Source organism: Pantherophis guttatus, chromosome 2 (genome assembly GCF_059756535.1).
Source record: "Pantherophis guttatus breed Tessera chromosome 2, ASM5975653v1, whole genome shotgun sequence".
Taxonomy (NCBI): domain Eukaryota; kingdom Metazoa; phylum Chordata; class Lepidosauria; order Squamata; family Colubridae; genus Pantherophis; species Pantherophis guttatus.
The window spans coordinates 270482162-270541105 of NC_142064.1; the positions used below are offsets into that span (position 1 = coordinate 270482162).

At 44.2% G+C, this 58944-nt stretch overlaps 6 protein-coding genes across 8 annotated transcripts; 2 read left to right on the forward strand and 4 right to left on the reverse strand.

The window, feature by feature from the left end:
* Nucleotides 1-2073: 2073 nt before the first annotated feature.
* LOC148115877 (uncharacterized) lies at nt 2074-5601 on the forward strand. The gene has a single exon (XM_087884455.1). It carries the CDS (start codon nt 2074-2076, stop codon nt 2875-2877), a length of 804 nt encoding a protein of 267 aa, XP_087740581.1. The 3' UTR covers nt 2878-5601.
* LOC117674786 (uncharacterized) lies at nt 3260-5439 on the reverse strand. The gene has a single exon (XM_060691235.2). The coding sequence runs from the start codon at nt 5437-5439 to the stop codon at nt 3736-3738; it is 1704 nt and encodes a 567-aa protein (XP_060547218.1). The 3' UTR covers nt 3260-3735.
* Nucleotides 5602-11694: 6093 nt separating the features above from the next.
* LOC117674785 (uncharacterized) lies at nt 11695-18458 on the reverse strand. Its single transcript, XM_034432986.2, has 2 exons — nt 18181-18458; nt 11695-14718 (listed from the first exon to the last, which is right to left on the reverse strand). Exon 2 carries the CDS (start codon nt 14547-14549, stop codon nt 13023-13025), a length of 1527 nt encoding a protein of 508 aa, XP_034288877.1. The 5' UTR covers nt 14550-14718; nt 18181-18458; the 3' UTR covers nt 11695-13022.
* A 1156-nt stretch (nt 18459-19614) lies between these two features.
* Nucleotides 19615-28159, reverse strand: LOC132711685 (uncharacterized). Its single transcript, XM_087884437.1, has one exon. It carries the CDS (start codon nt 27898-27900, stop codon nt 26932-26934), a length of 969 nt encoding a protein of 322 aa, XP_087740563.1. The 5' UTR covers nt 27901-28159; the 3' UTR covers nt 19615-26931.
* Nucleotides 28160-33101: 4942 nt separating this feature from the next.
* LOC117674784 (uncharacterized) lies at nt 33102-45764 on the reverse strand. 2 transcript variants are annotated; one of them, XM_034432985.3, is made up of 2 exons: nt 45657-45764; nt 33102-39979 (listed from the first exon to the last, which is right to left on the reverse strand). In XM_034432985.3, exon 2 carries the CDS (start codon nt 39808-39810, stop codon nt 37648-37650), a length of 2163 nt encoding a protein of 720 aa, XP_034288876.3. In that variant the 5' UTR covers nt 39811-39979; nt 45657-45764; the 3' UTR covers nt 33102-37647. The 2 variants fall into 2 exon arrangements, with proteins under 2 accessions (XP_034288876.3, XP_087740369.1); XM_087884243.1 differs by having other exon boundaries at nt 45239-45754.
* Nucleotides 45765-47782: 2018 nt separating this feature from the next.
* Nucleotides 47783-58596, forward strand: LOC117674783 (uncharacterized). 2 transcript variants are annotated; one of them, XM_034432983.3, is made up of 4 exons: nt 47783-48045; nt 51086-51923; nt 53883-53994; nt 55546-58596. In XM_034432983.3, the coding sequence occupies exons 2-4, from the start codon at nt 51249-51251 to the stop codon at nt 56412-56414; spliced, it is 1656 nt and encodes a 551-aa protein (XP_034288874.1). In that variant the 5' UTR covers nt 47783-48045; nt 51086-51248; the 3' UTR covers nt 56415-58596. The 2 variants fall into 2 exon arrangements, with proteins under 2 accessions (XP_034288874.1, XP_034288875.1); XM_034432984.3 differs by having other exon boundaries at nt 47786-48045; nt 55549-58596.
* The last annotated feature ends 348 nt before the right edge of the window (nt 58597-58944 follow it).

The window sequence follows — 58944 nt, forward strand, 5'->3', positions numbered from 1 at the left end:
ATTATATTTACCAAGAGCAGAGGGTGGTCGAGGACTCCTACAAGTAAAGCAGACTGTGGAAGAAGAAAATCGCAGCTTGAATGAATACATCCAGAAAAGTGAAGAACCAATGATTAAGGAAGTAAATAAAGGAGGCCTTTTAAAGACAACTAAAACAAAAACAGAATATAAGAAAGAAGTAATTGAGCAGCGAGCTGAAAATTGGAAACACAAAGCTCTGCATGGCCAATACTTGAAAAGTATTGAAGGCAAAGCTGACCAGAAACTAACTTGGAACTGGTTAAGATCAGGAGTACTGAAAAAAGAAACAGAAAGCTTTATTTTGGCAGCTCAAGAACAAGCCCTAGCCACAAACTGCATGAAGGCAAAAATTCAACATGTTACCACCAACAGCAAATGCCGCCTCTGTAATGAGAAAGATGAGACAGTCGACCACCTGATCAGTGGGTGCAGCAAAATTTCACAAACTGACTACCTATAACGCTACGACCGCGTTGCTAAGATCATTCACTGGAAATTGTGCCAGAAGTTTGGATTTGAGTACAGCAAAAACCACTGGAAACATCAGGTTGAGAAAGTTTTAGAGAATGGGAAACTCAAGATCTTGTGGGACTTTAGACTTCAGGCACTTGGTCCATAACACACCTGACATAACAATAGTTGAAAAGAAAAAAGTATGGTTCATTGACATTGCAATACCTGGTGATGCACGGATTGAAGATAAGCAGCAAGAAAAAATCACAAAGTACCGGGACTTGCAAATTGAAGTTGAGCGACTGGGGAAAAAGAAATCGTGTGTTGTCCCGATTGTAATTGGAGCCCTTGGAGCAATACCCAAAGGGCTACCCCGCTATTTAGAAATTCTAAATTTGCCGGACTTGAACATTTTGACTCTCAAAAAAACCACCTTACTCGGAACAGCTTACATCCTCCGACGATACCTTAACAGTTCCTAGGTCCTTGGTTAGGACTCGAGCTGCTGAGCTATTAACCAGCCTCAAAGGCTGTGAATCTCACTAAAGATTAACCAATAATAATAATAATAATAATAATAATAATAATAATAATAATAATAATAATAATAATAATAATACAGAAGGGTCCAGCAAAAGGGGCAAAACCTGCAAATTACAGGCTAATAACGTATCTGCCAACCATGTTCAAGCTGCTGACTGGCATTATAGCTGACAGGATTCAGGACTACCTAGAAGCAAATAACATCTTGTCAGTAGAGCAGAAAGGAAACAAGCGAGGAAGCAGAGAAAGATCAGCTTCTGATCAACAAAACGATTTTAGAGAACTGCAAAAGCCGAAAAACAAATCTGCATACAACTTGGATTGACTACAAGAAAGCATTTGATTCACTACTGCACAGCTGGATCATCAAGTGCCTGGATGTCTTCGAAATATGCAAGTGCATTGGTACTTTCATTGCAAATGCGATGAAGCACTGGAAAACAGAACTGTTTATTGGAAGTGAAAGTTATGGACTGATCAACATCAAAAGAGGGATTTTCCAAGGTGATTCTTTGTCACCTCTGCTGGTCATCATCGCCTCTGTCAACAATTCTACAGAAAACTAATCTGGGTTATCAAACTGCTAAAAATTCACAGAAAATCTCTCACTTGCTGTACATGGATGACCTGAAGCTATATGGAAAATCAGAAATTGAAATCCAGTCACTGACCAATACAGTTTGAATTTTCAGCACTGACATCAGCATGGAGTTCGGCCTGAACAAATGCGCCACAGTGGCATTGAAGAAAGGGAAGATCGTAGAAAGTAATGGAATTGAAATGCCCAATGGACAAACCATCAAGTGCCACCAACCCGAAGCCTACAAATACCTGGGCATACTGCAGCTGGACAACATCAAGCACGGGCAAGTGAAAAATGTGGTCAGCAAAGAATACATACAAAGGATCAGGAAACTTCTAAAAAGCAAACCAAATGGCGGTAACACCATCAAGGCTATAAATACCTGGGCCATATCTGTCATCAGATATACTGCTGGGATCGTAAACTGGACACAGGCAGAGCTGGACAGCCTGGATAGGAAAACAAGAAAACTGATGACCATACACTATGCGCTGCACCCACGTAGTGATGTCGACAGGCTATATTTGCCCAGGAAAGCAGGCGGCAGAGGACTTCTGCAAGTGAAGCAGACAGTCGAAGAAGAGAAGCATGCTCTGGCAGATTATGTGAAAGACAATGTTGAACCAGCTCTGATGGAGGCCAACAAGAGGAAGCTGCTCAAAGTGCAGCAAACCAAGACTCAATATAGGAAAACAGCGATGCAAACTCGGGCTGACAGGTGGTGTAACAAAGCACTGCATGGACAGTTCCTTGAGAAGATCCAAGGAAAAGTAGATAAGGAAAAGACCTGGTTATGGCTGACCAACGGAACACTGAAAAAAGAAACAGAAGGCCTGATTCTTGCAGCCCAGGAACAAGCCATCAGAACGAATGTAATCAAAGCCAGAATAGAAAAATCTGCTGATGACCCCAAATGCAGACTCTGCAAAGAAGCGGATGAAACCACTGATTGCATACTGAGCAGTTGCAAGACAATAGCTCAGACTGACTACAAACAACGTCACAACACAGTCGCTCAGATGGTCCACTTGAACTTGTGTCACAACTACCATCTGCCTGTAGCAAAGAACTGGTGGGATCATAAGCCTGAAAAAGTGGTTGAAAATGAGCATGCAAAACTACTGTGGGACTTCCGAATACAGCCTGACAAAGTTTTGGAACACAATACCCCTGATATCATGATTGTGGAGAAGAAAAAAGTGTGGATCGTCGACATTGCCATACCTGGTGACAGCAGAATCGACGAGAAACAACTTGAAAAAGTCACCAGGACTTGAGAATCGAACTGCAGAGATTCTGGCATAAACCAGTGAAGGTGGTTCCAGTGGTACTTGGCACACTGGGTGCTGTGCCTAAGGATCTAGGCAAGCACTTAAAAACAATTGGCGCTGACAAGATCACTATTGGTCAGCTGCAGAAGGCCACCTTACTGGGATCTGCTTGCATAATCCGCAGATACATCATGCAGTCCTAAATGCTTGGGAAGTGTTCGACTAGTGATTTGGGATACGAAATCCAGCATGGTCACTTCGTTTGCTGTGTATACTATCATAATAATAATAATAATATTGATGGTATATTGTTTGCTTATATATAATCATAATCTTACATTATTTACTTGTACCTAGTGGTAATCTTTAATCTTCTCTTTTCTAATTCTGTTATCTAGCCAGTGATAGAACGCATCCCATGTTGAGAAATATTCTGATTCTTCCTTATCCTTTATTTTTAGCCTAAATCTATCCATCTCTACACAATCTAATATATTTTTAATTATCTTCTCCTCTGTAGGAGTACCCTCATCCTTCCATTATTGTGCAAATGCAATTCTCACTGCTGAAAGAGTATTTTTCCAGGCAAACCATACATCACACTTCAAAGATTTAAACTGCATCTTTCCAATATGGATTAGAGTGTGATTTTTGAGGGACGATTGATAAGAAAATGCTCTCCCATGATCTGAGAGTTTCTAATCCCCCCTCCCCCCTTTGATGAACTCTTATATAACTTCTAACAGTTGAACAACTATGAAAAACTGTTCTCCCATCAGGGCCTATTAGGGCATTTTCCATGTGAGTTTTCTGATGTCTCCTTTTTGAACAAAATATTCCCATACTCTATGCATCTCTATGGCTTCATTCTTGAATGGACCTTTTGATGCTTTCCAAGGTGTTATTTTCAGGAAAAACATTTCCCACACTCCCCACATTTATAGGCCTCTCTCCTGTGTGCCTCTTCTGATGTTTCCGAAGTCCAGCAGACTCCACAAATCGTTTCTCACATTGTGGGCATTGATAGGGTGAGTCTCCAGTGTGAAGTGTCTGATGTCGACTTAGGTGTGACTTGTAGCCAAAACATCTTCCACATTCTGGGCATTGATGGGGTCTTTCTCCAGTGTGAAATCCCTGATGTTGAATTAGTTGTGACTTTTTGGCAAAACACCTCCCACATTCTGGGCACATTTCATTTTTCTGCACAGGCTTGTAAAGCTTCCCTCTGTGAATCCTCTTAGAATGTTTACTAAGATAATATTTGCAAGGAAAAGTTTTCTCACACTCTGGACATTTATATAACTTCTCTAAGTGGCTTCTCTGATGCATCAAAAGTGTATCTTTCCGGGAGAAAGATTTCTCACACACTGAGCATTTATGGCATTTCTCACCTGTATGGGTTTGGCAGTGAATTCTAAGGGATGATGAACGAGCAAATGCTTTCCCACATTCTAAACATTTGAACTTTTTTTCCCCTCTGTGAACATTCTCATGATTTCTGAGGATTTGTATTGTACGGAAAAATCTTCCACATTCAATACACATATATGGCTTCACCCCTGTATGGACAGTCTGATGTTGAAAAAGATTTGCCTTTTGAGAAAAACATTTATCACAATCCTTACATTTATATAGTTTTTCTCCCCTGTGCGTCCTTTGGTGGATCCAAAGTTCAGAAGAATTCACAAATCGTTTCTCACATTCTGGGCATTGATAGGGTCTGTCCCCAATGTGAAGTCTCTGATGTCGAATTAGGTTTGACTTTTCACCAAAACATCTCCCACATTCTGGGCATTCATGGGGTCTTTCCCCAGTGTGAATTCTCTGATGTTTCAGCAGGCATGATTTCCTGGAAAAAGATTTCCCACATTCTAGGCACGTTTTGCTTTCTTCCTTTGTGTGTGTTTTATTATGTTGGCAAAGATATGAACTCCGAGTGAAACACTTTCCACACACGAAGCATTTATAAGGACTCTGCCCTGTGTGAATTTTCTCATGTTTTCTAAAACATTGTTTATAATGGAAAGATTTCCCACACTCCAGACATTGATAAGGTTTCGCTCTGGTGTGGATTTGCTGATGTTTAAGCAGCTGCGAGGTTTGAGAAAAGCACAGCCCACATTGCACACACTTGCAGGGCTTCTCTTCAGCCTGGCTGTTCTGAGGCCTAGAAAGACGCCATCTCTCAGGAAATCTTCCCCAGCTCTTCCTGGATTCCTGAGATCTCTTTCCCTGGTGGATTCGCTGATGGGCTCCAAGGTCCGAGCCTTTAGCAAAACGCTCCCCACACTCTCCGCATTTGTAAGGCCTCAGTCCAGGGTGGCTCCGGAGATGTTTGGCAAAGCTCCACATTCCAGGAAAGGAGTTCCCACATAGAAAACACAGGTGGGATCCATTCCCCTTATGCAGCATCCGGTGGATCAAAAGGAGGGACTGGTAAGTAAAGTATTTCCTGCACTCGGAGCATCTGGAGAGTTTCCCCTGATTCCTCTGAGGGGACCTTTGGTCAAAGTGTTCCCCCCTCTGCATAGTTTCCAGGGGCAGCTCACTTCCAGGGCTTTCCATCATGGGAAACTCGAACAAGCAGAACTTTGGCCAAAAGGTTGGAAGATGGGCAGGAGGATGGGCTCCAGCACGAGTACGAAAGCTCAGAAGATGAAACCTCTGGTCCAGTGACTGACCCAGATTGGATCCTGCAAGCAGAACTTTGTCCAAAGGGTTTCTTGGTGGCACCTGCAGGATGAAGATAAAAGAAGAGAAGGAGAGAGGAAGATTTATTTTCTTCAGCTCTCCAAACAGCCCAAAGAATAGCTGGAAGACCCCCTATATGAACCCTGGAGGGGCTCCCAAAGCCTCTTTTCCCTCCCTTCAGGATCAAAGCCATGCTGGGATCCTCCCTGTTGAGCTAACCTTCCCTTCCCTTTTCTTAGCATGATGAGAGGGATGGCTGACAGAGTCCCCGTTGCTGCCCATTTGCCTGCCTGAAGTGGGGACGATCCCTGCCTTTTCCTTTTGCTCGGGTGGGGGGGGGCGGTGATAGTACATGATATGAGACAAACTGCAAAGAGCACACCATAGGATTTACATGTGCCAGGTATAGCTAATTGTGTACAGAGTACAACCGATGTAGCTGTTTATGGACGCTGTTCTTTGGGCCAGCACAGATTGAATATGTCTTCCTCCTGGAATGGCCTCCTAGTGTTGCTTTATAGATTAGGGAAGATGCAAATCCATTGATTGGGACCAGCAATACAGTTTGAACACAATAGGGAAGAAATAGGTTCCATTAAAAACCTGTCCCTATATATGAACCTAAAGAGAAAGACCGATGGAAGTGTAAAAAGAGAGCACCCACCCTTCTCCTAGAAGAATGAAATATTCTAGGATCGTGATGGCGAACCTATGGCACGGGTGCTACACGTGGCACATGAAGCCATATCTGTGGGCACGTGAGTGTTGCCATAGCTCAGCTCCAGTACACATGCATGCGCTGGCCAGGTGATTTTGGGGCCTTCTGGTCCCACCGGAAGTTGGGAAATGGGCTGTTTCCAGCCTCCAGAGGGCCTCCTGGGGGTGGGGAAGGCTGTTTTTGCCCTCCCCAGGCTCCTAGAAAGCATCTGGAGCCTGGGGAGGGTGAAAAACGGGCCTACTATGCCCATCATGTCATTGCGTGCTAAAAGCAGGGGGACTTGGGGGGGGGGTCACACGGGCATGCATGGGGTGCATTGAATTATGGGTGTGGGCACATACATGGGCGACCTCCACGCACTCCCCCCGCTTTTGGCACGCAACGGCAAAAAGGTTAGCCATCACTGTTCTAGGAAATATTAAAAAGGTAGAATATTATACCTCCCTGGATGAGAAAAGGAGAAACATGCTCTTGGAAAGCAGCTCCCACCTTTGTTAATAGCCCCAGAAAGACTGGTGCCAACCTATGTACAAGACAAAAGACTGGGCCAGTCTATCTACAAAACAAAAGACCTTCACCCTCAGGACATAATAGGATTAACCCTCACTCAATGTCCAGGACAAAGCCATTAAGCCATAATAGGAATTGCCCAAAAACCCTTTCAGAACACAACCCTCTTCATTACATCATCACCCAGCAAGATTCAACCAAGTTTAGGACTCGACAACTTAGAAAGTTACCCCTGCATGGCCCCATGGGGAGTCTGACAACCAATCAGAATACCTGCCCTTACACAGAAACAGGAAGGTCCAAGGCAGGGCCCAAGAGAGGGTATAAATCTCTCTCTCTCTCTCTCTCTCTCTTCCATGTGCTCAATTGCCCAGGGCCTCAAACCAGGTGGTCCTGTCCACTATTAAACCATCTTTCCAAACAGCCTCCATGTTTCCAGTGTCTTTCTTCCCACTTGGAACTGAACCCAGACGGGCATTTCTTCCAACAATTTGGCACCCAAAGATGGGACTCCAATCTAACCTGACCAATGGACCTGGCCCAGGTAAGCTCCCTTGTCGGTAGCAGACCCACTGAGTCTGTGGGTGAGTTTTCCTGGACCTTGGCCATTTAGAACAAAGGTTTTAAAGGGGTTTTGAGCTCAAAGGCTGCTTGGAAAGAAGGTGAGTACCTCTAAATTTTAACTTTAAAGCCCAGAAAAGCATGGGAAATGCATGTGTGTGAGGGAGAGGACCCATCTCCCAATCACAGCTGGATCTCGCTCCCTCTGTGCCTTTCCTAACCGCAGAAAGACTAACAGAGTCTGGAGAGCATGGAGGATTTGCCAGAGAACAGCACCTGTAGGGAAAAGGGCAGGGGTGAAATGCTTCCGATTCGGACCAGATCACTCGATCCGGTAGCGATGGCAGCGGGTGATTCGGAGAACTGGTAGCAAAAATCCTTGCCCCCCTCCCATGCCCAGCTGAGCCGCGCAATCATCAGAGGCTTTTTTTTTTTTTTACTTTTAAAAGGATTTTTTTCTAAAATCGTGCGGCTCAGCTGGGATCGTCAGAGCCTTTTAAAAGCATTTGTTTACAACCTCTTCAGCCGAAGAGGTTGTAGAAAAATTGCTTTTAAAAGTTAAAAAAAAAAAAAAGTTGGTCACGCTCACCCAGTCACATTAACCCCCCCCCCCCACCAAGCCACACCCACAGAACCAGTAGTAACAAATCTTACATTTCACCACTGGAAAAGGGAGAGACGGTGTGAAATGGAATGGAAAAGTGAATGAGAGTGTTGAACCAGCTGGGAAGTCACTGAGCAAAGAAAGCCCCGTGTTAGGAGGTGCAGGTACTCGTCTGCTTAGGAAAAGCAGATCCTCCCAGACCCCCAAGGGTCTGAAAACTGATAGGCTGTGTGTGAAGTTTCCGAAAGATGCCCTAATTAATTCATGAGCCATGAGCTGAACTTCAAAAGAAATACAATCATTTATTAGGAGCACCATTTCGGCAATCTTCGGATGCAGTTAGAACTAATCCCACGTAGATTTACGTTCCCCTATGACCCTGTCTCTCCCCTCCTCTCTGGCCATGTCATAAATCACATTCTCCAATTAACCACTTTGGCTGGCTGTGAAATCCAACACCCTCCTTCTGATTGCGGTCAGGAAGAATGTATGGAATGTAGCTTCAGTTAGGGAAATCAATCAGCTCTATCAGTTCTCCCTCCCTCCTGCTCATGGCAACTTGAAAGCTTTGCAAGTTGACATTGTGTTTTAGGAGGTGCCCGTACTTGTCTGCGTAGGGGGCAGCAGGTCCTCCCGGATCGCTTTTTCTTTTTGGTCCGAAAACTGATAGTCTGTGTTCCTTGGAAAGGAGGTGCCCGTACTCTGTGAGGGAACCAATTCAATTCAAATCTTTATTGTCAGTGCACAACATATGTGCAATGAGATTGGTTGAGCTCCCGCAGTGCACCCCCCACAACACAATACAACTCACAGTGAAGACAGAAAATCCCTAACCCAATAAATCATGCTAACAAAACACCCAGTCCTATTGCACCAGTGTGAACATGTTACACATTGCGCCGGCCCTGCAGTCCATCATACTACGTAGTTATTTCTCATTCAGGAGTCTGACAGCCCACAGATTAAAACTGTTCTTCAGCCTGTTTGTGCGGCTGGCACTATATCTCCTTCCCGATGGTCGAGTTCTCCCAGACTTTTTTTTTTTGTCTGAAAATTGACGGCTGTGGCCCAGCTAAGCCAAAGTGAACCCCACATCTGAGAGGGAACATGGGAAGCTGTAACTCGAGAGTAGTGACAGGAACCCTCCTAGGAGATTTAGGAAAAAGATGTGAGCAAATTGTGTAAAGAGTGGGCTTTGCTCAGGGACAAGACGAAGCTGGAAAACCAATTTGGCTAAATAAAGGTACCGTATTTTTCGGAGTATAAGACGCACTGGAGTATAAGACACAGCTTAGTTTTTGGGGAGGAATATAGAGGGTGGGGGAAATCTGTCTACCAGGTATTCATTTGGCTAGCGTCCTTAGTCTGGTCAAATTCAGCACATTAGTTTGCTGGTTTTGAGCCCGTGCACGCGCTTTTTATCCCCTACTTGGGGATAAAAAACAGTTTCTAAAGCACAGCTGAGAGGGAGCAGCAATGAGATAAGCAGGAAAAGCATGGAGACCACTTCACTCACTAGCGCCTAGTTAGGACTGAATCTGAAAAGAGCGGATCGTGGTTCCCATTTTCAAGAAAGGGGGAAAAAAAAAGAGAAATCCAGAAAATTATAAGCCAATGAGCCCAACATCAATACCTGGAAAGATCCTGGAAAAGATAATAAAAACACAGATCTGCAAACATCTAGAAACAAAGTTGTAATTAAAAGCCATTATGGGTTGGTAAAAAACAGATCATGCCAAACCAATCTTATTTCGTTCTTTGACGAGAATGGCTGGTCTAGAGAAAAGAAGGATTGGGGGTGACATGATAGCTATTCCAGTATTTGAAGGGCTGCCACAACATTCCTATTTATATATTCCTCTTTTCTTTTAAGTACCGTATTTTTCAGAGTATAAGATGCACTCCCCCACCCCAAAAGGAGGCTGAAAATATGGTTGTGTCTGATACTTTGAATGTAGCTTTTTCAAGCTTTTTTTTCCAGCCCTAACAAGGCATTAGTTTTCTGTGCACTTTACTTGCTTCCCCCGACTCTCAGCTGTGCTTCAGAAAAGGAGGTCAAGCTATTCTCCAAAGCACCAGAAGGCAGGACAAGAAATGGATGGAAACAAAGGCGAGAAGCAACCTGGAATTCAGGAGAAACTTCCTCACAGAGAGGAGAGTTAATGAGTGCAGCAACTGGTCTGCAGAAGTTGTGGCTGCTCCTACACTGGAGGCTTTTAGGCAAAGAAAGGAAATGGCAGAGGGTCTCCTGCTTGAGCAGAGGGCTGGACTAGAAGACCTCCAAGGTCCCTTCCTGCCCTATTCTGATAAATAAAATCCACCAAAGAGGGGCTCCCACATCACAGCCTCCTTCAGAGCAAAACTAGGCAAATAATGGATTTTTTTTCCTACTCACCTTTGTAGAAAGAAAAGTAAGTAATTGAAATACTAACATAAAAGCAAAGAACATCAATTCTTCTCCATTTAGGTGACAGGGAAAGAAAGTGGATCTTTTCTCCCTTGGGAGGAAATGAGCTCAATTCAAGCCATTTAACCTTTTTCCCCCCCAATAAAGAAAACCCTCCACCCCCGATTGAAGGGAGGAGGCGGCTATTTCCTGCATGGATCCCATAATCCCCCCTGAGACCCTGGAAAGAGAAGCCCCGCCCTTTGCCCTCCGTGGGGCGGGGCTTCCTCTCCCCCCGCCCCCTTTGCCCAGAGGCTCCCCGTCCAGCCCCGCCTCCACCCGGGACCCTCCTGGCACCCCTGGCTCAGCGGGCACTCAGCGGGGCGACCTTCCTCCGGGCAGCCCCAGGGAGAGCGGGAGCCCCACCTGCCCGGAGCGGGGCCGAGGAGCAGCCTTGCCGGACAGCCAAGAATTCGCCCAGCCGCAAGTGGGGAAACCACAGAGAGGGAGGAAGAACGACAGGAGATTCCTAGAGAGGCCCCACGGAGGCTTCTCCCCGCCTTTTCCGGACCGGCTTCCGCCTTGGGAGAGTGAGGGAGACGCTCTATCCCCTCCTTTATCTTCTCTCCCGGGACCGATTACAGTTTCGGGGCCCTTGGTTGGGCAAGTTTACAGAATAAGAGAGTTGGAAGGGAGCTTGAAGGTCTTCTAGCCCAACCAAGCGATCCTATCATTCCAGAGAAGTGACTGCCTGGTCTCTTCTTAAAACTCTCCAGTGATGGAGCACTCACACCTTTTAGAGGGAAGCCGTTGCAGCGATCAATAGTTCTGTTAGGAAATTCTCCTTAGTTCTAGGCTGCATCTCCCCTTGATTAGTTTCCAGCCATTGCTTCTTGTTCAGCCTTCAGGTGCTTTGGAAAGTAGGTTGTCCCCCTGATCTTTGCAACAGGTTCCCAAATATTGGAAATCTGCCATCCTTTCACTCCTGCTCCTTCTCTTCCTACGAGACATAACCAGTTGTTGCGACCTTTCCTCTTATGCTGTAGCCTCCAGTCCCCTACTTATCTTTCCTGTTCTTCCCTGCACCCTTTCTAGGCTCAACATCTTTTTTCCATCTTGATACAAAATACACAAAACCCCAAAGATGAACTTCAGCCCAATCTAGAATGTTTAAAGAAGTTCATGAATTAAATGGTTTGAAACGTTTGGACGATTGCAAAGAAACCCCCAGGGGTAGGACCTAAATTTTATGTGACTTTGCCTTGCCTGTTTTGGAAAGAAAAATGATATTGGAGTCAAGATGGATATCAGCCCTTCAAGAGGGGCTGAATCAGGAAAGAAAACCCAGAAGAGTTCTAGAATTCTTACTTTATTGATATAGGCTAGATTGACAGAATCTGAAGATCAGAATGATGGTAGCCATGATATTCACTGTGACATTCTACGGAAGAGAAAGTTGGACAAAACAAGGAGGATAGGAAGAGCGTGACAGTTTTTGAACATTAATTTTGAAGAACACCACCAAGATTATGATAGATAGGAAGTAAATGACATGTCCATCATCGGCACATAGTTTAGTTTCAGTTTCTCTGACAGTCTGTGGTTCAATTCCAAATGTCATTTTGCCCATTTTAAATCTCTCAGCTCTGCATATGAAAATTATGAAATAATCGCTCTGCAGTTGATCTCTCAACTTCACCTTTATTCTCTGTGTTCTGTGCAGACTCATAAAGACGTTTTGTATCCCTTCCATAAGGCACTGCAAATATGTTTTTTTAAAAGTCTACTGTCTAGTTTTCCTTCTACTGGGAAACCACTCTTGGATTTGCTTGTAATTGAAAGAAATGAAGTTTAAACCTTGGGTTTTTATGTTTGTACATATTTATAACGTTAAACGTACTGGTTATGGTTTATTCTAATTCAAAGAGTTATTGATACTTAGGATTTTACCTGTAGTGAAGAAAGCTGGAAATTATTTTTCTGTTTAGCTTTCCCCCCCTTTTGTCTGCACACTCCAATTTTGCTTTTCCCTCCCTCCCCCTTGCTTTTTTTTTTCAGTTCTCCTTGGTTTTCTTGTACTTTGTTTTCCTAAAATTTAACAAAGTTTGTAAACTTTTTATGATTTTCAGGGGTTGATCCACTATGGAAAACTGTTCCACCATGAGAGCATAGTGGGCGTTTTCCCATGTGATTTCTCTAATGTGTCGCTTTTGAGCAAAACTTTATCGCACTCTGCATCTCTATGGCTTCATTCCTCTATGGATCTTTTGATGAATTATAAGGTTTCGTTTTCAGGTAAAACCTTTCCCACACTCCCCACATTTATAGAGCCTCTTCCCTGTGTGCCCCTTCTGGGGTCTCCGAAGTTGAGCAGACTCTCCAAATCTTTTCTCATGTTGTGAGCATTCATAGGTTCTGTCTACAGTGTGAAGTTTCTGATGTCGAATTAGGTGTGACTTGTAGCCAAAACATGTCCCACATTCTGGGCGCTGACAGGGTCTTTCTCCGGTGTGAAGTCTCTGATGTTGAATTAGGTGTGACTTTCTGGCAAAACACCTCCCACATTCTAGGCAGATTTCATTTTTCTGCACACGCACTTGCTTTTAAGGCTTCTCTCCTTTGTGAAGCCTCTCATATTTTCTAAGATAAGATTTGCAAGGAAAAGTTTTCTCACATTCCGGTCATTTATATTGCTTCTCTAAGTGTCTTCTCTGATGCAACACAAGTGTATCTTTCCGGGTAAAAGATTTCTCACACACTGAGCATTTGTGGAGTTTCTCACCCGTATGGGTTTGGCAGTGAACTCTAAGGGATGATGAAGAAGCAAATGTTTTCCCACAGTCTAAACATTTTAACTTTTCCCCCCCTCTGTGAACATTCTCATGACTTCTGAGGCTTTGTATTGTACGGAAAAATCTTCCACACTCGATGCACATATAGGGCTTCACCCCTGTATGGATACTTTGATGTTGAAAAAGAGTTTCCTTAACAGAAAAATATTTATCACAATCCTTACATTTATATAGTTTTTCTCCCCTGTGTATCCTTTGGTGTCTCTGAAGTTCAGAAGAATCGACAAATCTTTTCTCACATTCTGGACATTCATGGGGTTTTTCTCCAGTGTGTCGTCTCTGATGTCGAAATAGGTTTGACTTCTGGCCAAAACATCTCCCGCATTCTGGGCACTGATAGGGTCTTTCCCCCGTGTGGATTCTCTGATGAGCCTGAACCAGTGTTGCCGTGAGAAATCTTTTTTCACATTCCCCACATTTATAGGGCAACTCTCCTGTGTGCTTCTTCTGATGTCTCCGAAGTTCAGAAGAAACCACAAATCGTTTCTCACATACTGGACATTGATAAGGTCTATCCCCAGTGTGAAGTCTCTGATGTGGAATTAGGTGTGCCTTTTGGGAAAAATATTTTCCACATTCTGGGCACTGAAAGGGTCTTTCTCCGGTGTGAACTCTCTGATGTTGCAGTAGGTATGATTTCCTAGAAAAACATTTCCCACATTCTAGGCACGTTTTGCTTTCTTCCTTTATGTGTGTTTTATTATGTTGGCAAAGAGTTGAACTCCGAGTGAAACATTTTCCACACTCAAAGCATTTATAAGGGCTCTGTCCTTTGTGAATTTTCCCATGTTTTCTAAAACATTGTTTATAACGGAAAGATTTCCCACACTCTAGACATTGATAAGGTTTCCCTCTGGTGTGGATTTGCTGATGTTTAAGCAGCTGTGAGGTTTGAGAAAAGCACAGCCCACATTGCACACACTTGCAGGGCTTCTCTTCAGTCGGGCTGTTCTGAGGCCTAAAAAGACGCCGTCTCTCAGGAAATCTTCCCCAGCGCTTCCAGGATTCCTGAGATCTCTTTCCCTGGTGGATTCGCTGATGGGCTCCAAGGTCCGAACCTTTAGCAAAACGCTCCCCACACTCTCCGCATTTGTAAGGCTTCAGTCCAGGGTGGCTCCGGAGATGTTTGGCAAAGCTCCACATTCCAGAAAAGGATTTCCCACATAGAAAACACAGGTGGGATCCATTCCCTGTATGCAGCTTCCGGTGGATCAAAAGGAGGGACTGGTGAGCAAAGGATTTCCCACACTCAGAGCATTTGGAGAGTTTCCCTTGATTCCTCTGAGGGGACCTTTGGCCAAAGTGTTTCCCCCTCTTCATAGTTTCCAGGGGCTGCTCACTTCCACGGCTTTCCATCCAAGGAAACTCTAACAAGCAAAACTTTGGCCAAAAGGTTGGAAGATGGGCAGGAGGATGGGCTCCAGCACGAGTCCAAAAGCTCAGAAGACGAAACCTCTGGTCCCCGTGACTGACCCAGATTCGATCCTGCAAGCAGAACTTCCTCCAAAGGTTTTCCTGGTGGCACCTGCAGGATGAAGATAAAAGAAGTGAAGGAGAGAGGAAGATTTATTTTCTTCAGCTCTCCAAATAGCCTAAAGAATAGCTGGAAGACCCTCTCTATGAACCCTAGAGGGGCCCCCAAAGCCTCTATTCCATCTCCGTAGAATCAAAGCAATGCTGGAATCCTGTTCCTCCCCATTTGCCTGCCTGATCTGGGGATGATCCCTGCCTTTTCCTTTTGCTCAGAAGGGGGCACAATGATGCTACAGTATGCACGACAAACTGCAACGATCCCCCATAGGATTTGTATGTGCCAGGTAGATCTAATTATGTACAGAGTTCAACCTATGTAGCTGTTCATGGACACTGTTCTTTGGGCCAGCACAGATTGAATATGTCTCCCTCCTAGACTGGCTTCCTATTGTTTGCTTTATAGTTTAGGGAAGATGCAAATACATTGATTGGGGCCAGCAATGCAGTTTGAACAAAATAGGGAAGAAACAGCTTCCATTTAAAAATATTGACCCTATACGTATATGAACCTAAAGAGGAAAACGGATGGAAGCCTGTCTGTTTTAGAAGAAAACAACAACAGAGAGCAAAACCCATTCTATGTATCCTACTCCACTCCAATGAAGCCCCTCTGGAACCGAACAATCATTTTCATGTTCTCCCCCTGGAAGGGAATACGCAGTCACCCACAAAAGAGCAGTCTTCAATAGTTTCTAAAAAAGAGGCAAAACCCAGCATCTCTGCAACAAGATGAAAATATCCCACAATTTCCTAGGCAAAAAAGGCAAGTTTCCGTGACAGGCGATTCAATTCTTAGAGGAACAGAAACTATAGTCTGCAGAGCAGCTAGTCAATCTAGGCAGGAATGTTATCTCCCTGAAGCAAAAATCAAAGTTTCAAAAGAAATCATCAAACCCATGGAGTACTACTACCCCTTTCTTCTCCTCCACGTGGAGACCAATGACACAACAATGAATCTGAAAAAAGCAGATCGTGGTTCCCATTTTCAAGAAAGGGGGAAAAAAAAGAGACCAGGGAAACTACAAACCAATCAGCCCAACATCAATACGCATTGTAAGCCGCCCTGAGTCTCCGGAGAAGGGCGGCATATAAATCAAATTAAAAAATAAAAAATAAATACCTGGGAAGACCCCGGAAAAGATAATAAAAAGATCTGCATACATCTAGAGACAACGTTATAATTAAAAGCCATTATGGGTTTGTTAAAAACAGATCATGTGATTAAGGGATCCTTGATATCCTAGCTGTTAGGTGCTCCTTTTGGACCTGAGTTGTCTTGTAGGGACAACGAGCAAGGGGAGCACACTCTGTGGATTTCAGGGAACCTGCAAATTCCCTGATAAGAGCCAGAGAAGCTCCTTAAACAGACGGTTGGTTATTACCTTTAAAGCCCTACATGACTCAGGGCCAGGGTATCTTCGAGACCGCCTTCTACCACATAGCTCCCAGCGACCGGTAAGATCCCACAGAGTTGGTTTCTTCCAGGTCCCGTCAGCTAAACAATGCCGGCTGGCGGACCCGCGGGGGAGGGCCTTCTCTGTGGCTGCCCCAGGTCTCTGGAACCAGTTACCTCCTGAGGTCCGGACCACCCCCCACCCTATTGGCCTTCCGAAAAGCGGTGAAGACCTGGCTTTTCCGGCAGGACTGGGGCCATTGATCTCGCTCTTGTGAGATCTGGCCATGAATGGTTTGAATGGGTTTTAATGTTTTAATTTTTAAATGTTTTTATAATGTTTTTTTTTTTTTAAATACATTGTAAGCCGCCCTGAGTCCGGAGAAAGGCGGCATATAAATTGAACTAATAATAATAATAATAATAATAATAATAATAATAATAATAATAATAATAATAATAATATAAATTGAACTAACAACAACAACAACAACAACATAACAGTAGTTGAAAAGAAAAAAGTATGGTTCATTGACATTGCAATACCTGGTGATGCACAGATTGAAGATAAGCAGCAAGAAAAAAATCACAAAGTACTGGGACTTGCAAACTGAAGTTGAGCGAATGTGGAAAAAGAAATTGTGTGTTGTCCTGATTGTAATTGGAGCCCTTGGAGCAATACCCAAAGGGCTACCCTGCTATTTAGAAATTCTAAATTTACCAGACTTGAACATTTGGACTCTACAAAAAACCACCTTACTCGGAACAGCTTACATCCTCCGACGATACCTTAACAGTTCCTAGGTCCTTGGTTAGGACTCGAGCTGCTGAGCTATTAACCAGCCTCAAAGGCTGTGAATCTCACTAAAGATTAACTAATAATAATAATAATAACAACAACCACCATTGTTGAGTCGCTACAAAGCTGGGGCAGCCACTGCAGAGCGTGGAAGCGAAAGGAAAGTGTGATCTGTCTGGATGAGATATTTTGAATATTTGTTTACTACCTATTAAACTGGATTAAAGAAGAACCTCCTTGGAACAGCAGAGGAGACCTCAAAGGAGGAGGTGGAATTGGCTGTTTTACCTATTCTACCCCCAGAAGAATGGTGGCATGGAAGGCGAGTGGGGCCAAGAAAATAAAGGAATAAGAGAAAAATTGACTTATGAAGATTGGTCTGAAGAATAAAAGTCTGAATCCGGGCTGGATACTTCCCATTTTTAAATTGGGGATTATTGATCAGGGCCAACATCAATAACGCGCTCCGGGCAACTCCAGTCATGCCAGCCATACTGGACGCTGCCCAGAGTAGAGGTGGGCAGCCCATAGGAGCCTGAGTGGCGTAGGAGGCTAATGCCTCCTATTAAGGCAGCATTTAACATCCAGCTGCCTGCAATTACTGCGAGTTCAAATCTCACCAGGCTTCAAGGTCGACTCAGCCTTCCATCGTTTCTAAGGTGGGTAAGGAGATAAGGAGAATCCAAGACCTCAGTGCCTTCCGCCGTGCCCTTAAAACCTTCCTTTTCCAGCAAGCCGGGCTGGCCTAATTTTTTTAAGTGTTTTTAAGTGTTTTGTTTATTGTTTTTAATTAATGGGGCCAAATTTATATATATATATATATTAACTGTATTTTAATATTTGTACTTGATGTTTTTACTTGGCTGTTCACCGCCCTGAGTCCTCAGGGAGAAGGGCGGTATACAAATTCAAAATAAAATAAAATAAATAAAAATAAAATAAATTGAGGACCTGGTTTGTGGGGGAAATAAGCTGACTTTGTATAAAATATACAAAAGTATGAAGGCTATTGCTTAACACTTTGTATGCTGCCCTGAGACTACGGAGAAGGGCGGCATATAAATATGTATGTATGTATGTATGTATGTATGTGTATATAGATAGATAGATAGATAGATAGATAGATAGATAGATAGATAGATAGATAGATAGATAGATAGATAGATAGATAGAGATAGATAGATAGATAGATAGATAGATAGATATAAAAATTCGTGTCGGGGAAGGTGGACGTAACTTCTTCCAAGGGAGGAGGACCTTACCGTTGACCGCAGCTGCTCTATGGGTGAGGAGCTGCGCTCTCCTCCGGTCCTCCTGGGGGGGCTCAGCTCAGCTCCCCCCAACGGTGACTTCTTCTCCTGGCTGCTCCAGGGGAAGCCTCTGCCTCTTAGCCGGCGCGAACGGCTTGCCGCTGCCTCCTGCTGCTGCCCTGCTGGCTGCTCCGCCCAAAACGCCGCAAGTGGGGGAAAAAGGGCAACAAAACTCCCCGAAATTCAGCTCCTGCAGACGTGGGGGGAGGGACAACGAGAAGAGCTTCCCAGAGCGGCCTCTCGGAGGCTTCTCCTTTTCCGGCCCTGTTTCCTCTCTGAGAGGGGGGGAGACGTTCTATCCCCTCTTTCCTCTCCTCTGCAGTTTCAGAGCCTGGGAAGCGCCGCTTCTGCGCAGTAGAAAGAGGGGGGGAGGAGGGATGAGATAGGGAGCGTCTGCCGAGGCCAAAGATGATGGATGTGGGACGTGGCTTCCCCACAGGGACACAGACCGACATTAAACTAGGATTGCCTTTCAGCCAAGCCCTCCATTCATTGCTGGCCGGCCGGTCTCCCTGCAGCAGAGGCAGCCCTGGAAACCCCCCTCCTCCTCCCACTTAGGTGCAAAGGGCGAGAGTTTAATTCCCTGCCTTCCTTGCCTTTGAGCCCTTCCCGAGCAGCTCCGTCCCCACTCGGGGGCTCCTCTTCCCACGTGCGTTTGAGCTGAACTGGAGAACTGGCAGGTGGAAAGAGCAAGTGGATGGAGCCACGTGACGCCAGAGATTGCACGGAATGGCTCTTCGCCACTTGTAGCAAATAAGCTACAATTTTCTAAATAAGCTAAATGGCTATTCGCCACTTGTAGCAAATAATTTGCAATTTTCCTTTATTGTGCCCCTCAGAGCATCAGGAAAGAACATCCCAAGAAATCTCTTTTAGTTTAGTTCTAGGCTGCATCTCCCCTTGATTAGTTTCCAGCCATTGCTTCTTGTTCAGCCTTCAGGTGCTTTGGAAAGTAGGTTGTCCCCCTGATCTTTGCAACAGGTTCCCAAATATTGGAAATCTGCCATCCTTTCACTCCTGCTCCTTCTCTTCCTACAACGAGACATAACCAGTTGTTGCGACCTTTCCTCTTATGCTGTAGCCTCCAGTCCCCTACTTATCTTTCCTGTTCTTCCCTGCACCCTTTTTAGGCTCAACATCTTTTTTTGTATCGTGATACAAAATGTACAAAACCCCAAAGATGAACTTCAGCCCAATCTAGAATGTTTAAAGAAGTTCATGAATTAAATGGTTTGAAACGCTTGGACGGTTGCAAAGAAACCCCCAGGGGTAGGACCTAAATTTAATGTGACTTTGCCTTGCCTGTTTTGGAAAGAAAAATATCAGGATCAAGACGGATATCAGCTGTTCAAGAGAGGCTGAATCAGGAAAGAAAACCCAGAAGAGTTCTAGAATTCTTACTTTATTGATATAGGCTAGATTGACAGAATCTGAAGATCAGAATGATGGTAGCCATGATATTCACTGTGACATTCTACGGAAAACAAAGTTGGACAAAACAAGGAGGATAGGAAGAGCGTGACAGTTTTTGAACATTAATTTTGAAGAACACCACCGAGATTATGATAGATAGGAAGTAAATGACATGCCCATCATCTGCACATAGTTTAGTTTCAGTTTCTCTGACAGTCTGTGGTTCTATTCCAAATGTCATTTTGCCTGTTTTAAATCTTTCTCTTAGCTCTGCATATGAAAATTATGAAACACTCAATCTCTCTGCAGTTGATCTCTGAACTTCAATTTTATTGTCCATGTTCTGTGCCAAGACTCACAAAGGCATTTTTGCATCCCTTCCATAATGCACTTCGAACACTGTTTTTTAAGTCTTCATTAACTTTTATTGTATCATAAAAAAACATGCTATCCAAGCCTCAAGTCAGCTCTTCTTTTCTGAATGGGAGACCAGAACTTTGGGGAGGGGGGAGAGATGGTGGGAGAGAAAGATGGGCCTCTCCTATCATTTAGGTGCACCGAAAAGAGAAGACAATTTCCATGAGATCCTTTACCGTAGGAGCCTGAGCAGACCTCCTTGAATTTCCAGTTGAACCAGAAGCTTTTCTTCAAGATTTGATAGAGTGAAGAAACTGTGGAACTTTATTTTATATATGACAACAGCTGCAAAGCTCTCTTCACACAGAGATGAAAGGACTCACATATACCCAGAATGGAAGAATGGATGGGGAAGTTGAGTGCTTGGTTAAAGAAAACTTTGTCTAGATTTCCTTCTACTTGGAAACCACTCTTGGATTTGCTTGTAATTAAAAGAAATGAAATTTAAACCTTGAGTTTTTATGTGTCTACATGTTTATAATGATAAATGTAGTTTGTTATGGTTTATTCTAATCCAAAGAGTTATTGATACTTAGGATTTTACCTGTAGTGAAGAAAGTTGGAAGTTACTTTTTCTCTTTAGCTTTTTCCCCTTTTTGTCTACATTCTCCAATTTTGCTTTTCCCTCCCTCCCCCTTCTTCACTTTTTCCTCCTTGGTTTTCTTGTACTTTGTTTTTCTAAAATTTAACAACATTTACAACATTTTATATGATTTTCAAGGGTTGATCCACTATGCAAAACTGTTCCACCATGAGGGCATAGTGGGCGTTTTCCCATGTGATTTCTCTGATGTGTCATTTTTGAGCAAAACTTTATCGCACTCTATGCATCTCTATGGCTTCATTCCTGTTTGGACCTTTTGATGATTTCTAAGGTTTTGTTTTCGAGTAAATCTTTTCCCACACTTACATTTATTGAGCTTCGTCCCCGTGTGCATTCCCTGATGAACGCGTAGCTGTGTTGCCATGATAAAACATTTCCTACACTCCTCACATTTATAGGACCTCTCTCCTGTGTGTCCCTTCATGGGTCTCCGACGTTGAGCAGACTCCACAAATCTTTTCTCACATTCTGGGCATTGATAGGGTCTGTCTCCAGTGTAAAGTCTCTGATGTCGAATTAGGTGTGACTTTTCAACAAAACATCTCCACATTCTTTTAACTTCACCTTGTATTCTCCATGTTTCTGTTTTAAGAACTGTCAATTTATCATCTATATGTAGTCATCTACTTACAACCACCATTGAGCCCAAAATGTCTGTTAAGTGAAACACTTAAGTGAATTTTCCCCATTTTACGACCTTTCTTCCCATAGTTGTTAAGTGAATCACTGCAGTTGTATAGCTGGACACATGGTTTTTAAATGAATCTGGCTTCTCCCTTGACTTTGCTTGTGAAAAGGTCGCAAAAGGGGATCAGTTGACTCTGGAACACTGCAACCGTCAGAACTGTGAGTCAGTGGCCAAGGATCTGAATTTTGATCACGTGACCATGGGGATGCTGAGAAATGGTCATAAGTCACTTTTTTCAGTGCCATTGTAACTTCGAACGGTCACTAAATGAACTGTTTTTTGAGTCGACTACCCGTATTGACAAATTGTTGGGGAAAAGCGGTTCAAAGAAATGAGACAAAAAGTGTAAGACATCAGGATATTACACTGTATCCATTTATTGTGGTCTAGTCTTTCTTTTCCATAAAACGCTTCTTGTGCCGAGACCCACAAAGTCGTTTTTGGGCCCTTCCTATGTTTGCATCGTCGAAACTGAACCATAAAAAAGCATATGTCAGCTTTGGAAGCCATATTAAGCCGGAAGCTTCCATGCTGCCGCCACCTCATGCTTGGGAAAGTAGGAGGGGGGATTTAGTAGAGGGGTTGTCTTTAGACATAATAGCATTCTTCCTGTCGGTCAAGATCAGGCCGATCCTACTACTGTTAATCTTCTCATCGTCCCCACCACCCGTCTCCTTCCACTTATGAGTGGATGACTGCAATGTTGTTGCTTGTATCCCTATGATTTATGTTGATATTGTTTGCTGATTGCTTATTTGTACCCTATGACTATCATTAAGTATTGTACCTTATGATTCTTGATGAATGTATCTTTTCTTTTATGTACGCTGAGAGCGTATGCACCAAGACAAATTCCTTGTGTGTCCAATCACACTTGGCCAATAAAGAATTCTATTCTATTCTATTCTATTCTATTCTATTCTATTCTATTCTATTCTATTCTATTCTATTCTATTCTATTCTATTCCATTCCATTCCATTCCATTCCATTCCATTCCATTCCATTCCATTCCATTCCATTCCATTCCATTCTTCTATTCTATTCTATTCTATTCTATTCTATTCTATTCTATTCTATTCCGCATCTGGAGAAGGAGTGGTCAGAGTGATGTCTCGAGATGGGACAGTGATTGGAGCATGTGATCGACTGAGGAGTGAGGGGATGGTTTTGGGGATTTTGATTTACTGAGGGAAAACCCGGACGTCTCAGATACGGGGTTTACCCAGATGTGCCAGTTTACCTATTCTAGTAAATAGAACTTTGAAAAATGCTTGCTTCAGAGTGGGTTTTTTTTCCTGGAACGCTGACAGCATACCCTTCCCATTTTAAAATCCTCTTATTTCTCAGCAACACTCACTCTTTCATCCAAAGCAGCAAACAGGCTGCAAAGTACAATTTTTAATGTAATTAGGCAACCCTAATTATCCTCTTTCTCTTTGATCTTGAACAGTTTTAAATTAAACTCTTGGTTTTTCTCCTGCCATATTTGTTGTTGTTGTTAGTTGCGATGTTTTGTCCCACCCATTGCGACCCCATGGACAACGTTCCTCCAGGCCTTCCTGTCCTCTATCATCCTCTGGAGTCCATTTAAGCTCATGCCGACTGCTTCAGTGACTCCATCCAGCCACCTCGTTCTCTGTCGCCCCATTCTTCTTTTGCCCTCAATCTTTCCCAGCATTAGGCTCTTCTCCAGTGAGACCTTCCTTCTCATTAGGTGGCCAAAGTATTTGAGTTTCATCTTCAGGATCTGGCCTTCTAAAGAGCAGTCAGGGTTGATCTCCTCTAGGACTGACCAGTTTGATTGCCTTGCAGTCCAAGGGACTCCTGCCAAAGAAACGTAGATATATCTTCCTGTCACTGGTTATGTGGCGCACCCATTGTCCGAATAGGTATTGTTTAAAACAGAAAAATCAGTCTACTAATATAGTTTCTTTTAATCATAGAACTTCTATAATCAATGACAATTGTATTTTTTTCCCCATCTGAACACATCCTTTTCGATATAATTCCATGCCTTATCACAATTATTTTAACAGAAAATTTGTATTCTTTGTAACAATACCCAAATGTCTTATTTTTGTATTATTTCTTTTAAATCACTTTTCCCCATCAATTCTATTTTGTCTTCCGTTTTCCTATTTTGGTCAATTTCTTTGTTTATTAGTTATTGAATTGAAAACCAGCCAATGCACTAAAAATTCCATTATTGATTTCTTCCAAAAGATCTTTTAAACTTACCACAAGGTTTCAGCAGAAACCTTAGCAGAAACCTTTCCCTTTTTCTTTTTAAATTCTTAGAATCATAGGGCTAGAAACAAACAACCTACCCTCCAATAAACAATTTGGTTTCAGAAAAAAAATCCTGTAATCTACACTTCGACACTGCAAAAACATATGGACTACACAACTCGATCAGGGCAAAGCAACAGACACAATTTACATAGACTTCTGTAAAGCCTTTGATTCAGTGGTACACAACAAACTACTTCTAAAACTAAAATCCTAGGGCATTTCTGGACCCCAGATAATTGGATAGCTGTGTTCCTGTCAAACAGACAAGTGGTCAAAATAGGGAGCGCCCTATCAAATCCTGCACCTGTTAATAGCGGTGTTCCCCAAGGCAGCATTCTAGGACCAACAATCTTTATACTTTACATAGATGATCTTTGTGATCATATTATAAACAACTGCATTCTCTTCGCTGATAATGTAAAACTATTTAACACCACCGACAATGTTGCGATCCTTCAAAAAGACCTTGACTTTATGTCAGAATGGTCAAACAATTGGCAACTTCAAATCTCAACCAACAAATGTCTTACACATTGGCAAAAAGAATCAGAACACAAAATACAAACTGAGTGGACATGACCTTGTAGACGAGCCTCACTTTGTCGAGGACCTTGGAGTACTCATCTCTAATGATCTAAGTGCCAAAGCCCACTGTAACAACATCGCCGGAAAGGCATTAAAGAGTTGTTAATCTAATCTTGCGTAGCTGTTTGTCCGGTAATATTACACTACTAACCAGAGCATACAAAACATTTGCTAGACCAATTCTCGAATACAGCTCATCTGTCTGGAACCCACACTGCATATCGGACATTAATACAATTGAACGTGTCCAGAGGTATTTCACGAGAAGAGTCCTCCACTCCTTTGCTCGCAACATAATCCTTATGCCATCAGACTTGAAATTTTGGGCTTGGACAACTTTGAACTATGCCGCCTTCGGTATGACCTAAGCGTAGTTCATAAAATTATCTGCTACAATGTCCTACCTGTCAATGACTACTTCAGCTCCAACCACAACCATACATGAGCACACAATAGATACAAACTTAGAATAAACCACTCCAAACTCAATTGCAGAAAATATGACTTCAGCAACAGAGTGGTCAACACCTGGAATGCACTACCTGACTGTGTGGTTTCATCCCCAAACCCCCATAGCTTTAACATTAGACTGTCTACTTTTGACCTCACCCCATTCCTAAGAGGTCTGTAAGGGGTGCACATAACCACACCAGTGTGCCTTCCGTCCCTGTCCTAATGTTCCCTTTTATTCATATTCATATCATGTATTCAAATCATGTTTACACCTATATATGTTATTTAATACATGCTTGACAAAAATAAATAATAAAAAATAATAAAATAAAAAATAGAAGGGAGCTACCACAGAATAAGAGCTGTAGTCTTCTAGTCCTACCTTCCCTGCCCAAAGCAGGAGTCCTTATACGGTTCCAGACAATTTCACATTAAATATTAGAGTTTCAAACTCATATCAGATTTCCATATTCACGTCTTAGAATTAAAACCTAACCCTAACCACGTTTAACATGGCAAAGAAAATTTCCAAGGAAGCAATTTTAACGGACAAACTCCAGGAAGCAAGATCTTCCAATTGGCAAGGGAAAAGTATTCTCATGTTATACACCTGTAAGGTTTTTCTCATGTGTGGATTTTTCATGTGCATCTGAAGATAAAAATCTTTGCCACATTCTAAGCCCTGATAGAAGTTTTTCTCCAGTAAAAATTCACTGATGCTGAAAGAGTATTTTTCCAGCCAAACCATACCTCACATTTCAAACATTTAAACTGCATCTTTCCTATATGGATTAGAGTGTGATTTTTAAGGGATGATTGACAAGAAAATGCTCTCCCACGATCATATGACTTCTAAGGCTTAAACAACTATGAAAAACTGTTCTACCATCAGGGTCTATTAGGACTTTTCCCATGTGATTTTTTTGATGTCTTGGTTTTGAGGAAAACATTACCACACTATGTGCATCTCTATGGCTTCACTCGCATATGGACCTTTTGAGGCTTTCCAAGGTTGTATTTTTGGGAAAAACCTTTCCCAACTCCACACATTTGTATGGCTTCTCCACTGTGTGGAGAACTCGAAGCAGTATCTCAAAGATCCTGGGGCTTCAGGGTTTGACACAGTGTTACTGTGAGAAAACTTTTCTCACACTCCCCACATTTACAGGGCCACCCTCCTGTGTGCCTCTCTTGATGTGTCCAAAGTTCAGAAGAATCCATAAATCTTTTCTCACATTCTGGGCACTGATAGGGTCTTTCTCCGGTGTGAACTCTCTGATGTTGAACTAGGGTTGACTTTGAGCTAAAACACCTCCCACATTCTCGGCACTTTTGATTGTTCTACACACGCTTCTCTTCTGTGTGAAGCATCTCATGTTTTCTAAGATAATATTTGCAATGAAAAGATTTCTCATTCTCCAGACATTTATATTGCTTCTCTAAGTGGATTCTCTGATGAACCTGAAGCAGTGTTGCTGTGAAAAAACTTTTCCCTCACTTCCCACATTTATAGGGCGACTTTCCTGTGTGCTTCTTCTGATGTCTCCGAAGTCCAGCAGACTCCACAAATCGTTTCTCACATTGTGGGCATTGATAGGGTGTGTCTCCAGTGTGAAGTCTCTGATGTCGAATCAGGTGTGACTTGTAGCCGAAAGATCTCCCACATTCTGGGCACTGATGGGGTCTTTCTCCGGTGTGACGTCTCTGATGTTGACCTAGGTTTGACTTGGAGCCAAAAAATTTCCCACATTCTGGGCACTGATAGGGTTTTTCCCCAGTGTGAATTCTCTGATGTTGAATTAGGTATGACTTTCTGGCAAAACATCTCCCGCATTTTGGGCACTTTTCATTTTTCTGCACACACTGGAAAGGCTTCTCTCCTTTGTGAAGCCTCTCATGTTTTCTAAGATAATATTTGCAATGAAAAGTTTTTTCACACTCCGGACATTTATATTTCTTCTCTAAGTGGATTCCCTGATGCTTCCGAAGTGTACCTTTCTGGGTGAAAGATTTCTCACACACTGAGCATTTGTAGCATTTCTCACCCGTATGAGTTTTGCAGTGAACTCTAAGGGTTGATGAACGACCAAATTCTTTCCCACATTCTAAACATTTGAACCTTTTTTCCCTCCTGTGAACATTCTCATGACTTCTGAGGTTTTGTATTGTACGGAAAAATCTTCCACATTCAATGCACATATAGGGCTTCACCCCTGTATGGATACTCTGATGTTCAGAAAGATTTGACATTTAAAAAAAACATTTATCACAGTCCTTACATTTATATAGGTTTTCTCCCCTGTGCGTCCTTTGGTGGCTCCGAAGATCAGAAGAAACCACAAAACTTTTCTCACATTCTGAGCATTGATAGGGTCTCTCCCCAGTGTGACATCTCTGATGTTGAATTAGGTTTGACTTCTGGCTAAAACATCTCCCACATTCTGGGCACTGATAGGGTTTTTCCCCAGTGTGAATTCTCTGATGTTTCAGCAGGCATGATTTGCTGGAAAAAGTTTTCCCACATTCTAGGCACATTTTTCTTTTCTCCTTTGTGTGTGTTTTATTATGTTTCCAAAGAGATGAACTCCGAGTGAAACATTTTCCACACACAAAGCATTTATAAGGTCTCTGCCTTGTGTGAATTTTCTCATGTTTTCTAAATAATTGTTTATAATGGAAAGATTTCCCACACTCCAGACATTGATAGGGTTTCCCTCTGGTGTGGATTTGCTGATGTTTAAGCAGCTCTGAGTTTTGAAGAAAGCACAGCCCACATTGCACACACTTGCAGGGCTTCTCTTCAGCCTGGCTGTTCTGAGGCCTAGAAAGACGCCGTCTCTCAGGAAATCTTCCCCAGCTCTTCCTGGATTCCTGAGATCTCTTTTTCTGGTGGATTCGCTGATGAGCTCCAAGGTCCGAGCCTTTAGCAAAACGTTCCCCACACTCTCCGCATTTGTAAGGCTTCAGTCCAGGGTGGCTCCGGAGATGTTTGGCAAAGCTCCACATTCCAGGAAAGGAGTTTCCACATAGAAAACACAGGTGGGATCCATTCCCCTTATGCAGCATCCGGTGGATCAAAAGGAGGGACCAGTAAGCAAAGGATTTCCCGCATTCAGAACATTTGGAGTGTCTCCCTAGATTCCTCTGAGGGGACCTTTGGCCAAAGTGTTCCCCCCTCTGCATAGTTTCCAGGGGCTGCTCACTTCCAGGGCTTTCCATCAAAGGAAACTCGAACAAGTAGAAGTTTGGCCAAAAAGGTTGGAAGATGGGCAGGAGGATGGGCTCCAGCACGAGTACGAAAGCTCAGAAGACGAAACCTCTGGTCCCGGTGACTGACCCAGATTGGATCCTGCAAGCAGAACTTCCTCCAACGGTTTTCCTGCAGGATGAAGATAAAAGAAGTGAAGGAGAGAGAAATATTTATTTTCTTCAGCTCTCCAAACAGCCCAAAGAATAGCTGGAAGACCCCCTATATGAATCCTGGAGGGGCCCCCAAAGCCTCTATTCCCTCCCTTCAGGATCAAAGCCATGGTTGGATCCTCCCTGTTGAACTGACTTCCCCTTCCCTTTTCTTAGCATGATGAGAGGGATGGCTGACAAGAGTCCCTGTTGCCGCCTTTTCCACCCTGAGACACCGGCTGGGGCGCGTCTCCCCATATTCCTCTCGCTGCATCCATGGCTGCTTGGTGCTCTTGCCATTAAACTTAGCGCGCTGCACAATGGGGGAGACGGCGTCCCCTCCTCCTCCTCCTGGAGCCCATTAAAGCATGCAGCATCGGCTGGGGCGGCCCAGCCGGTGTCTTGACGCAGAGCAAAGTCACGTGTCTCCCAACAAGGGGCGGGAAAAGAGGCAAGAAGAGGGGTGCTTGGCTTCCACTCTGGAATACGAAGTGAGTCTCCATCCGCCTCTACCGCTCTTCTCTTCTCGGGGCAGGTGAGGGGGAGGGAAGGGCGAGGGGGGCAGCCAGGCAACAGGGAGCCACAGCCGGGGGACGAAAGAGCTTCATTTATCTGGGAACCTGAAATGACTCTTGATTTAAAATTAAAAAGCACCCAAAGAAGAAGAAAGAACAACATCAGAAATAAAAAAAACCCAATCCTCGCCTGTTTTTGGAAATGGTTCAAGAGGGAACCCCGCATGTACGCGCACACACACACATGGGGTGGGGGGAGAGAGAGGTAGATGAGAAAGAGGGGAAAAAAAGAGATGGGAGGGAGGGAGATGAGAAAGAGAGGGAGGGAGATGAGAGAGGGAGGGAGAAAGATGAGAGGGAGAGGGAGAAATGAGAGAGAGGGAGAGGGAGAAAGAGAGGGAGAATGTGATGAGAAAGAGGGAGAAAGATGAGAGAAAGAGAGGGAGAAATATGAGGGAGGGAGAAAGAGAGGGAGAAAGAGATGAGAGAGGGAGGGAGAAAGAGAGAGGGAGGGATAGAGAGATGAGAGACAGGGAGAGAGAAAGCGAGAGGGAGAAAGATGAGAGGGGGAGGAAGAAAGAGGGAGAAAGAGAGGGAGAAAGAGGGAGAAAGATGAGAGGGAGGGAAAAAGACAGGGAGGGAGAGAGATGAGAGACAGGGAGGGAGAAAGAGAGGGAGGAAGATGAGATGGAGGAAGAAAGAGAGAGGGAGGGAGAGAGAGAGAGAAAGAAAGAGAGAGAGAAAGATGAGAGATGGGGGGGAGGGAGAGAGAGACCTGTCTAAAAGAAAATACCTGGGGCCACAAAACCTGGGTAGATGTGGCTAGGGGGTGTGTCATGTGACTGGGTGGAAGTGAGTGATGTTGATTTGGCCACGCCCACCCAGATTTTGTGGCTCCGGGTGTTTTGCTTTCTGTGGGAAATGGGCGCAAGTGGCTCTTTGAGTGTTTAAGGTTGCAGACCCCTGGTCTAGAGCAAAGAAGGATTGGGGGTGGCATGATAGCTATTCCAGTATTTGAGGGGCTGCCACAAAGAAGGGGAGGTCAACCTATTCTCCAAAGCCCCAGAAGGCAGGACAAGAAACAATGGAGGGAAACTAATCAAGGAGAGAAGCAACCTGGAATTCAGGAGAAACTTCCTCACAGAGAGGAGAGTTAATGACTGTAGCAACTGGTTTGCAGAAGTTGTGGCTGCTCCAACACTGGAGCCTTTTAGGCAAAGAAAGGAAATGGCTGAGGGTCTCCTGCTTGAGCAGAGGGCTGGACTAGAAGACCTCCAAGGTCCCTTCCTGCCCTATTCTGAGGGACAAAACCCACCAACCAGGGGCTGACACTTCACAGCCTCCTTCAGAGCAAAACTAGGCAAATAATGGATTTTTCAGCTTCTACTCACCTTTGTAGAAAGAAAAGTAAGTAATTGAAATATTAAAATAAAAGCAAAGAACATCAATTCTTCTCCATTTAGGTGACAGGGAAAGAAAGTGGATCTTTTCTCCCTTGGGAGGAAATGAGCTCAATTCAAGCCATTTAACCCTTTTCCCCCCAATAAAGAAAACCCTCCACCCCCGATTGAAGGGAGGAGGCGGCTGTTTCCTGCATGGACCCCATAATCCCCCCTGAGACCCTGGAAAGAGAAGCCCCGCCCTTTGCCCTCCGTGGGGCGGGGCTTCCTCTCCCCCCGCCCCCTTTGCCCAGAGGCTCCCCGTCCAGCCCCGCCTCCACCCGGGACCCTCCTGGCACCCCTGGCTCAGCGGGCACTCAGCGGGGCGACCTTCCTCCGGGCAGCCCCAGGGAGAGCGGGAGCCCCACCTGCCCGGAGCGGGGCCCAGGAGCAGCCTTGCCGGACAGCCAAGAATTCGCCCAGCCGCAAGTGGGGAAACCACAGAGAGGGTAGAAAGAACCACAGGAGATTCCTAGAGAGGCCCCACGGAGGCTTCTCCCCGCCTTTTCCGGCCCTGTTTCTTTCCTGAGAGAGGGGGAGACGCTCTAGCCAGTCTTTCCTCTCCCCAGTGATCGGCTACTGTTTTGGTGTTCGGGAAGTGCCGGTTGCCCGTCGGAGGTCGCTGGGCGAGCCGCCTCTTTCCCAGCCAGGCGGAGTCCAGAGAGGCCGGGAGCCTTTCCCTCCCTCCCTCCCTCCCTCCCAGGATTGGGAAGAGGCGACTGGGGATCCCCATTTCCCCCGACGTTTGGGGGAACTTTGATGCGGGACAGTCTGCAATTTCCCCCTTTTGTGCATTTCGAAACACCATCCCATTCATTTCAATTCATCCTTTATTGTCAGTGCACAACACGTGTACCATGAGTTCGGCTGAGCCTCCCTTAGTTCATCCCCCGCCCCAAGATTAATACAGATCAATAACTCACAGTGGAAAAAGAAAAAGAAAATCCCTATCCCAATAAATCATACTAAGAACATACAATCCTCTATACATATATGTGAATACATTACATTATAATATATTGCACCAATATGAAAGTGTTGCAAAGGCCCTGCAAGTCTATCATACTACATACTTAGGATGTCATGTTGCATTCAGGAGTCTTGACAGCCCAGGGATAAAAGCTGTTCTTCAGCCTGTTTGTTCGACTGGCTATGTTTCTATATCTCCCAGCCGATGGTAGGAGAGGAAAGAAGTGCTGACCAGGGTATGAGTCTTCCTGGAGGATTTTCCACACTTTTCTAAGGCAGCGAGCCCTAGCGATTTCATCCAGTGATGTCAGGGGAAGCCCGTGATGTTTTGTGCCGTGCTCATCACCCTCAATAATGTCTTTATATCCACAGTTGTCAAGCCACCATACCATATCGTAATGCAAGAAGTGAGGACGCTTTCTATTGTAGACCGGTAAAAGGAGGTCATCAGTTCTGGTTCCACCTTGTTCTTCCGCAAAACCTCTGAGGAAGTGGAGTCTCTGTTGGGCCTTCCTGGCCACCTGGGTTATGTTGTTTCTCCAGGTGGGATCTTCGCTTAAATGGACTCCCAGGAATTTGAAGGAGGAGACACTCTCCATACAGCCCCCCTCGATTTAAAGTGGGGCAGGTTCCTCTCTCGTCTTCCGGAAGTCCAGCACCATCACCTTTGTCTTGCTGACGTTCAGGTGCAGGTTGTTTTCTAAGCATCATGTGGATAGTTTTTGAACCTCTGGTAATATTGAACTACTAACTAGATAATACAAAACATTTGCTAGACCAATTCTCGAATGCTAGACCAATTCTGTCTGGAACCCGCACTGCACATCCGACATTAATACAATTGAGAGTCCAGAGATATTTCATAAGTGCACCAGCGTGCCTTCCGTCCCTGTTCTAATGTTCTCTTTTATTTGTATTCATATCATGTATTCAAATCATGTTTATACCTATATATGTTATCTAATACGTCCTTGACAAAAATAAATAAAAAATAAAATAAAAAGTAGAAGAGAGCTACCACAGAATAACAGAGCTGTAGTCTTTTAGTCCTACCTTCCCTGCCCAAAGCAGGAGTCCTTATACGGTTCCAGACAATTTCACATTAGATATTAGGTTTTCACACTCATATCAGATTTCCATATTCATGCCTTAGAATTAAAACTTTTAAAAAATTATAACAAAATTTAACATGGCAAAGAAAATTTCCAAGGAGGCAATTTTAATGGAGAAACTCCAGGAAGCAAGATCTTCCGATTGGCAAGGGAAAAGTATTCTCATGTTATACACCTGTAAGGTTTTTCTCGTGTGTGGATTTTTCATGTGCATCTGAAGATAAAAATCTTTGCCACATTCTAAACCCTGATAAAAGTTTTTCTCCAGTAAAAATTCACTGATGCTGAAAGAGTATTTTTCCGGCCAAACCATACCTCATATTTCAAACATTTCAGCTGCATCTTTCCTACATGGATTAGTGTGATTTTTAAGGGACGATTGATAAGAAAATCCTCTCCCACCATCTGAGAGTTTCTAATCCCTCCTCTCCAATGAACACTTATGACTTTTAAGGGTTGAACAACTATGAAAAACTGTTCTACCATCATTAGGGCTTTTTCCATGTTATTTTTCTGATGTCTCGCTTTTGAGCAAAACATTACCACACTCTATGCATCTCTATGGTTTCACTCGCGTATGGACCTTTTGTTGCCATGCAAGGCCTTCTTTTTGGGAAAACCATTTCCAATACTCCCCACATTTAAAGGGCCTCTCTCCTGTGTGCCTCTTCTGATGACTCCGAGGTTCAGAAGAATCCACAAATCTTTTCTCACATTCTGGACATTGATAAGGTCTGTCTCCAGTGTGAAGTCTTTGATGTCGAATTAGGGTTCACTTCTGGCCAAAACATCTCCCACATTCAGGGCACTGATAGGGTCTTTCTCCAGTGGGAACTCTCTGATGTTGAATTAGGGTTGACTTTCTGCCAAAACACCTCCTACATTATGGGCACTTTTCATTTTTCTGCACATGCAGAAAAAGCTTCTCTTCCTTGTCATGTTTTCTAAGATAATACTTGCAATGAAAAGATTTCTCACACTCTCCGGACATTTATTTATTGATTTATTTTTAAAGTTTTTTATTTTTGAGGCAAACAAACATTTAACACATTATTCATTTCTTCCATGTGACATTTCGGTGTTATCTCCAAAAACCTGCTTCTCTTCTCTTATCTCCTCTATCTTCATACTCATCAAGCCCATTACAAAAAATTTCACTAATATAGTATTCTAATTACCATTTTTTTCAAACTCTTTTCAAACTTATTTATATCTCTTTTCTAACCAATAGTAAAATTGATTCCATATCTTAAAATATTTTGAGTCTTCTCTTTCTTTTATCATCATAGATAATCTATTCATTTCTGCACAATCTAAATTTTTTTTTATTACTTCTCCCTCCCATGGTATATTCTCTGATTTCCAATTTTATGCCTGAAGAATCCTTGCCACTGTTATTACATGTACAATCAAATTTATTTATTTATTTATTTATTTATTTATTTATTTATTTATTTATTTATTATTTAAATTTATATACCGCCCTTCTCCCGAAGGACTCAGGGCGATGTACAGCCAAAAATAAAAACATAAAAATATAAAATTTAAAACAATTTAAAAGTATATTAAACAAATTTGGCCCATATTGATTAACCCCCCCCCCTTTTTAAAAAATGAATTAAAAACAATATATTATCTTTACTAATTTTCTCTGGTAAGATACTCAATAGGAATAGCTCTGGTTTTAAATCCATACGTTGTTGTATCATTTCCCCCAACCATAATTTTATTCCAATAGTTCTTTGCTTCAAGGCATGTCCACCATATATGGTAATATGAGCCTGGTAACTGGTGGCATTTCCAACATTTAGCTGATTTATCTTTAAACATTTTTGCCAGTTTATCAGGGGGCATATGCCATCTGTAAAACATTTTATATTGGTTTTCCTTGTATGCTGTGGACATTGTTATTTTGTAATTTCTTTCCCATAATTGTTGCCATTTATCTAACTCAATTGAATATCCAAAATTGTTTGCCCAAGCTATCAGTATTTTTTTTTACTTGTTCTTCCTCTAATTCTATATTCAATAAAAAATTATAACATTTTGTAATTAATTTGTCCTCTGTTCCTGTGAGTATCTTATCCAGCTCAGTCTTCTCTAAGTAAAAACCATGTAATTTAAGATCTTTTTTGTATCTGGTTTATATTTGCATATACATATACCAGTGGTGGGTTGCTACCGGTAGTAGAAATTTTGAGTAGAACAATGCATTTCTTATGTAATGTCTATGAAAGTACGTATATATCTTATTTCTCCCATACCATAAAAAAGCATGCCAGCCCAGTTGTAGATCATAACCTCCCAGTATTAATAGTCTTGTATTTCTTAGTTTGACTCATTCTTTCAGCTATGTCAATGCTGCTGCTTGATAATATAGTTCCCAGTTCGGAAATCCAAATCCTCCTCGTAATCTCGTATCCTGAAGGATTATCTAAGTATTTTCAAATTTTATCAATATTTATTAAATATTGAAAATAAGTCTTTTCAAATTTTATCTAATAATAAGATTATTATTAGTAATAATAATCTTGGTAATATATTCATCTATATTATTGCAATCCTTCCCATAAGTGACAATTGAAGATTCTTCCATTTCTCCAAGTCTCTCTCAATTTGTTCTTTAAGTCTATAATAATTGTGATCTTTAATTGTTGCGCACCTAGAAGTCAAATATATTTCTAAGTATTTAACTTTTCTCACCGCTTGTATGTCTAATTTCTCTTCTATCTCTCTTTTTTGTTTTTCTGTAGAGTTTTTCACCAAAATTTTTGTTTTTTCTTTATTTTCAATCCAGACACTTTTCCATAGTTCTCTATTTGAGTTAATAATTTTACTCCCCTAGCTTGTGGTTCCTCCAAAATAAATACTAGGTCATCAGCAAATGCTTGCAATTTGTATTCCTCTTTTTAAATTTTCATTTCCTTTATCTCTTTATCTCGCCTGATATTTCTATTTAACACCTCTGAAGTCAAAATAAACAATAACGGTGATAGGAGCATCCTTCTCTAGTACCCTTCATAATGCCAACACTCTCTATCATTTCTCCATTCATCATTATTTTAGCAGATTGGCTATCATAAACCGTTTTTACTGTGTTTAATAAATCTCTCCCCAAAGTTCATTCTCTGCAATTGTTCTATCATGAACTGCCAATTCACATTATCAAAAGCTTTTTGGGCATAAAAAAATATTATCGCCATTTGTTTTTCTGAGTGGTTGGATGGCTGGATTAGTAAAAAATTTAAAAGAGGAAAAAAAAAAGGAAAAACCCGAATCAACCACCTCCCTCCAAAAATTTAAAGTTCCCAGTCTCCCATATAGGAATTTAAAATTTTAAAAAGGAAATATGGAAAAAAAAGAAAAAAGAGAAAAAAGAGAAAAAAGAAAAAAAAAGGTTAATCCAGTTATCCAAATAGCAAGAGTTCAAAAAAAAAAAAAAAACCTAAAAAAGAAAAAAGAAACAAGAAGAATCCAATCAAAGGTAGCCAAAAGAAAAAAGAGGAAGTTTTTCTTCTGACTCTTCATGTCATAATCCAAATTTTTTAAAAATCTAATTCTACTAAGTTCAGTAAAAAAAACCTCTGAGTAAAAGACAAGTCAAGAATAAAGGCTAAAATCAGAGATATTCTTATTGGGAATCTTACCGGAGAATTATAGTAAAGAAGATATATATTTGATTATTCATATAATAACAACGGCTAGAATTGTATTTGCACAAAACTGGAAAGCAGATAAAATCCCGTTGGAAGGAGAAATTCTAAAAAAATTTTTGAATGTGCAAAAATGAATAGATTAACATTGAGAATAAAAGATAAAGAGGAGTTGATGTATTTCAAGACATGGGATAAATTTTATGATTGGTTAGAAAAGAAATATGAATAAGGATATAAAGATAAAATAGAGAATAGATGGGAGAAAACAATTAGAAAAATAGATACCCAGATGATGTCAAGTAAAAGGAGAAAGGGGAGGGGGATGTAAAAGGGAAAAAAGTGGGATATCATAAAAATGTACGCAAATGATGTAATAAAATTAAATAAGATATTGAATAAGAAATTGAAATGAGAATAAAGATAATTGGAAAATCGGGGCTGCTCGAATACCACTTTAGACTGAACTGAAAGGGAAAAGGGAAACAACAGGAGAGAGGGGAAGGAGTAGAGAGAGAGGAAAGGAGAAGCGAGGAGAGGAGAGGAGAAAGAAGAAAGGAAAAGGAGAGGAAGAAAAGGGAGGGATAGAGGAGCAGAGGAGAAGGTTAGAAGGGGGGAAGATGAGAGGAGTGGGGGAAGAGAAGGGGAAGTAGGAAAGGGAAGGAGAGAAAGAACGAAGGAAGTATAAAGAGAAAGAGGAAGGAAGAGAAGGGGAGGAGAAGAAGAAAGGTTGGAGTAAAGGTAAAAGGTAAAAGAGCAGCCCCGAAAAAGTAAAAATGAAAAATGAAAGTTAAAGGAAAAGATGAATGAAAAATGACGGAAATGACTGTACATGTAAATGTGTTTATGAGAAATAAATATAAAACTTTTTAAAAAAAGAATAAAGGCTTTTTCTTTCCACCAGCAAATCTCAAAACAAAGTACTTCAAAAAATTTGTAGTAAAGTATATAAACTAGTCATCCCAGAAAAAAAGAAAAGATTATGTAAGATTCAAAGCCAAAAAAAAGAAAGAAAAAAGTTCAAAAGCAAGTTCAAAGTCTCTCCTTCACAGCTGTTATCATTTGGCTAAAATGTCAAGGTCAGTCATTTATTAAAGTTTCTTCACAGTAAATATCTTTTTTTTCTTTCGCCACTAGATGGCATGCAGGTTAACTTTTGACATTACACAGCACTTTCACTTCTATTTAGCTTTGTTGTTTCAAGATTCTTTTACCAATCATCCCCATTCTATGATAATTCATTCATGGGATTTCCATCTTCAATTCAATTCATTATCCCAATTCTTATTATCAATTTTAAAAAGGTTCAAAATTCCCCAGTTCTTTTTTCCCCCCAATAGTAAAATAGTAAAAAAAAGTTTCCAGTTTCACTTTCCTCGCAGCCAAGTTACTGGATGTGAGAGCTAATACACACCCACTCTTACTCCTCGCTTTCAGCTAGTCTTTTTCACCCTGTGAATTTTTCAGGTGGATTTGAAGAGAAACTTTTGGTAGAAAAATCAGATCACTCTCACCTCCATGTCACATGCTGTCTTTCTTCATCCTCTTTTGCTGTAGCTGCCCCAGCTTCCGAGCGACTTCTAGGTCGCTTTCTGTGCTGTCCAAATTGAGGAGTTTCTTCTGGTCCTACCAGGGAGTTTGCAGACTTCCTGTGTTGACCGGTACATGCTCCTCTTTTTTGTCAGCCCTACAAGATAACTTAGGTCCCTGGGGACCCTTGGACAGCGGAGATATCAACGGGTCTTTGAGAACCCTCAAAGAGTCTGTCGTTCCGCCGCAACGCTGTCCACACCTCCCCTCTCTCTGGACATTTATATTGCTTCTCTAAGTGGATTCTCTGATGAACCTGAAGCAGTGTTGCTGTGAAAAAACTTTTCCCTCACTTCCCACATTTATAGGGCAACTCTCCTGTGTGCCTCTTCTGATGTCTCCGAAGTCCAGCAGACTCCACAAATCGTTTCTCACATTGTGGGCATTGATAGGGTGTGTCTCCAGTGTGAATTCTCTGATGTCGAATCAGGTGTGACTTGTAGCCGAAAGATCTCCCACATTCTGGGCACTCATAGGGTCTTTCTCCGGTGTGACGTCTCTGATGTTGAATTAGGTTTGACTTGGAGCCAAAAAATTTCCCACATTCTGGGCACTGATAGGGTTTTTCCCCAGTGTGAATTCTCTGATGTTGAATTAGTTGTAACTTTGTGCCAAAACATCTCCCGCATTCTGGGCACTTTCCATTTTTCTGCACACGCTTGTACGGCTTCTCTCCTTTGTGAAGCATCTCATGTTTTCTAAGATAATATTTGCAATGAAAAGTTTTCTCACACTCTGGACATTTATATTCCTTCTCTAAGTGGATTCTCTGATGAACCTGAAGCAGTGTTTCTGTGAGAAAACTTTCCCCACACTCCCCACATTTATAGGGCAACTCTCCTGTGTGCTTCTTCTGATGCCTCCGAAGTCCAGCAGACTCTACAAATCGTTTCTCACATTGTGGGCATTGATAGGGTGTGTCTCCAGTGTGAATTCTCTGATGTCGAATCAGGTGTGACTTGTAGCCAAAACTTCTACCACATTCTGGGCACTGATGGGGTCTTTCTCCTGTGTGAAATCTCTGATGTTGAATTAGTTGTGACTTTGTGCCAAAACAACTCCCACATTCTGGGCACTTTTCATTGTTCTGCACATGATTGTAAAGCTTCTCTCTTTTGTGAATCTTCTCATGTTTTCTAAGATAAGATTTGCAATGAAAAGTTTTCTCACACTCAGGACATTTATATTGCTTCTCTAAGTGGGTTCTCTGATGCAACATAAGTGAATCTTTCCGGAGATAAGATTTCTCACACACTGAGCATTTGTGGCGTTTCTGACCCGTATGGATTTGGAAGTGATCCCTAAGGGATGATGACTTTGCAAATGCTTTCCCACATTCTAAACATTTGAACCTTTTTTCCCCCCTGTGAACATTCTGATGACTTCTGAGGTTTTGTATTGTACGGAAAAATCTTCCACATTCAATGCACATATAGGGCTTCAACCCTGAATGAATAATCTGATGTTGAGAAAGATTTGACATTTTAAAAAAACATTTATCACAATCCTTACATTTATACAGTTTTTCTCCCCTGTGCGTCCTTTGGTGGCTCCGAAGGTCAGAAGAAACCACAAAACTTTTCTCACATTCTGAGCATTGATAGGGTCTCTCCCCAGTGTGACGTCTCTGATGTAGAATTAGGTTTGATTTCTGACTAAAACATCTCCCACATTCTGGGCACTGATAGGGTTTTTCCCCAGTGTGAATTCTCTGATGTTGCAACAAGCATGATTTGCTGGAAAAAGTTTTCCCACATTCTAGGCACATTTTGCTTTCCTCCTTTATGTGTGTTTTATTGTGTTTCCAAAGAGATGAGCTCCAAGTGAAACATTTTCCACACACAAAGCATTTATAAGGTCTCTGCCCTACGTGACTTTTCTCATGTTTTCTAAACAATTGTTTATTACGGAAAGATTTCCCACACTCCAGACATTGATACGGTTTCCCTCTGGTGTGGATTTGCTGATGTTTAAGCAGCTCTGAGTTTTGAGAAAAGCACAGCCCACATTGCACACACTTGCAGGGCTTCTCTTCAGTCGGGCTGTTCTGAGGCCTAGAAAGACGCCATCTCCCAGGAAATCTTCCCCAGCGCTTCCAGGATTCCTGAGATCTCTTTCCCTGGTGGATTCGCTGATGGGCTCCAAGGTCCGAGCCTTTAGCAAAACGCTCCCCACACTCTCCGCATTTGTAAGGCTTCAGTCCAGGGTGGCTCCGGAGATGTTTGGCAAAGCTCCATGTTCCAGGAAAGGATTTCCCACAAAGAAAACACAGGTGGGATCCATTCCCCGTATGCAGCTTCTGGTGGATCAAAAGGAGGGACCGGTGAGCAAAGGATTTCCCGCACTTGGAGCATCTGGAGAGTTTCCCCTGATTCCTCTTATGGGACTTTTGGCCAAAGCGTTCCCCCCTCTGCATAGTCTCCAGGGGCTGCTCACTTCCAGGGCTTTCCATCCAAGGAAACTCGAACAAGCTGACCTTTGGCCAAAAGGTTGGAAGATGGGCAGGAGGATGGGCTCCAGCACAAGTCCAAAAACTCGGAAGACGAAACCTCTGGTCCCGGTGACTGACCCCGACTGGATTCTGCAAGCAGAACTTCTTCCAAAGGGTTTCCTGGTGGCACCTGCAGGATGAAGATAAAAGAAGTGAAGGAGAGAGGAAGATTTAGTTTCTTCAGGAAGACCCCCTATATGAACCCTGGAGGGCCCCCCCAAAGCCTCTACTCCCAGCCTTCAGAATCAAAGACATGCTGGGATCCTCCCTGTTGAGCTGACCTCCCCTTCCCTTTTCTTAGCAATTTATTTATTTATTTATTTGATTTATATTGCCACCTATTCGCCCATGGCAACTCAAGGCTGCTTACAGCATATAAAAAAACACATTTAAAAAACAATAATACCCATAATAGTTCAAATAAATTAATGCAATAAAATCACTCTGACCCTCTCAGTGACAGCCAATCACATGAGCCATTTAATTGGGCTCCATTCCATTCTGGGTTCCCCAGGCCCACTGGCAGAACAAGGTCTTCAACGCCTTCCGGAAGAGTACTAGAGTGGGGACCTTTCTAATCTTTGGGAGAATAATGTTTCAGAGAGAGGGAGCCACCACGGAGAAGGGCCTTCTTCTGGGTCCCGCCAGGTGTATTTCCCTCAGGGATGGGACCCACAGCATTCCCTGCCTCCCCGCTCTAATGGGTGAGGTAGATTAAGAGATGGCAAGTGACGGTCCCTCAGATAACCTGGTCCCAAGCCATGAAGGGCTTTAACGGTGACAACCAGCACCTTGAATTGCACCTGGAAGCAAATCGGCAGCCAATGCTGCTCCCGCAGGAGAGGTGATATATGTCGCATGCTGCATTTTGCACCAACTGAAGCTTCCGGATGCTCTTCAAGGGCAGCCCCATGTAGAGCGTGTTGCAATAGTCAAGACGGGAAGTGACTAAGGCCTGAGTGACTGTGAGTAGGGATTAACTATTATATATATTATATCTGTGAATTGGTGGTTCTGGGCAGAGGGCAGAGAGCTAGGCCAGCAGAGAATCGAGCAGAGAGCAAGGCCAGTATCCAGAGCGGATCCCCACCCAGGCAGAAAGCGTTGGGAGTGGATCCCCAAGCTACCAGGTGGAGAGCGTTGGAGCGGATCCCCAATCTACCAAGCAGAGATTAATAGAACATCGATCCCTAAGCGGATAGCAAATCCACCCCCATGGAGCCCCCCCCCTCAGGCGAAAATTCCCCAGGAAAGATTCCCCAGCAAAGATCGGTGGAGCATCAGTGGATCGCTGTTTCCTGTTTCTGCATGTTTCCCTCATCGGATAATAGAACAAATCAGAGCACGCCTGGAGAATAGACCTATTCTGAGCCTGCTTCAGTGTTGGTTAATGGATAATCAATTGATTATCGATAGTGATTGATTTCAGTACCATTTAATGTCTTGTTAATTGTCTACTAGTTGATTAATTACCTAGTAGTTGATTAATTGCCAAATAGATTAATAGTTTATCCTAATTGATTCATTGTCTAATTTAATTAATTCGTTGTCTATCATATTGAATAATTAGTGTTATTGATTAGTATTACTGATTAGTGTTATTGATTAGTGTTATTGATTATTAATAACACTATCAATTAGTGTTATTGATTAGTGTTATTGATTATTGATTAGCATATTGATTAGCATAGTTATTGATTAGTGTGGCATAGATTTACCATCTAATAAGAAATTAATACATACCAGCAAATATGAATTCTACACTGAATACTAACAAATAAGAAGTACTCCACAAATCTACCACGCCAGGCAAAAACTCCAATCTACTACCAAACACCCACAAAAGAAAGATATCTCTACCAATGAGCACCCTAACGACTCCTGCACATGCTTTCAATGTTCTGTAACTATCAATAACAACAAGGATATCATTAAATGCCGCCTATGTGACAATTACGCCCACCTCTCCTGCTTAAAATTAACCAAACATATAGCAAATCTCCTACAAGCATCAGCTACATGTCCATTTCTCTGTCCATCATGTTTACCTAAGCTGGACAATCTAAGTCTCCTGTCTGATAAAGTCGAAACCATTGAAACATCCATTATCTCTGTAGAAGAAAGCTTAGTAGCACGTTTTGAAGCCAGTTTACAAGCATGTCTAACATCTCTTGAAAAAAAAAAAATTCAGCAGAGGTAAGTAAATACCTAACAGCTCAAAATTCTATCTCAATTCAACAACCACTACCACAACCACAACCTCAAATAACGACCAACCCAACAAATAATATCTCCTTATGCATCAAAGACGCCATTGAAAACGAACAGAAACGTCCAAACGCTATTTTATTTGGCCTGGAAGACACCAACAAACCTGACGATATCACTAAGGTTCGCAACATTATAAGCAACTCCCATACTCCAAACATCTCCCCTGAAGACATCATCAAAATTTCCAGAGATGGCCCTGAGTACAAGTACAATCACAATCGGTGGCCCAATGATTTTGTAGAGTCATTTGCAAGAATGAGTCCAAAAAAACCCCTAACCCAATATTTCGTACACCACAAAGAATTACAAGGATTGCAATGATCTAATACATATCGATTTTACAGAAGACAATGTTGAAAAGGCACTACGCAGTCTAAAACCATCCCTATCTATTGGACCTGACGGACTATGTGCCTACTTCTTAAAAAAGCTTTCCACTGCAATAGCAGAAGCTCTAAGCATACTCTTTGAAAAATCTTTAATGACCAGCTCTTTGCCCAACCATTGGGCACTAGCCACGGTCATCCCTATCTTCAAAAAGGAACACCCCAGCCTAGTTGAAAATTACAGACCAATCTCTTTATGTTGTGTCACCTGCAAAGTCATGGAATCAATCATTAACCAATGCATCACCCTCCACGAAGAGACAAACAACTTACTCTCCAACAAACAATTTGGTTTCAGAAAAAAATTATCCTGTAATCTGCAACTACTACATTGCAAAAATATATGGATTACACATCTCGATCAGGGCAAAGCAATAGACGCAATTTACATAGACTTCTGCAAAGCCTTTCATTCAGTGGTACACGACAAGCTACTTCTAAAACTAACATCTTCTGGCATTTCTGGAATCCTGCATAAATGGACAGATGCTTTCCGGTCAAACAGGCAACAAGTGGTCAAAATAGGAAGCACTCTATCATATCCTGTACCTGTTAAAAAGCACTGTTCCCCAAGGCAGCGTTTTAGGACCAACACTCTTTATACTTTACATAAATGACCTTTGCGATCATATTAAAAGCAACTGCGTTCGCTTCGCTGATGATGTAAAACTATTCAAAACCACCTACAATGCTGTTACCCTTCAAAAAGACTTTGACTACGTGTCAGATGGCTCAAACAAGTGGCAACTTCAAATCTCATCTAACAAATGCTCTGTCTTACACATTGGCAAAAAGAATCAGAACACCAAATACAAGCTAGATGGACATGACCTTGTAGACGACCCTCACTCTGTCAAGAACCTTGGAGTACTCATTTATAAAGATCTAAGTGCCAGAGCCCACAGTAATAACATTGCCAAAAAGGCATTAAGAGTTGTTAATCTAATCTTGCGTAATATTGAACTACTAACTAGAGCATACAAAACATTTGCTAGACCAATTCTCAAATACAGCTCATCTGTCTGGAACCCACACTGCATATCGGACATTAATACAATTGAGAGAGTCCAGAGATATTTCACGAGAAGAGTCCTCCACTCCTCTGCTCCCAATATAATACCTTATGCCACCAGGCTGGAAATTTTGGGCTTAGACAATTTAGAATTACGCTGCCTTCGATTAGACCTAAGCATGGTATATAAAACTATCCGCTACAATGTCCTACCTGTCAATGACTACTTCAGCTTCAATCACAACCATACACAAGCACACAATAGATACAAACTTAAGGTAAACCGCTCCAAACTTGATTGCAGAAAATACGATTTCAGCAACAGAGTGGTCAACGCCTGGAATGTACTACCTGACTGTGTGGTTTCTTCCTCAAACCCCAAAAACTTTAACCTAAAACTGTCTACTGTTGACCTCACCCCATTCCTAAGAGGTCTGTAAAGGGCGCACATAAGTGCACCAGTGTGCCTTCCGTCCCTGTCCTAATGTTCCCTTTTATTCATATTCATATCATGTATTCAAATCATGTTTATACCTATATATGTTATCTAATATGTGCTTGACAAAAATAAATAGCTTCCATTAAAAATTGACCCTATATATGAACCTAAAGAGGAAGACCGATGGAAGCCTGTCACTTTTAGAAGAAAACAACAACCGAGAGCAAACCCCCTTCTGTGTATCCTACTCCACTCCGATGAAGCCCCTCTGGAACTGAACAATCATTTTCATGTTCTCCCCATGGAAGGAAATATGCAGTCGCCCACAAAAGAGCAGTCTTCAATAGTTTCTTAAAAAAGAGGCAAAACGCAGCATTTATGCAACAGGATAAAAACATCCCAGAATTTCCTAGGGAAAGAAGGCGAGTTTCAGTGACAAGCAATTCAATTCTTAGGGGAAGAGAAACTATAGTCTGCAGAGCAGATAGTCAATCTAGGAAGGAATGTTATCTCCCTGAAGCAAAAATTAAAGATGTAACAGAAATAATCAAAGCCATGGAGTACTACCCCTTTCTTCTCCTGCACATGGAGACCAATAACACAACAATGAATCTGAAAAGAGCGGATGTGATTCCCATTTTCAAGAAAGGAAGGAAAAAAAACCAAACACAAGAGATCCGGGGAAACTATAAGCCAATCAGCCCAACATCAATACCTGGGAAGATCCTGGAAAAGATAATAAAAACACAGATCTGCAAACATCTAGAAACAATGTTGTAATTAAAAGCCATTATGGGTTAGTAAAAAACAGATCATGCCAAACCAATCTTATTTTCTTCCTTGACAAGAATGGTTAGTCTCTGGACAAAAGAAGGATTGGGGGTGGCATGATAGCTATTCCAGTATTTGAGGGGCTGCCACAAAGAAGAGGAGGTCAACCTATTCTCCACAGCACCAGAAGGCAGGACAAGAAACAATGGAGGGAAACTAATCAAGGCGAGAAGCAACCTGGAATTCAGGAGAAACTTCCTCACAGAGAGGACAGTTAATGAGTGCAGCAACTGGTCTGCAGAAGTTGGGGCTGCTCCAACACTGGAGCCTTTTAGGCAAAGAAAGGAAATGGCGGAGGGTCTCCTGCTTGAGCAGAGGGCTGGACTAGAAGACCTCCAAGGTCCCTTCCTGCCCTATTCTGAGGGACAAAACCCACCAACGAGGGGCTGCCACATCACAGCCTCCTTCAGAGCAAAACTAGGCAAATAATGGATTTTTTTTCCTACTCACCTTTGTAGAAAGAAAAGTAAGTAATTAAAATACTGAAATAAAAGCAAAGAACATCAATTCTTCTCCATTTAGATGACAGGGAAAGAAAGTGGATATTTTCTCCCTTGGGAGGAAATGAGCTCAATTCAAGCCATTTAAACCTTTTCCCCCCCAATAAAGAAAACCCTCCACCCCCGATTGAAGGGAGGAGGCGGCTCTTTCCTGCACTGACCCCATAATCCCCCCTGAGACCCTGGAAAGAGAAGCCCCGCCCTTTGCCCTCCGTGGGGCGGGGCTTCCTCTCCCCCCGCCCCCCTTTGCCCAGAGGCTCCCCGTCCAGCCCCGCCTCCACCCGGGACCCTCCTGGCACCCCTGGCTCAGCGGGCACTCAGCGGGGCGACCTTCCTCCGGGCAGCCCCAGGGAGAGCGGGAGCCCCACCTGCCCGGAGCGGGGCCGAGGAGCAGCCTTGCCGGACAGCCAAGAATTCGCCCAGCCGCAAGTGGGGAAACCACAGAGAGGGTAGGAAGAACGACAGGAGATTCCTAGAGAGGCCCCACGGAGGCTTCTCCCCGCCTTTTCCGGACCGGCTTCCGCCTTGGGAGAGTGGGGGAGACGCTCTATCTCCTTTTTCCTCTCCTCCCCTGTGATCGGCTGCAGTTTCGAGGCGCTGGGCGAGCCGCCTCTTTCCCAGCGGAGTCCTTCTTTTCCTCTCTCTGCCCCCCCCTCTGCCGATTGTGAAGAGGGGATCCTCGCTCCCTCCTTGCCCCGAAGTTTTGGGGGACTTGGACGCGGGACCGGGGACAGTTTCCCCCTTTTGTGCCCTTCGGGGCATCAGGAAACACCGTCCCATAAGCTTTGCTTTCATCGTGGTTTGCTGACTGTGGGGTAACTGGGTTACTTTCCAAGCCACGGGTCAGAAAGCGGACAGAATAACAGAGTTGGAAGGGAGCTTGGAGGCAGGGTGGATTTGATTTAAATCGAGTTGATTTAAATCACAATTTAAATCATGATTTAAATCACTAGTAAAAAGGCTTGATTTAAATCAACTCGATTTAAATCGTAATTTTGAAAGAGCAGCTGTCATCTCTGCTGCTCCTTTGACCCGCTGTTGACTCACCGATAGTCCCAGTGTTGCAGAATATACAGCCTCATGCTACATAACTAAGCTCCATTTCATGCTGAATAAACTAAATTATTTATGTATCTTAAATAGAAAACTATCTTACGATAGATTTTTACCCCAAAAGTTTTTTATTAAAATAAATTCGATAAAAATCAAAAAAATCCGATTTAAATTTAAAAAATCCGACTTAAGTCAAAAAAATCTGATTTTTTAAAAATTTTTTTAAAAAAAAATCATTGATTTTTATCCACCCTGCTTGGAGGTCATCTAGCTCAACCCTCTGCCGAAGCAAGAGACACTAAACCTATCCAGACAAATGATTGCCTGGTCTCTTCTTAAAAGCCTCCACTGATGGAGGACTCACAACTTCTGGTGGCAAACAGTTCCACTGATTAATAGTTCTAAATGTTAGGAAATTTCTCCTTAGTTCTAGGCTGCATCTCTCCTCGATTAGTTTCCAGCCTTTGCTTCTTGTTCAGCCTTCAGGTGCTTTGGAAAATAGGTTGCTCCCCCCCTTTTCTTTGTGACAGCTTCTCAGATATTGGAAGGCTGCCGTCCTGTTTATTTGTTTGTTTGTTTGTTTGTTTGTTTGTTTGTTTGTTCGTTCCTTCGTTCCTTCCTTCCTTCCTTCCATCCATCAAGCTGGCCTGGCCTAAATCTTTTCCCCTTTAAAATGTAAATTTTAATTTGTTTTTAAAATTATTGGGTGTTTTTTAATTTGTCTCGGCCAAATTGTTTTAATTCGGTTTTATTCTGTTTTTAAATTTTGTATTTATGTGTTTTATTTTCTGTGGCTGTTCACCGTCCTGAGTCCTTCGGGTGTAGGGCGGTATACAAATCCGATAAAAGATAAAAAGATTTATTGGTTCGATTTATATGCCACCCTTCTCCGGAGACTCAGGGCGGTTTACAATGCTTTTATTTATTATTTTATTTTATTTTATTTTATTATTTTTTATTATTATTTTATTTTATTTTATTTTTTTATTTTTTTATTATTTTATTTTATTTTATTTTATTTTATTATTTTATTTTATTCAATTTGTATACCGCCCTTCTCCTAGTGGACTCAGGGCGGTGCACAGCCAAAACTAAAATACATACCAATACAAAATTTAAAATTATTAAAAGAATTACATAACTTTGGCCCAAATTTAAAACAATTCGAATTAAAACCCATGGACAGATTAAAAGCTAAAAAAACTAAAAAAGCAATAGCCTTCATACTTTTTGTATAGATCTGCTTAGTAGGGCTTTTGCTCCCCCCGCCCGCCCCACAAGTGATGTTCCATTTTATACAAAATCAGCTTATTGCCCCCACAATCCCCCTGTGGGAAAACTGCATCAAAACTCCGGGCAACTCAGCTCCCAGACACGTGAGGGGGTGGGAGAAAGAGACGAGCTTCCTAGAGACGCCACTAGAAACCTTTCCCCGCCTTTTCCGGCTCCCTTTTCCTCCCTGGAAGAGTAGAGGTGGGGGGGAGACGCTCTAGCCCCTCCTTCCTCTCCTCCCCCGGGAGCGGCTGCAGTTTCGGGGTCCGGGAAGCGCCGCTCCCCCCCTCGGAGGGCGAGCCGCCTCTATTTCCGAGCCGGGCGGAGGCGAAGGCGAGTCTTTTAAGCGGGAGGACCAAGCGGGAGGAAAGTAGCAGAGGGGGCAGGACTCCAGCAACTGTCTTCCCCAGCCGACTTGGCCGGGGATGATGGGTGAGGCTGCACCCCAGAGCTGGGGGGGTTGGTTGTGGTCAGCAGGAGGGTGTTTGGCGGCTCTTTCCAAGCTGCCGCTTTCCCAGTGGGGGTGAGTTCCCACGACGGCTCAACCTAACCCGGGTTGGGTCGCCCTCCATCCCGTGTGCACGTCGGAAGGGCCGGTCTGGTGGGCAACGCAACCCCGTCCTTGCTTCTCCATTAGGGAGTTTGGGTCCCAAGTTTGGTCTGGGATGTTTAATTTTTTTTGGGGGGTGGGGACTGTTAAGTCTTTTTGGGGCGAGGGATAAAGAAGTGGCATCTGGATCTGCTGTTGACAAAGGTTTGCAGAAGAGTTGCAACCCCCCCCCCAAAATAGAACTTAAAACAGTTCGTTTAGTGACTGAAGTTAATAGTAACAGAGATGGAAGGGACCCTGGAGGTCATCTAGTCCAACCTCTCTGCTCATGCAGGAGACCTGTTACTAGGGATTCGAACGGGGGTGAAATCCAAAATTTTTGCCTACCGGTTCGGTGGGCGTGACAGGGGAAGGATATTGCCAAATCTCCATTCCCACCCCCCCACTCCAGGGGAAGGATACTGCAAAATCTCCATTCCCACCCCCCCACTCCGGGGGAAGGATATTGCAAAATCTCCATTCCCACCCCGCACTCCAGGGGAAGGATGCTGCAAAATCTCCATTCCCTCCCTTCCTGGGGGAAAGGATATTGCCAAATCTCCATTCCCACCCCCCACTCCAGGGGAAGGATACTGCCAAATCTCCATTCCCTCCCCTCCTGGGGGAAGGATATTGCCAAATCTCCATTCCCACCCCGCACTCCAGGGGAAAGATACTGCAAAATCTCCATTCCCTCCCCTCCTGGGGGGAGGATATTGCCAAATCTCCATTCCCACCCCCCACTCCGGGGGAAGGATACTGCAAAATCCCCATTCCCGCCCCACTCCTGGGGGAAGGATATTGCAAAATCTCCATTCCCACCCCACTCTGGGGCCAGCCAGCCACAGGTGGTATTTGCTGGTTCTCTGAACTACTCAAACTTTCCGCTACCGGTTCTCCAGAACCTGTTAGAACCTGCTGGATTTCACCCCTGGAGTCGAACCGCCGAACTGCTGATCGTTCTGATTGACAAGCTCAGCATCTTAGTAGCCACTGAGCCACCTAGTCAGGAAAAAGTGACTTACAACCGTTGTTCACGGTGACGACGATCCCTGCGGCATTCCCCAGGGTCATGTGATCAAAACTCCAATGCTGGGCAACGGATGATGGTTTGCAGTGTCCCCGGGGTCATGTGATCAATGTTGGCCGAGCAAAGTCGGTGGGGGAAACCAGACTCACCGAACAGCTTGGTTTACCAACTTAAGAACAGCTGTGATTCCCTTAACAACGGCGGCAGGAAAAGTCGTAAAATGGGGCCAAGCGCGTTTTAACAAATGCCTCGCTTAACAACAGGCATTTGGGGCTCAATTGTGGTCGTAAGTCGAGGACTACCTGTATTGCTTTTTGAACAGTAGTTAAGGAAGGCAGTTTTAGCACTTCCTCCTTCCATTCCCCTTCCCCCCCCACACACACACACAAATCTTGAAAGTTAGTTTAGCATGAGAGAGAAAGGGAGAAAAAGAAGGAAAGAAAGAGAGAGAAAGAAAGAGAAAAAGGTTAGTCCTGAGTTACCGAGGCAGCTTCCCCAGTTGAAGGACCCAAGAGGCTGCGTCTCCTGAATGCTTCTTACTTCCTAACAGACTTTTTCAACCTTGGGAAATTTAAGATACGTGGACTCTCAGAAATCCCTAGCCATCCTGCTTGCTCACTGTTCCCATATTCTCATCTCTAAGGATACATTCCCCCCCCGACCCCTTTTATATGCAAGGATTTGTTTGTTTTTGGACAGGGGAACCAATCTGCTTGGGCGCTCAGAAATATATAAAATATAGGGACTCCTCGAGCAGGAGGTCAGATTAGAAGACCTCCATGGCAGGGGTAGGTTCTACTTACCTTTACTACCGGTTCGCAATGGGGCCGCGCCTGTGCGCTCACTTTGCTTGTGAGGGGGCGCGCTCTTCTGTGCATGCGCAGAAGCATTTTGATGACATCAGCGTCGGTGGGCGGAGCCTCCCGCCAGTTTTACTATTGGTTCTATAGAACCAATGCAAACTGGGGGCAACCCACCACTTGTTGTGGCCCGTCAGCAGCCTGTGTAGCTAGTAGCTGATTCTGACAGCGAGGAGGCTGGTGTGGTGCTGCGCCAGCAGCCTGTGCAGCTGGCACTCGAGTTGGACAGTGAGGAGGCTGGAGAAGATGTGGTGCCAGAGGCAGGGATTCAGCCAGGACCTTCAGAACCTCCAGAAGCTCCCTTAAGTGAAGAGGACGAAGAGGAGGAGCCTCTTCTCGATGCACGGGCACGCAGAACTGCCAAAAGGCAGGAGTGGTTCCTCAGGAGGAGGTCTCCTCGAGAGTAAGACTTGGGGCTAATTGGCCACTCCCTTAGCTTATTTAAGGAAGGATGATGACTGAGGCAATTTGCAGGGAACAACTTCGTTCATTCTCCTTCGTGTCTTGATCTTAATTCTCTACAAATTGCTTCTGGGCTTTCTGCCAACCATAGTAAAATTACAATTACTAAATCCAATTCTTTGGATTCTTGTAGGCTGTTAAGAAAGTTAATTAACAGCCTTTGTTTGAAAAAGACTGATTTAATTTAGTAAACTAAGGTTTGTACAGACTTTGTGTGTGCTGCGTTCTTTGGGGTCCATAGCTGGAGCAACCCACCACTGCTCCATGGTCCCTTCCAACTTAAGCCTGAATAGGTGGCTCAAAGCCTGACTAGGTGGTTCAGTGGCTAAGACACTGAGCTTGTCGATCAGAAAGGTAGGCAGTTCGGCGGTTCAAATCCCTAATACAGGTCTCCTGCGTGAGCAGGGGGTTGGACTAGATAACCTCCGAGGTCCCTTCCAACTGTTACTGTTAACTCTGATGATGAAATGATTAGCAAGCTAATTGTTGGATTGTCTTTTCCCCATTTCTCTCATCTTCTCTGTCCTGTAGGAAGAAACGTCAACCTTTTGGAAAAACAATTATTTCTCTGACCGAGCGAGCGAGCGAGCCAGTTTGGGAAATAAAAGTTTTCTCGGACAATTCCACAGATTGACCGGACTTATTTGCAGGCTTCCCCTTTGCATTTAGGAGAAGAGGGAGAAGGGAGAAGGCGATGGCCACACTGAGCGCCTTGAGTGAGGTCCAGGCGAAACGCGTGTGGGAATTTTTTCCCAAGAAACTCGGAGGGGAGATGCTGCAGAAGGACGCGGAGTTACCCCAACACTGGCAAGACCTGATTGTAACCGCAGGCTCTCTGCACTCTGGCTGGGGGGGCAGCCAGGGTCCAGAGGAACCCACTCCCTGGGACGACTCCAAGGGTTTCCTGGCCTCCTTTGAACAAGTGGCTGAGGCCTGTCGGTGGCCCCGGAAAGAGTGGGCAGCCCGGCTTTTGCCTGCCCTCCGCGGAGAAGCCGAACAAGCTTTCAGTAACCTGGAGGCTCGAGACCGGCAGGATTACGGGAAGGTGAAAGCAGCCATCTTGCACCGGGATGCCCTGAGCCGGGAAAAACAACGCCAGCACTTCCGGCGTTTCCGTTACCAGGAGGCCGAGGGGCCACGCGGGGTTTACAACCGGCTCCAGGCGCTGTGCCGTCAGTGGCTGAAGGTGGAGAGACACTCCAAGGAGCAGATCCTGGAGCTGCTGATCCTGGAACAGTTCCTGACCGTCCTTCCTCCCGAGATCCAGTGCTGGGTGCGGGAGAGAGGCCCTGTGTGTTGCGCCCAGGCGGTGGCCCTGGCCGAGGATTTCCTCTGGATGCAAAGAGAGTCTTTGAGATGGGAACAACAGGTAAAGCCCCTTGTTTTTACACTAGATGCTCTACAACAGGGATGTCAAACTGAAGGCCTGCAGGCTGGATCCAGCCACGGGGTGCTTAAATCTGGCCCGCGGGGTCAGCCTGGAAATATCAAAGGACCGGCCCGCGGTGCCTCTGCCGGCCAAAACAGGCCGTGCGGATGCTTCGTGAGGCCTCTGTGTGGCCCGTTTTTGGCCTCCCTGGCCTCCAGCAGCAATCTGCTGGCCAAAAACGGGTTGCACGGAAGCCCCTTGGGGCCTGTTTTCGGCCGGGAGAGTGCTGCAGGAGGCCATGGAGGCCAAAAATGAGGCGCGGAGGGAGCTGCACGTGGCCCCCCCGTACCTCATTTTGGCCAGCGGTACTGCAAGAGGCATCCGACCCGTCTCCTTCTCGCTCCCCACCCCACCCCACCAGCCCGCGGCGGAGAAGTACAATGCTGATCCAGCCCTCAAAGAAATCCAGTTTGACACCCTTGGTTAACAACACTGGTTTCTAACCTTTCCGTGTGAGGGAGAGGGGATGGTTCCATGCGAGTGGCAGGCCTGCGCTCACACAAATGGAGTTTCGCAGGTGCACATGCTCGCCCACTGCTTGCGTGGCCCGGTTCCAGTAGGGCTGGGGCTCGGTGGGGTTGTCGACCCCTTCTGTACAGTCACTGGGAAAGTGGAGGAGCAAATGGCAGGATCTCCTTTCCTGCCCAAAGTTTCCCAAGGAAGCATCTGATGGGACTAGGAGAAAACATTTCATCTGTAAAGAGGGAATCAACCTATTCTCCAAAGCACCTGAGGGCAGGACAAGAAGCAACAGGTGGAAACTAATCAAGGAGAGAAGCAACTTAGAACTAAGGAGAAATTTCTTGACAATTAGAACAATTAATCAGTGGAACAACTTGCCTCCAGAAGTTGTGAATGCTCCAACACTGGAAGTTTTTAAGAAGAGATTGGACAACCATGAAACGGTACAGGGTTTCCTGCCTAAGCAGGGCGTTGGACTAGAAGACCTCCAAGGTCCCTTCCAACTCTGCTATTCTAATTCTACATTCTGTTTGGCATGTCTCTCTGCCTGTTGAATTTATATTTACCGACAAAAAAATAAAGGGAGATTAGTATAAATCTGTTTCAAGCTATTTAGCTCTCATCAGCTAGCCATACCCTTTTGGGGATTCGAACCCGAACTTGCATATTAGGTAGATGTATTAACCTCTAAGGCCACAGGCTCTCCTCGCTTTGTCAGCTATACCAGGGGAGAGATTGGGGCTGAAAGGCGAAAGCGGAAGCAATATGCTCCGTCCCATATTTGGTAGACCAGGTTGCCTCACCGGAAAAAACACTCCATGTCTCTGCCTTTGTAGGCAGTCCTCAGCCGACTGCTTCAGTGACTCCATCCAGCCACCTCGTTCTCTGCCGTCCCTTTCTTCTTTTGCCCTCAATCTTTCCCAGCATTAGTCTCTTCTCCAGTGAGTCCTTCCTTCTCATTAGGTGGGCAAAGTATTTGAGTTTCATCTTCAGGATCTGGCCTTCTAAACAGCAGTCAGGGTTGATCTCCTCTAGGACTGACCGGTTTGATCGCCTTGCAGTCCAAGAGACTTACAGGTTAATACATGTTAATTCAGGGGGGTGGACTTTCTCATGGGGCTAGCCAACTCCATGGTTGTCGGGTCCCCTGTGTCCCTCACGCAAGGCCACAAAGCTAGGATTTGACCCTTATGCGGAAGGCCAAAACACCGGAGTCTTTTCTCATCTCTGAGAGAAAGATGTTCCCCAGGGGCAGCAGCATAAAAGGCTCTCTTCTTTGACCCTGCCAATCAAAATTCTTTGATTAACGGGGTCTGTCGTGTGTCTTCCTTACCTGAGTATGTGGGAGAGGCTGAGGTGATGGGACAAACTGTCATTACCTTCCCTTCCCTGTTCCTAAGTTCTATTTTGTGTTTTGATCCCATCTGGGAATCACAGGGAACCACAGCAGATGTTCCCTCAGTCAAGGCAGAGCTGGACTCACCTGACAGCGGAGGGATTCTCCCAAGACCGTTCCTGGAGGAAGAGGAGAAAGCTGGAAATTCGTGCGGTGAGTAAAAAAACAAAGATTCCTGGGTTTCCATGGAATAAACCAAAGAAAAATAGGTATTTTTTCCCTCCCTGTGCACCAGCCGTTGGTGCCCTCCACATATTGCGGGCTGCAATCCTGCAGACTGATATCTTTTTTTAAAAAAAGTTTATTTTTATATTTTATATACATTTTGTAAAAAAATACATATATTTCCTGCTTTACAGATTTGTGTCAGGTTTTGATGCTATCTCAAAATAAATGAATTTCCAAACTGCCGATCTTTAAGGAAATTTTCTCTTTATTCGAGCCACAGCGATCTGATCCTGACTCTTTCGCGGTCAGTACTGACCTTTGCCCCCAATCCCTCCCTTTCCGATCCCCAGTTCTCTGCTTCTCATTGGCTATCTTCCAAGTCACTTTCCTGATTCTTTCTTCGTCAGATCACAGGAATGTCTTCCCCCTCTCCCATCTCCGAGGAGACAGAATCTTCAAAGGGATTTAGCAGGCAAAAGTTCAGTCTTCTCCTCCCTTTATTTATATGTCAGTGCTGGGACGTTGACAATTTGTTTCTCCTTAGTTCTAGGTTGCTTCTCTCCTTGAATGGATGGAAACTAGGAGAGAAACAACCTAGAACTTGGGAGAAATTTCCTAACTGTAGAACGATTTGTTTCCAGATGTTATACGGGCTCCATCACTGGAGCTTTTAAAGAAGAAACTGAACAGCCATTTGCCTTAAATGGTATAGGGCCGTGATGGCGAACCTATGGCATGCGTGCCACAGGTGGCACGCGGAGCCATATTAATGGGCACGCCAGCTCAGCTCTGGGGCGCATGCGCGCGCCGGCCAACTGATTTTCAGGCCTTCTGGGCCCACCAGAAGTAGGGAAACAGGCTGTTTCCTGCCTCTGGAGGGCCTGGCGGGGGGGGAAGGCCCGTTTTTCTTTCTTACCTGGCTCCAGATCCTCTCTGTGTATCTGGGAATGGTGAAAACAGCCTTTCCCACTCCCTTGGAGGCCCTACGGAGGCTGAAAGGGCCCATTTCCCCACTCCCGGTGGGACAGGAAGTGACGTTTTTTCCTGTCCCCAGTCTCCAGAGACTCCTAGAGAGGCTCCTACAGACTCCTAGAGAGGCTCCTACAGACTCCTAGAGAGGTTCTGGAGGCTGGGAACAGCAAAAAATGTCACTTCCTGTCCCACCGGGAGTTGGGAAATGGGCTCTTTCAGCCTCCGTAGGGCCCCCAAGGGAGTGGGAAAGTCTGTTTTCGCCGTTCCCAGATACACAGAGAGGATTTGGAACCAGGTGAGAAAGAAAAACGGGCCTACCATGCCATCATGTGCCAGGAGCGGGGGGGGGAGGGGGTTGCACACACATGCGCGTGGGCACGTGCACGCGTGACCCTCCCCTGCCCCCCCCTCTCCTGGCACGCGATGGCAAAAAGGTTAGCCATCACTGGTATAGGGTTTCCTGCCTGAGAAGGAGGTCAGACTAGAAGACCTCCAAGGTCCCTTCCAACTGTGTTATTCTATGTTTTCCTCCATTTTGCCCTCTTCAGTCCTCTCTTATTTCAGCAGGTGACGTCCGGCAGAGCAAGAATGGCAAGGGACTTTTGAAAGTCACCTCGGACAAAGCCGAGCCGCCAAAGCTGGAAGAAATACGCCCGCTGAGGAGGACAAGGAGAAACTACCTCACGGATAAGTGTAAGAAAAACATAACTTCCCAAGTGGCGGGATTCCATAACGCTTCCCTCCCCGAAGAGAAGCCGACCGAAAAGAGAAAATACAAGTGCAACGTTTGCGGGAAATTCTTCAGCTACAAGTCGAGCCTGAAGATCCATCTGAGAATCCACACCGGGGAGAAACCGTACAAGTGCTTGGAGTGCGGGAAGAGCTTCATCCGTAGCGACCTCCTGGCTTCCCATCAAAGGATCCACACCGGGGAGAAGCCCTACAGCTGCTCCTTTTGCGGCAAGAGCTTCTGCGACTTGTCCACGCTGATCAAGCATCGGAGGATCCACACGGGGGAGAAGCCGTACCTCTGCGTGGAGTGCGGCAAGAGCTTCAGCCAGAAGGCGATCCTCAACTCCCACCAGAGGATCCACACGGGTGAGAAACCCCACAAATGCGGCGAGTGCGGGAACAGCTTCAGCCGGAGCACTTACCTGGCTTCCCATCAGAGAGTCCACCTGGCGGAACAGCTGCATCAACATGCAGATTGTAACATCCCGGACAAGCCCAAACTGATTCACTCCCCCATCGTTCCTGTGAAGGAGAAGACCTTTAAACGCCCCGAATATGGTCAGAAGTTGAAGCCGCATTCGCCGTGCTTGGCCCACCAGAAAATGTACGCCTTGGGCAAAAGTATCAGCATTTTTGAATGTGGAGACAAGATTCAGTTGGAAGCCGTGGCTTGCGAGACTTCGGAGAAGCTGAGTGATTAGCCACTCGGCTGCTCTCCATTGGCAAGGGGATATTTTTCCCCTCCCCTGGCGAAATTTCCAAACCAGCTGGCATTAAAGCAATATGGGGAACTACCACAGTTTGGGGCGGGGAGTGGGAAAATATTTGAACTATTCGTCTCTTTCTGAGAGTTGTGCACTGAAGAGCTAAAAGGTGCTGCTTTTTGGGGATAGCAATAGCACTTAGACTTATATGTCGCTTCACAGTGCTTTGAAGCCCTCTCCAAGCGGTTTACAGAGTCAGCCTACGGGCCCCCAACAGTCTTGTATCGTGGTTAGCTATCGGTTTCTCAGGTTTCAGCCAAGGGCTTCCGCTGCCCAGCCTCCGTTGCACCTTGTTCTCAAGCCGAGAAACCTCTCACACCTGGCTGGCCATTTGATGAGTCTAAATCAGGGGTCTCAAAGTCAATTTCATTGAGGGCTGCATCAGGGTTGTGTTTGACCTCAAGGGGGCGTGGCCATCTTGATTTTACTCGTGTCGAGGGGTGTTCTGTCCCCGTCTCACACACGCACACAAACAGACAGCCGGGGGTTAAATAAGCTGGCAGACAACCAATTATTTCGATAAGAGGATTGGCAGCAACTCAGTAGCTGCTTGCCAAGAACTTTACTCATAAACAAAATACACACAGTTCAAGAATTGTCAAGTCCAGTCCGTAATTAAATCCAAGGCAGATAATGTTGTTTCCAAAGATGCAATGTGACTCGATAGTACTTAGTTTTGTCCGTCACAGAGTCTGAATTGCCACCTCACCCCCTTTTATACCCTGTGGGGTGTGGTCCAGTGACTCAGCTTAATCTCTGGCACGCCTCTTCTTCTGTTGCGCGCGCTTATCTCTGCGACGCTGCCGAGGATCCAGCCAAGACTCATCTCCCTCATTACTGTCCACTTGTGGCTGCATGGACGTGCTTGGCCCCAGGCCTATCTCTTGACCTTCGGCGGACACCGAAGGCATTGCCAGAGAGGCGAGTCCTGGAGAGGGAGGCCTTGCCAACTCCTCTCCTTCACTCTCGGAGTCCTCTCCTGCCGATGACACAGGCTCAGGTAACGGAGCCACAACAAGGGGCGCCGTTGGTGGCCCAATTGCTCTGCCATCAAAAACGGGCTCCCAAGCTCCGTTTTTGGCCACGACAGCCTCCTGCAACCCTCTGCCAGCGAAAACAGCCCTCCAGAGCTCTGTTTTCACTGGCAGAAGCACCGCAGGCCGGTCCTTTGCTGTTTCCAGGCTGGCCCCACGGGCCGGATCTGGTCTGTGGGCCTTGAGTTCGACACCCCTGGTCTAAATATTGGCCCTGGCAATCATTGGATATAGATAGTCCTCGATTTACAACACTTCTTTTACTGACTGTTCGAAGTTACAACGCCACCGAAAAAAAGTGACTTGGGACAGCTTTTCCCACTTAACGACCGTTGCAGCATTTTCCCCATGGTCACATGATTAAAATTCGGGCTCTTGACAACTGATTCATATTTATGACAGTTGCAGTGTCCCTGTCCTCAGTGTTCCAGGAAAACGCCAACTCCCAAGTAAAGACGCGGAAGCAAACATCTTTCCAAAGTTCTCCTTACTAGAAATGGCAAACTGGCACATCTGGGAAAAATCTGAATCTGAAAAGCCCGGGTTTTCCTTCAGTAAGTCAAAGCTCCCAAAACCATCCCCTTTTCCACCCAGTCGGTCACATGCTCCAATCAACGTCCGTTCCATCCCGATGCAACCCCCTGACTCCTCCTCCTCCAGATGCTGGATCGCCCTGACCTTGACCGACAGGAAAAATGCTATTATATCTACTAACAACCCTTCTCCTTAATCCCCTCTCCTACTTTCCCACACATGAGGAGGTGGCAGCATTGAAGCTTCCGGCCTAATATGGCTTCCAAAGCTGACAGTCCCAGGCTCACCTGATTCCCCTTTTGCGACCTTCTGTTAAGCAAAGTCAAGGTGGAAGCCAGATTCACTTAACGACCTTGTTACTAACTTAACAGCTGCAGTGATTCACTTAACCACTGTGGCAAGGAAGGGTCATAAAACGGGGCAAAATTCATTTAACAATTCTCTTGCTCGGCAACAGAAATTTTTTTTGGGGGGTGGTCGTAAGCCGTGCTGTCAGTCGGTGGAGAAATATTTTCAAAGTATTATGTTTTTATTAAAACAATACAAGCGGTCATTGGCTTTTCTGTCGTTTGAAGCAGGGCCTCTGGTGTCTTTTAGACACATGCTTTGGAATATGAGATGGGGAGGGTCACACAACACGGTTGCCACCGCAAGGGGCTGCCTATTCACCAACATCCCCCCCCCCAAAACTACAGGTCTTTTAACAAAAGGACATTTAGTGACTATTCAAAGTTATGATTTACCGTATTTTTTGGAGTATAAGATGCTCCGGAGTATAAGACGCACATTAGTTTTGGGGGAAGAAACCAAGAAAAAAAAAATTCTGCCTCTGCCTACCAGCATCCTTCGGTATTCATCTGGCTAGCATCTTTGCAGCAAACAGCAAACAGCCTGATTCA

What these genes read in the sequence shown, in the direction of transcription:
- LOC117674785 (XM_034432986.2), bottom strand. Translation starts at nt 14,549, where the DNA reads ATGGAAAGCCGTGGAAGTGAGCAGCCCCTGGAAACTATGAAGAGGGGG.
- LOC117674786 (XM_060691235.2), bottom strand. Translation starts at nt 5,439, where the DNA reads ATGATGGAAAGCCCTGGAAGTGAGCTGCCCCTGGAAACTATGCAGAGG.
- LOC117674784 (XM_034432985.3), bottom strand. Translation starts at nt 39,810, where the DNA reads ATGGAAAGCCCTGGAAGTGAGCAGCCCCTGGAGACTATGCAGAGGGGG.
- LOC148115877 (XM_087884455.1), top strand. Translation starts at nt 2,074, where the DNA reads ATGACCATACACTATGCGCTGCACCCACGTAGTGATGTCGACAGGCTA.
- LOC132711685 (XM_087884437.1), bottom strand. Translation starts at nt 27,900, where the DNA reads ATGGAAAGCCCTGGAAGTGAGCAGCCCCTGGAAACTATGCAGAGGGGG.
- LOC117674783 (XM_034432983.3), top strand. Translation starts at nt 51,249, where the DNA reads ATGGCCACACTGAGCGCCTTGAGTGAGGTCCAGGCGAAACGCGTGTGG. An exon ending in CTTTGAGATGGGAACAACAG is followed by an intron (nt 51,924 to 53,882) that starts GTAAAGCCCCTT and finishes TGGGAATCACAG; the next exon opens with GGAACCACAGCAGATGTTCC. An exon ending in GAAAGCTGGAAATTCGTGCG is followed by an intron (nt 53,995 to 55,545) that starts GTGAGTAAAAAA and finishes CTCTTATTTCAG; the next exon opens with CAGGTGACGTCCGGCAGAGC.